This window comes from Harmonia axyridis, chromosome X (assembly GCF_914767665.1).
Source record: "Harmonia axyridis chromosome X, icHarAxyr1.1, whole genome shotgun sequence".
NCBI classification, from domain to species: Eukaryota; Metazoa; Arthropoda; class Insecta; order Coleoptera; family Coccinellidae; genus Harmonia; species Harmonia axyridis.
Genome location: NC_059508.1, coordinates 23,264,252 through 23,336,340, shown reverse-complemented (window position 1 = coordinate 23,336,340; position 72,089 = coordinate 23,264,252). Strand labels below are relative to the sequence as shown.

At 30.7% G+C, this 72,089-nt stretch overlaps 1 protein-coding gene and 4 pseudogenes across 1 annotated transcript; 3 read left to right on the top strand and 2 right to left on the bottom strand.

Moving 5' to 3' along the window:
• The first annotated feature begins 31,083 nt into the window (after nt 1–31,083).
• Nucleotides 31,084–31,539, top strand: LOC123686644 (cell division control protein 2 homolog). The gene has a single exon (XM_045626861.1). The coding sequence runs from the start codon at nt 31,084–31,086 to the stop codon at nt 31,537–31,539; it is 456 nt and encodes a 151-aa protein (XP_045482817.1).
• A 14,030-nt stretch (nt 31,540–45,569) lies between these two features.
• Nucleotides 45,570–46,485, bottom strand: LOC123685850 (annotated as a pseudogene).
• A 2,552-nt stretch (nt 46,486–49,037) lies between these two features.
• LOC123685849 lies at nt 49,038–52,828 on the top strand (annotated as a pseudogene).
• Nucleotides 52,829–65,401: 12,573 nt separating this feature from the next.
• On the bottom strand, nt 65,402–68,410 carry LOC123686643 (annotated as a pseudogene).
• Nucleotides 68,411–68,890: 480 nt separating this feature from the next.
• On the top strand, nt 68,891–70,242 carry LOC123685852 (annotated as a pseudogene).
• The last annotated feature ends 1,847 nt before the right edge of the window (nt 70,243–72,089 follow it).

Sequence of the window (72,089 nt, the reverse complement as noted above, 5' to 3'; positions counted from 1 at the left end):
TATTCAGAAGCAAATTCTAGAGGTTTTAGGCATGTACATTAGTAAATGGTGGAACATCCAAAATGTTACCAAATAAAGGCCTATGCCATTGAAAAGTTGGTATCCCAGACAATCGAAACTATTAGCGTACACCAGATGTAAATTATAAGCACAGACCTTTAACTGTAGTAAGAGAGAAATTCAATATATTCTGAGTTCTCATGTCTAATATCCAGGATGATAAAATTTAAAGAAATCCAATCTGACCTTGGACAGATCTTTTTTTCGAGTAATTATTCAACTAAGTTTTGATTTTCAAGTGAATTAGAGGACCAATAGAAGAAAGAAATTTTATAGTAATCAGAGACGAGAATTTTCCAAAAAAATTGTTCTGACCCAGGAAAAGGAATAATAGGTTATAAAACGGAAATTAATGAGTGTTTTGTTTTGGGTCATTAAAGATATAGGTTAATTCAGAGTTCATGACTGGTATATTTATGATTTTCGTGAAACAAAAAAAATTACATGATTCGAGTGCATGAGGTACGATCTTCCAAAATATCCTCATTTATCTAGGTTACAGAAGTAGGAGAACGTAGCGCCGCTGAACACAGGGGGAAATTATAAAGTTTGGTCAAGTTTCTTTTCATTACATTGAGCGAAATTCACCTGATTTCAAGAGCAAAGAAAAAGGAATAAAGAGTCCAAAGTCCTGAAATAGCTAATACTGTTAATGGTTCATTGAAATTTTCACGAAGACGACCTTCTTTTCCTTTCTGAGATCGTAGTTCTTATAAAAATTTAATTCAAATCAATTTTAATTAAATCAGAAGAACGGCAAATCAAGATGGGGATACCACAAGGCAGCGTAGCAGGGACAGTAATGTTTCTCATTTATATTAACGACTTTGGTCATATTTCTCTGATCGAGGACCGAACAGAAATAACAAATGTTCACTATGTAGATGATACAAACCTTCTAACAGTACAACCATTATGGCCTGATCTCAGGAGTATAACTGAAAAAATAATGCACTACACTGAAGAATGGTTAGAGAATAACAACTTAATACTCATCAAAACGAAAACCAAGATGATATTATTCCATCCAATACACTCTAATATAGAAAATCCTAGAAAAATCAACATAAACAAACAAGAATTCAAGATATCAGAACACACAAAATTTCTTGGTATATACATTGATGGTGATATGAAATGGAAAACACATATAGCAAACTTAGAAGACAAAATTGCATCATCATTGTATGCTTTCAGAGTAACAGCTAAATATCTAAATCCTGAAGTAACGAAAACTGTATATTATGCAATGATAGAATCAAAATTGAGATATGGACTGATATTTTACGGATCTGGAAACATACAATCCCTTTTCAGACTCCAAAAAAAAGCTGTGAGGTTAATATGCAGCTTGAAATACAACCAATCATGCAGAGGATTTTCCCGGCAGAAAAGGATATTGACATTATATGGCTTATACATACAAGAATGCATTCTGTTTATACATAAGAATAATGAATTATTTGAACAATACAAGAATCTGAAGGAAAGATATGAAACTAGAACACAGAATTATAACTATCCCAAATATAGACTAACAACAACCCAACAACAAGCAGAATACAGATGTCTACTATTATACAATCATCTACCAAATGAAACAAAGAACATCACAAACTACAAAATATTTAAGAAGAAAATATTCTCGATGTTGATGGATATGGAACCCTATTGCCTACAAGATTATTTAGGAAATAACTAGAAAAAATACTACTTTTTTGACACTATTTCATTTCATTTCATGTTGTGAACTTGAGACGATTCTGAAATAAAGAGCATTTATTATTATTTATTATTATTATTATTAAGTTTTAGGAAAAGAAATTTCTTCAAAAAAACAAACAAAATTTTACATTCATACAAAGTTCGTTTATTAAAATATAATATTTATTTTTTATATACATATGTATATATATATATATATATATATATATATATATATATATAACATTGTATAGTCAATTTATCATATTCTCCCGAAATACAATTCTTGGCATCACTCATGAAACAACAGAAAAATATTACAATGTTCAGCATCCTTAAATCTAATGTGTACAAATTAACAACTTTATCAATGAATCTTCACACTTCACACCATATCACTCCTTCGATAAAATAATAAATAAGGAACTCTATCTCCTTGACGTTTAAGAACATCTTCTTCCGTAACTCTGTTTATTTTAGAGTCATCAAACCTCAACCATGTATTATACCCCGAATGGAAAGTATCTGCTATATAATGCCCATAGCTGGCCTCCTTTCCTACATGGTATACTACAGATATTAATTTATATGGTCTCTCCGCTGAAGTATTCGTCCTTCCAGATAATATTTTAGAATCAATCTGCAGATTGATGGGAAATTCTATAGTCTTCATTATTTCAGTGCAGCCATTCATTCTGTATTCGAAGCATTTCAAATGTAATACTAAAACTACAGGCAATTTCTCTATCATCACTTGCTGCCATGCTTCAACCGTTCCTTTCGTTTTCGATGATGTTAGACCCTCTAGTTTGTTCTTGGTTGTAAGGCCTTCTAGTGCTCCAGCTATGTTATTTGCTTTCTTAATATTTTATGGCAATGTTAGGAATGGTTCAATATTTTCTGAAGTTTCGTCTCCGGTTTTATGGATTCTTGAACAGAGAAGTCCTCCGAATATATCACTAATCGGTGTCTTGTCCATTTGTATTTCTCTTGTTACATTCCCTTCGTTCCTAGGACCAATAACTTTCCAATCATCCACATCTATTTTCACTTCTTTTTTAGCTGCTTGAATATTTTCGTCATGGCTAATCAATTTCATTATTCCCATCATTGAGTCCATTCAACAGAAGGCCCAAGAATTCTTCGGCGTCTTCTTGTCGGCCTTCAACAAGGAAAGAATCGCTACGTGTTCCGTTTAGCATCGTATAAAACGATGAGGCCTCAAATGAATTGCCATTGTCTATATTGACGAAAGTTTGCTTCTTGTTCTTCTTTTTTGAACGTGACTTGCGCCTTACATTGGGCAGATTATCGAAGTTATTCATAAATTTACACCTGGATTAGTTGAATAATGAAAAAACATATATAAAATTGTTATTCAATCAAAGTTGCAAATTATATTAATTTATACTTACATATTTTCACTCATTGTTATTGATTTCAGTGCATTATTGTGAGTGAAGTTCTCTGATAGCCGTTTGAGGAGATTACAAAGTGGTGGGCAAGCAAGTAAGGCTTGTAATATTGAGTTTATATAACAAAAAATACTTTTGTTTCGTAAACACCTGGATTTAAAACTGGTTTGCGTCCCAGCAATTTAATAGTTCTTCAGAAATTCTGAAAATAAAAATATTACTAACCATGATAGAAACTTGAATTTTCACTGATATCTGTAGGTGAAAACCAAAGCATTCCACTTTTCATCGAGTAAAATGTGTTCAACTAAGTAAAATAATTATCTACTGTAGATGTAAGCAAATTGTTAGTTGAAAGTAAGATAAATATATAAAAAAAGATATGGTTTTGAACTCACCTCCTAACATATGAGTGGCTGAATCTATTTTTTCGACTACTTTTGTATGTTTTAAAGATGTTACATGTGGATCATTAATTTTATTGTCTATTTTCTCATTCGATATTGTTTTAACATCTTTATCAAATAGACTAGCCCATGATTTTTTCCATACATTTACTGTGGGCTTCTCAATTTTAGATTCATTTTTATTCGAGATGCTACTTTCAATTTTTTCAATTGTCCTATTGGAAATTGTATCATTTTTGATTATCTCTGTATTATCTCTTGCAATAATTTCAACTGTTTTTACAGCTGAACTAGGGGGAGTTGAAGGTTTCGAATGTTTTCCTGTCATCTCATTCTGGATAAAAGGTTTTGTAATTGATAATCCATTGTAATTGATTACAGATTTTCTACACTCATTTTCTGAAGAAGTTGATATTAGTTGACTCATTATTATATTACATATTCATATTGACCATGAATAATTCTTTTAAGATCTCTATACTAACTTACAGAAATTTTTTGTTTAACTCTACAGGGTAATTTGTATTCACTAGAATTGGTAAATAATATATTATTAATAATACCTCTTCTTCTTCTAACTGAGTTAACTCCAAGAAATGTAGATTCTGAAAAAAAAATAACAATATAATAGTGGAAATCATTTTGGAAATTTTAATATTTCTGTATATAGTATATCCAAAGTCCCTTGAAATAGTCTATAAAAACGCTTGGCCAGAGATAATTGCAAAACAGTCATAAACCAGTAAGGCGAAATTTATATCCCTTAGTGGAAGCAGAAGGCTGAATGATAATGATGTACAGAGTGATTCACCGCGATGGCTTATTGTTTATGGAAAACTAATAATAATTTTGTGCTGAAAATTCAATCAATTTCAGATTACTACCTTCTTATTTCAAACGGCACACCCAGTATATTAGTGCATTATCAGATAGCTTGGTTGATGATAATTTCAGCAATATGGCAATACTTGAGTATGAGCTGAACAGTTCATAAGTTGAAGAGATTCCTATAGATATCTAATGAAAAGTTTTTCGGAAAAATCTTTATTTTTTTATTCATTCAGTCAAATTTACGTAGATATAAAAAGAGAGGGGTCTCAAGCAAACTCTATACTTGAAGAGTTTTCGAGGAAAAACTTCAACTAAGGAAAACTGCAATTTCTCATTGAATGGAGTAGTCTATGACTTCCAGAAAACATGAAAAGAAACTAAAAATTAAAAACTTAAAAAAATTAAAAATTAAACAGTATTAGCTATTTCAGGACTTTGGACTCTCTATTCTTTTTTCTTTGCTCTTGAAATCAGGTGAATTTCGCTCAATATAATAAAAAAAAACTTGACCAAACTTCATAATTTTCCCCTGTGTTCAGCGGCGCTACGTTCTCCTACTTCTGTAACTTAGATAAATGAGGATATTTTGGAAGATCGTACCTCATGCACTCGAATCATGTAATTTTTTTTTATTTCACAAAAATCACAAATATACCAGTCATGAACTCTGAATTAACCTATATCTATAATGACCCAAAACAAAACACTCATTAATTTCCGTTTTATAACCTATTATTCCTTTTCCTGGGTAAGAACAATTTTTTTGGAGAATTCTCGTCTCTGATTACTATGAAATTTCTTTTTTCTATTGGTCCTCTAATTCACTTGAAAATCTAAACTCAGTTGAATAATTACTCAAAAAAAAGTTCTGTCCAAGGTCAGATTGGATTTCTTTAAATTTTATTATCCTGGATATTAGACATGAGAACTCAGAATATATTGAATTTCTCTCTTACTACAGTTGAAGGTCTGTGCTTATAATTTACATCTGGTGTACGCTAGTAGTTTCGATTGTCTGGGATACCAACTATTCAATGGCATAGGCCTCGATTTGGTAACATTTTGGATGTTCCACCATTTACTAATGTACATGCCTAAAACCTCTAGAATTTGCTTCTGAATAAGGATTGGTCAATTTTTCATCGTATTGCACAGGGACGAAAGCTTGACACGCGTGTCTAAGGAATCCACTTTGGTATAAGGGACTGTTCTTATTCCCTTTTTTTTGTTTGATCAACAATTATCCAAGTGGGCCATTCCACATTGTTGATTTTCTTGGACTCGGATGTCACGCAGGTAGCTATAATCTCCCACGTGGTAAGGTCAATTGCTGCTGTAACCACAAATGCACGACTGACTTCTGTTGTTGATTTCATTCGTTTGTTATTTCCTTCAATGTTTCTCATTCTTACACATTTCATCGTATTGCACAGGGACGAAAGCTTGACACGCGTGTCTAAGGAATCCACTTTGGTATAAGGGACTGTTCTTATTCCCTTTTTTTTGTTTGATCAACAATTATCCAAGTGGGCCATTCCACATTGTTGATTTTCTTGGACTCGGATGTCACGCAGGTAGCTAGAATCTCCCACGTGGTAAGGTCAATTGCTGCTGTAACCACAAATGCACGACTGACTTCTGTTGTTGATTTCATTTGTTTGTTTTTTCCTTCTATGTTTCTCATTCTTACACTTTTCATCGTATTGCACAGGGACGAAAGCTTGACACACGTGTCTATGGAAACCACATTCGTATAAGGGACTGTTCTTACTTCATTCTTTCTGTATAATGATCAATTATCCAAGTAAGTCATTCCACATGTTGATTTTCTTGGACTCGGATGTCACGCAGGTAGCTATAATCTCCCACGTGGTAAGGTCAATTGCTGCTGAAATCACAAATGCACGACTGACTTCTGTTGTTGATTTCATTTGTTTGTTATTTCCTTCAATGTTTCTCATTCTAACACTTTTCATCGTATTGCACAGGGACGAAAGCTTGACACACGTGTCTAAGAAAACCACTTTGGTATGAGGGACTGTTCTTATTCCCTTCTTTTTGTTCAATCAACAATTATCCAAGTAAGCCATTCCACATTGTTGATTTTCTTGGACTCGGATGTCACGCAGGTAGCTATAAGCTCCCACGTGGTAAGGTCAATTGCTGCTGTAACCACAAATGCACGACTGACTTCTGTTGTTGATTTCATTTGTTTGTTATTTCCTTCTATGTTTCTCATTCTAACACTTTTCATCGTATTGCACAGGGACGAAAGCTTGACACACGTGTCTAAGGAAACCACTTTGGTATAAGGGACTTTTCTCATTCTCTTTTTTTTGTTTAATCAACAATTATCCAAGTAGGCCATTCCACATTGTTGATTATCTTGGACTCGGATGTCACGCAGGTAGCTATAATCTCCCACGTGGTAAGGTCAATTGCTGCTGTAACCACAAATGCACGACTGACTTCTAATGTTGATTTCATTTGTTTGTTATTTCCTTCAATGTTTCTCATTCTAACACTTCTCATCGTATTGCACAGGGACGAAAGCTTTACACACGTGTCTAAGGAAACCACTTTGGTATAAGGGACTGTTCTTATTCCCTTCTTTTTGTTTAATGAACAATTATCCAAATAAGCCATTCCACATTGTTGATTTTCTTGGACTCGGATGACACGCGGGTAGCTATAATCTCCCACGTGGTAAGGTCAATTGCTGATGTAACCACAATTGGACGGCTGACTTCTGTTGTTTATTTCATTTGTTTGTTATTTCCTTCAATGTTTCTCATTCTAACACTTCTCATCGTATTGCACAGGGACGAAAGCTTGACACACGTGTCTATGGAAACCACATTGGTATAAGGGACTGTTCTTATTCCCTTCTTTCTGTATGATGATCAATTATCCAAGTAAGCCATTCCACATTGTTGATTTTCTTGGACTCGGATGACACGCAGGTAGCTATAATCTCCCACGTGGTAAGGTCAATTGCTGCTGTAACCACAAATGCACGACTGACTTCTGTTGTTGATTTCATTCGTTTGTTATTTTCTTCAATGTTTCTCATTCTAACACTTTTCATCGTATTGCACATGGACGAAAGCTTGACACACGTGTCTATGGAAACCACATTGGTATAAGGGACTGTTCTTACTTCATTCTTTCTGTATAATGATCAATTATCCAAGTAAGCCATTCCACATTGTTGATTTTCTTGGACTCGGATGTCACGCAGGTAGCTATAATCTCCCACGTGGTAAGGTCAATTGCTGCTGTAATCACAAATGCACGACTGACTTCTGTTGTTGATTTGATTTGTTTGTTATTTCCTTCAATGTTTCTCATTCTAACACTTTTCATCGTATTGCACAGGGACGAAAGCTTGACACACGTGTCTAAGGAAACAACTTTGGTATAAGGACTGTTCTTATTCTCTTCTTTTTGTTTAATGAACAATTATCCAAGTAAGCCATTCCACATTGTTGATTTTCTTGGAATCGGATGTCACGCAGGTAGCTATAATCTCCCACGTGGTAAGGTCAATTGCTGCTGTATCCACAAATGCACGACTGACTTCTGTTGTTGATTTCATTTGTTTGTTTTTTCCTTCTATGTTTCTCATTCTAACACTTTTCATCGTATTGCACAGGGACGAAAGCTTGACACACGTGTCTAAGGAAACCACATTGGTATAAGGGACTTTTCTCATTCTCTTTTTTTTGTTTAATCAACAATTATCCAAGTAGGCCATTCCACATTGTTGATTATCTTGGACTCGGATGTCACGCAGGTAGCTATAATCTCCCACGTGGTAAGGTCAATTGCTGCTGTAACCACAAATGCACGACTGACTTCTAATGTTGATTTCATTTGTTTGTTATTTCCTTCAATGTTTCTCATTCTAACACTTCTCATCGTATTGCACAGGGACGAAAGCTTTACACACGTGTCTAAGGAAACCACTTTGGTATAAGGGACTGTTCTTATTCCCTTCTTTTTGTTCAATCAACAATTATCCAAGTAAGCCATTCCACATTGTTGATTTTCTTGGACTCGAATGTCACGCAGGTAGCTATAATCTCCCACGTGGTAAGGTCAATTGCTGCTGTAACCCCAAAAGCACGACTGACTTCTGTTGTTGATTTCATTTGTTTGTTATTTCCTTCTATGTTTCTCATTCTATCACTTTTCATCGTATTGCACAGGGACGAAAGCTTGACACGCGTGTCTAAGGAAACCACTTTGGTATAAGGGACTGTTCTTATTCCCTTCGTTTTGTTTAATGAACAATTATCCAAGTAAGCCATTCCACATTGTTGATTTTCTTGGACTCGGATGTCACGCAGGTAGCTATAATCTCCCACGTGGTAAGGTCAATTGCTGCTGTAACCACAAATGCACGACTGACTTCTGTTGTTGATTTCATTTGTTTGTTATTTCCTTCTATGTTTCTCATTCTAACACTTTTCATCGTATTGCACAGGAACGAAAGCTTGACACAGGTGTCTAAGGAAACCACTTTGGTATAAGGGACTGTTCTTATTCCCTTCTTTTTGTTTAATGAACAATTATCCAAATAAGCCATTCCACATTGTAGATTTTCTTGGACTCGGATGACACGCGGGTAGCTATAATCTCCCACGTGGTAAGGTCAATTGCTGATGTAACCACAATTGGACGGCTGACTTCTGTTGTTTATTTCATTTGTTTGTTATTTCCTTCAATGTTTCTCATTCTAACACTTCTCATCGTATTGCACAGGGACGAAAGCTTGACACACGTGTCTATGGAAACCACATTGGTATAAGGGACTGTTCTTATTCCCTTCTTTCTGTATGATGATCAATTATCCAAGTAAGCCATTCCACATTGTTGATTTTCTTGGACTCGGATGACACGCAGGTAGCTATAATCTCCCACGTGGTAAGGTCAATTGCTGCTGTAATCACAAATGCACGACTGACTTCTGTTGTTGATTTGATTTGTTTGTTATTTCCTTCAATGTTTCTCATTCTAACACTTCTCATCGTATTGCACAGGGACGAAAGCTTGACACACGTGTCTATGGAAACCACATTGGTATAAGGGACTGTTCTTACTTCATTCTTTCTGTATAATGATCAATTATCCAAGTAAGCCATTCCACATTGTTGATTTTCTTGGACTCGGATGTCACGCAGGTGGCTATAATCTCCCACGTGGTAAGGTCAATTGCTGCTGTAATCACAAATGCACGACTGACTTCTGTTGTTGATTTGATTTGTTTGTTATTTCCTTCAATGTTTCTCATTCTAACACTTTTCATCGTATTGCACAGGGACGAAAGCTTGACACGCGTGTCTAAGGAAACCACTTTGGTATGAGGGACTGTTCTTATTCCCTTCTTCTTGTTAAATGAACAATTATCCAAGTAAGCCATTCCACATTGTTGATTTTCTTGGACTCGGATGTCACGCAGGTAGCTATAATCTCCCACGTGGTAAGGTCAATTGCTGCTGTAACCACAAATGCACGACTGACTTCTGTTGTTGATTTAATTCGTTTGTTATTTTCTTCAACGTTTCTCATTCTAACACTTTTCATCGTATTGCACAGTGACGAAAGCTTGACACACGTGTCTAAGGAAACCACTTTGGTATGAGGGACTGCTCTTCTTCCCTTCTTCTTGTTAAATGAACAATTATCCAAGTAAGCCATTCCACATTGTTGATTTTCTTGGACTCGGATGTCACGCAGGTAGCTATAATCTCCCACGTGGTAAGGTCAATTGCTGCTGTAACCACAAATGCACGACTGACTTCTGTTGTTGATTTAATTCGTTTGTTATTTTCTTCAACGTTTCTCATTCTAACACTTTTCATCGTATTGCACAGTGACGAAAGCTTGACACACGTGTCTAAGGAAACCACTTTGGTATGAGGGACTGCTCTTCTTCCCTTTTTTCTTTTTGATGAACAATTATCCAAGTAAGCCATTCCACATTGTTGATTTTCTTGGACTAGGATGTCAGGCAGCTAGCTATAATCTCACACGTGGTAAGGTCAATTGCTGCTGTAACCACAAATGCACGACTGACTTCTGTTGTTGATTTCATTTGTTTGTTTTTTCCTTCTATGTTTCTCATTCTTACACTTTTCATCGTATTGCACAGGGACGAAAGCTTGACACACGTGTCTTTGGAAACCACATTCGTATAAGGGACTGGTCTTACTTCATTCTTTCTGTATAATGATCAATTATCCAAGTAAGTCATTCCACATTGTTGATTTTCTTGGACTCGGATGTCACGCAGGTAGTTATAATCTCCCACGTGGTAAGGTCAATTGCTGCTGTAACCCCAAAAGCACGACTGACTTCTGTTGTTGATTTCATTTGTTTGTTATTTCCTTCTATGTTTCTCATTCTATCACTTTTCATCGTATTGCACAGGGACGAAAGCTTGACACACGTGTCTAAGGAAACCACTTTGGTATAAGGGACTTTTCTCATTCTCTTTTTTTTGTTTAATCAACAATTATCCAAGTAGGCCATTCCACATTGTTGATTATCTTGGACTCGGATGACACGCAGGTAGCTATAATCTCCCACGTGGTAAGGTCAATTGCTGCTGTAACCACAAATGCACGACTGACTTCTTATGTTGATTTCATTTGTTTGTTATTTCCTTCTATGTTTCTCATTCTAACACTTTTCATCGTATTGCACAGGAATGAAAGCTTGACAAAGGTGTCTAAGGAAACCACTTTGGTATAAGGGACTGTTCTTATTCCCTTCTTTTTGTTTAATGAACAATTATCCAAATAAGCCATTCCACATTGTTGATTTTCTTGGACTCGGATGACACGCGGGTAGCTATAATCTCCCACGTGGTAAGGTCAATTGCTGATGTTACCACAATTGGACGGCTGACTTCTGTTGTTGATTTCATTTGTTTGTTATTTCCTTCAATGTTTCTCATTCTAACACTTTTCATCGTATTGCACAGGGACGAAAGCTTGACACACGTGTCTAAGGAAACCACTTTGGTATAAGGGACTGTTCTTATTCCCTTCTTTTTGTTTAATGAACAATTATTCAAGTAAGCCGTTCCACATTGTTGATTTTCTTGGACTCGGATGTCACGCAGGTAGCTATAATCTCCCACGTGGTAAGGTCAATTGCTGCTGTAACCACAAATGCACGACTGACTTCTGTTGTTGATTTCATTGGTTTGTTATTTTCTTCAAGGTTTCTCATTCTAACACTTTTCATCGTATTGCACAGGGACGAAAGCTTGACACACGTGTCTATGGAAACCACATTGGTATAAGGGACTGTTCTTACTTCATTCTTTCTGTATAATGATCAATTATCCAAGTAAGCCATTCCACATTGTTGATTTTCTTGGACTCGGATGTCACGCAGGTAGCTATAATCTCCCACGTGGTAAGGTCAATTGCTGCTGTAATCACAAATGCACGACTGACTTCTGTTGTTGATTTGATTTGTTTGTTATTTCCTTCTATGTTTCTCATTCTTACACTTTTCATCGTATTGCACAGGGACGAAAGCTTGACACGCGTGTCTAAGGAAACCACTTTGGTATGAGGGACTGTTCTTATTCCCTTCTTCTTGTTAAATGAACAATTATCCATGTAAGCCATTCCACATTGTTGATTTTCTTGGACTCGGATGTCACGCAGGTAGCTATAATCTCCCACGTGGTAAGGTCAATTGCTGCTGTAACCACAAATGCACGACTGACTTCTGTTGTTGATTTCATTTGTTTGTTATTTCCTTCTATGTTTCTCATTCTAACACTTTTCATCGTATTGCACAGGGACGAAAGCTTGACACACGTGTCTAAGGAAACCACTTTGGTATAAGGGACTTTTCTCATTCTTTTTTTTTTGTTTAATCAACAATTATCCAAGTAGGCCATTCCACATTGTTGATTATCTTGGACTCGGATGTCACGCAGGTAGCTATAATCTCCCACGTGGTAAGGTCAATTGCTGCTGTAACCACAAATGCACGACTGACTTCTAATGTTGATTTCATTTGTTTGTTATTTCCTTCAATGTTTCTCATTCTAACACTTCTCATCGTATTGCACAGGGACGAAAGCTTTACACACGTGTCTAAGGAAACCACTTTGGTATAAGGGACTGTTCTTATTCCCATCTTTTTGTTCAATCAACAATTATCCAAGTAAGCCATTCCACATTGTTGATTTTCTTGGACTCGAATGTCACGCAGGTAGCTATAATCTCCCACGTGGTGAGGTCAATTGCTGCTGTAACCACAAATGCACGACTGACTTCTGTTGTTGATTTCATTTGTTTGTTATTTCCTTCTATGTTTCTCATTCTATCACTTTTCATCGTATTGCACAGGGACGAAAGCTTGACACGCGTGTCTAAGGAAACCACTTTGGTATAAGGGACTGTTCTTATTCCCTTCGTTTTGTTCAATGAACAATTATCCAAGTAAGCCATTCCACATTGTTGATTTTCTTGGACTCGGATGTCACGCAGGTAGCTATAATCTCCCACGTGGTAAGGTCAATTGCTGCTGTAACCACAAATGCACGACTGACTTCTGTTGTTGATTTCATTTGTTTGTTATTTCCTTCTATGTTTCTCATTCTAACACTTTTCATCGTATTGCACAGGAACGAAAGCTTGACACAGGTGTCTAAGGAAACCACTTTGGTATAAGGGACTGTTCTTATTCCCTTCTTTTTGTTTAATGAACAATTATCCAAATAAGCCATTCCACACTGTTGATTTTCTTGGACTCGGATGACACGCGGGTAGCTATAATCTCCCACGTGGTAATGTCAATTGCTGATGTAAACACAATTGGACGGCTGACTTCTGTTGTTGATTTCATTTGTTTGTTATTTCCTTCAATGTTTCTCATTCTAACACTTCTCATCGTATTGCACAGGGACGAAAGCTTGACACACGTATCTATGGAAACCACATTGGTATAAGGGACTGTTCTTATTCCCTTCTTTCTGTATGATGATCAATTATCCAAGTAAGCCATTCCACATTGTTGATTTTCTTGGACTCGGATGACACGCAGGTAGCTATAATCTGTAACGTGGTAAGGTCAATTGCTGCTGTAACCACAAATGCACGACTGACTTCTGTTGTTGATTTCATTTGTTTGTTATTTCCTTCAATGTTTCTCATTCTAACACTTTTCATCGTATTGCACAGGGACGAAAGCTTGACACACGTGTCTAAGGAAACCACTTTGGTATAAGGGACTGTTCTTATTCCCTTCTTTTTGTTTAATGAACAATTATTCAAGTAAGCCGTTCCACATTGTTGATTTTCTTGGACTCAGATGTCACGCAGGTAGCTATAATCTCCCACGTGGTAAGGTCAATTGCTGCTGTAACCACAAATGCACGACTGACTTCTGTTGTTGATTTCATTCGTTCGTAATTTTCTTCAATGTTTCTCATTCTAACACTTTTCATCGTATTGCACAGGGACGAAAGCTTGACACACGTGTCTATGGAAACCACATTGGTATAAGGGACTGTTCTTACTTCATTCTTTCTGTATAATGATCAATTATCCAAGTAAGCCATTCCACATTGTTGATTTTCTTGGACTCGGATGTCACGCAGGTAGCTATAAACTCCCACGTGGTAAGGTCAATCGCTGCTGTAACCACAAATGCACGACTGACTTCTGTTGTTGATTTAATTCGTTTGTTATTTTCTTCAATGTTTCTCATTCTTACACTTTTCATCGTATTGCACAGGGACGAAAGCTTGACACGCGTGTCTAAGGAAACCACTTTGGTATAAGGGACTGTTCTTACTTCATTCTTTCTGTATAATGATCAATTATCCAAGTAAGCCATTCCACATTGTTGATTTTCTTGGACTCGGATGTCACGCAGGTAGCTATAAACTCCCACGTGGTAAGGTCAATCGCTGCTGTAACCACAAATGCACGACTGACTTCTGTTGTTGATTTAATTCGTTTGTTATTTTCTTCAATGTTTCTCATTCTAACACTTTTCATCGTATTGCACAGGGACGAAAGCTTGACACGCGTGTCTAAGGAAACCACTTTGGTATAAGGGACTGTTCTTATTCCCTTCGTTTTGTTCAATGAACAATTATCCAAGTAAGCCATTCCACATTGTTGATTTTCTTGGACTCGGATGTCACGCAGGTAGCTATAATCTCCCACGTGGTAAGGTCAATTGCTGCTGTTACCACAAATGCACGACTGACTTCTGTTTTTGATTTAATTCGTTTGTTATTTTCTTCAATGTTTCTCATTCTAACACTTTTTATCGTATTGCACAGGGACGAAAGCTTGACACACGTGTCTATGGAAACCACATTGGTATAAGGGACTGTTCTTACTTCATTCTTTCTGTATAATGATCAATTATCCAAGTAAGCCATTCCACATTGTTGATTTTCTTGGACTCGGATGTCACGCAGGTAGCTATAATCTCCCACGTGGTAAGGTCAATTGCTGCTGTAACCACAAATGCACGACTGACTTCTGTTGTTGATTTCATTTGTTTGTTATTTCCTTCAATGTTTCTCATTCTAACACTTTTCATCGTATTGCACAGGGACGAAAGCTTGACACGCGTGTCTAAGGAAACCACTTTGGTATGAGGGACTGTTCTTATTCCCTTCTTCTTGTTAAATGAACAATTATCCAAGTAAGCCATTCCACATTGTTGATTTTCTTGGACTCGGATGTCACGCAGGTAGCTATAATCTCCCACGTGGTAAGGTCAATTGCTGCTGTAACCACAAATGCACGACTGACTTCTGTTGTTGATTTAATTCGTTTGTTATTTTCTTCAATGTTTCTCATTCTAACACTTTTCATCGTATTGCACAGTGACGAAAGCTTGACACACGTGTCTAAGGAAACCACTTTGGTATGAGGGACTGCTTTTCTTCCCTTTCTTCTTTTTGATGAACAATTATCCAAGTAAGCCATTCCACATTGTTGATTTTCTTGGACTAGGATGTCACGCAGGTAGCTATAATCTCCCACGTGGTAAGATCAATTGCTGCTTTAACAATAAATGGACGGCTGACTTCTTTTGTTGATTTCATTTGTTTGAAATTTCCTTCAATGTTTCTCATTCTAACACTTTTCATCGTATTGCACACGGACGAAAGCTTGACACACGTGTCTAAGGAATCCACACTGGTATGAGAGACTGTTCTTATTCCCTTTTTTCTGTTAGATGAACAATTATCCAGATAAGCCTTTTCACATTGTTGATTTTCTTGGACTCGGATGTCACGCAGGTAGCTATAATCTCCCACGTGGTAAGATCAATTGCTGCTTTAACAATAAATGGACGGCTGACTTCTTTTGTTGATTTCATTTGTTTGTTATTAAATTCAATGTTTCTCATTCTAACACTTTTCATCGTATTGCACAGGGACGAAAGCTTGACACACGTGTCTAAGGAAACCACATTGATATAATGGACTGTACTTATTCTCTTCTTTTTGTTTGATGAACAATTATCCAAGTAAGCCATTTCACATTGTTGTTTTTCTTGGTCTCGGATGTCACGTAGGTAGCTGTAATCTCTCATTTGGTGAGGTCAGTTGCTGCTGTAACCACAAATGCACGACTGACCTCTGTTGTTGATTTCATTCGTTTGTTATTTCCTTCAATCTTCCTCATTCTAACACTTTTCATCGTATTGCACAGAGACGAAAGCTTGGCACACGTGTCTAAGGAAACCACATTAATATAAGGGACTGTTCTTATTCTCTTCTTTTTGTTTAATGAACAATTATCCAAGTAAGCCATTTCACATTGTTGTTTTTCTTGGTCTCGGATGTCACGCAGGTAGCTATAATCTCTCAATTGGTAAGGTCAATTGCTGCTGTAACCACAAATGCACGACTGACTTCTATTGTTGATTTCATTTGTTTGTTATTTCCTTCAATCTTCCTCATTCTAACACTTTTTATCGTATTGCACAGAGACGAAAGCTTGACACACGTGTCTAAGGAAACCACATTGATATAAGGGACTGTTCTTATTCTCTTCTTTTCGTTTAATGAACAATTATCCAAGTAAGCCATTTCACATTGTTGTTTTTCTTGGTCTCGGATGTCACGCATGTAGCTACAATCTCTCAATTGGTAAGTTCAATTGCTGCTGTAACCAAAACTGGACGGCTGACTTCTGTTGTTGATTTCATTTGTTTGTTATTTCCTCCAATGTTTTTTATTAAGCCATTCCACATTTTTGATTTCCTCCCACGTGTTAAGGTCAATTGCTGCTGTATCCAAAACTGGACGGTTGACTTCTGTTGTTGATTTCATTCGTTTGTTATTTCCTTCAATGTTTCTTACTCTAACACTTTTTGTCGTATTGCTGAGGGATGAAAGCTTGACACACGTGTCTAAGGAAACCACTTTGGTATAAAAGACTGTTCTTATTTCCTTTTTTTTGTTTAATCAACAATTATCCAAGTAGCCCATTCCACATTGTCGATTTTCTTGGACTCGGATGTCTCGCAGGTAGCTATAATCTCCCACGTGGTAAGGTCAATTGCTGCTGTAACCACAAATGCACGACTGACTTCTGTTGTTGATTTCATTTGTTTACCTCATGCACTCGAATCATGTAATTTTTTTTCGTTTCACAAAAATCACAAATATACCAGTCATGAACTCTGAATTAACCTATATTTATAATGACCCAAAACAAAACACTCATTAATTTCCGTTTTATAACCTATTATTCTTTTTCCTGGGTCAGAACAATTTTTTTGGAGAATTCTCGTCTCTGATTACTATAAAATTTCTTTCTTCTATTGGTCCTCTAATTCACTCGAAAATCAAAACTTAGTTGAATAATTACTCAAAAAAAAGTTCTGTCCAAGGTCAAATTGGATTTCTCTGAATTTTATCATCCTGGATATTAGACATGAGAACTCAGAATATATTGAATTTCTCTCTTACTACAGTTAAAGGTCTGTGCTTATAATTTACATCTGGTGTACGCTAGTAATTTCGATTGTCTGGGATACCAACTATTCAATGGCATAGGCCTCGATTTGGTAACATTTTGGATGTTCCACCATTTAGGAGGTGAGTTCAAAACCATATCTTTTTTTATATATTTATCTTACTTTCAACTAACAATTTGCTTACATCTACAGTAGATAATTATTTTACTTAGTTGAATCCATTTTACTCGATGAAAAGTGGAATGCTTTGGTTTTCACCTACAGATATCAGTGAAAATTCAAGTTTCTATCATGGTTAGTAATATTTTTAAATTTTCAGAATTTCTCAAGAACTATTGAATTGCTGGAACGCAAACCAGTTTTAAACCCAGGTGTTTACGAAACAAAAGTAATTTTTGTTATATAAACTCAATATTACAAGCCTTACTTGCTTGCTCACCACTTTGTAATCTCCTCAAACGGCTATCAGAGAACTTCACTCACAATAATGCACTGAAATCAATAACAATGAGTGAAAATATGTAAGTATAAATTAATATAATTTGCAACTTTGATTGAATAACAATTTTATATATATATTTTCATTATTCAACTAATCCAGGTGTAAATTTATGAATAACTTCGATAATCTGCCCAATGTAAGAATTAAGTCACGTTCAAAAAAGAAGAACAAGAAGCAAACTTTCGTCAATATAGACAATGACAATTCGTTTGAGGCCTCATCGTTTTATACGATGCTAAACGGAACACGTAGCGATTCTTTCCTTGTTGAAGGCCGACAAGAAGACGCCGAAGAATTCTTGGGCCTTCTGTTGAATGGACTCAATGATGAAATGATGGGAATAATGAAATTGATTAGCCATGACGAAAATATTCAAGCAGCTAAAAAAGAAGTGAAAATAGATGTGGATGATTGGAAAGTTATTGGTCCTAGGAACGAAGGGAATGTAACAAGAGAAATACAAATGGACAAGACACCGATTAGTGATATATTCGGAGGACTTCTCTGTTCAAGAATCCATAAAACCGGAGACGAAACTTCAGAAAATATTGAACCATTCCTAACATTGCCATTAAATACTAAGAAAGCAAATAACATAGCTGAAGCATTAGAAGGCCTTACAACCAAGAACAAACTAGAGGGTCTGACATCATCGAAAACGAAAGAAACGGTTGAAGCATGGCAGCAAGTGATGATAGAGAAGTTGCCTGTAGTTTTAGTATTACATTTGAAATGCTTCGAATACAGAATGAATGGCTGCACTAAAATAATGAAGACTATAGAATTTCCCATCAATCTGCAGATTGATTCTAAAATATTATCTGGAAGGACGAATACTTCAGCGGAGAGACAATATAAATTAATATCTGTAGTATACCATGTAGGAAAGGAGGCCAGCTATGGGCATTAAATAGCAGATACTTTCCATTCGGGGTATAATACATAGTTGAGGTTTGATGACTCTAAAATAAACAGAGTTACGGAAGAAGATGTTCTTAAACGTCAAGGAGATAGAGTTCCTTATTTATTATTTTATCGAAGGAGTGATACGGTGTGAAGTGTAAAGATTCATTGATATAGTTGTTAATTTGTACAATTTGATTTCCTTAGACATGTGTGTCAAGCTTTCGTCCCTGTGCAATACGATGAGAAGTGTTAGAATGAGAAACATTGAAGGAAATAACAAACAAATGAAATCAACAACAGAAGTCAGTCGTGCATTTGTGGTTACAGCAGCAATTGACCTTACCACGTGGGAGATTATAGCTAGCTGCGTGACATCCTTATGAGTGTGACATATATAGAATAGAGAGAATAGAATAATATAGAGAGATTGAATTTTCTCGAATTTTCCTTACCCCGGACCTTGAAAAATTGTAAAAAATCGAAAGATCTTTCTTGGTAATAAAATACCTCTTTTTCTATTGATCTGTTCACGTAGATCACGAAAACTTTTATTTGAGGGGTCTGCGATGAATAGTTTAGGAGATATAACGATTTTTGTAGAGAGATTGAATTTTCTCGAATTTTCCTTACCCCGGACCTTGAAAAATTGTAAAAAATTAAAAGTTCCTTCTTGGTGATAATATACCTCTTTTTCTATTGATCTGTTCACGTAGATCACGAAAGTTTTTATATGAGGGGTCTGCGACGAATAGTTTAGGAGATATAACGATTTTCATAGAGAGATTGAATTTTTACGGTTTTTTCCAAAAATTTCGACTTCAAATTTCTCCTAAACTATGGGGACTACGGAAAATCGGTAAGCAGAGTTGGTATTGGCAGTTCATGATTATTCGAATTCCACTCACGAATGACAATATTTGAGTCGAAGAATTTTCTCGAATTTTTCTTACCTTGAAAAATTGTAGAAAATTAAAAGTTCCTTCTTGGTGATAATATACCTCTTTTTCTATTGATCTGTTCACGTAGATCACGAAAGTTTTTATATGAGGGGTCTGCGACGAATAGTTTAGGAGATATAACGATTTTTATAGAGAGATTGAATTTTTACGGTTTTTTCCAAAAATTTCGACTTCAAATTTCTCCTAAACTATGGGGACTACGGAAAATCTGTGAGCAGAGTTGGTATTGGCAGTTCATGATTATTCGAATTCCACTCACGAATGACAATATTTGAGTCGAAGAATTTTCTCGAATTTTTCTTACCTTGAAAAATTGTAAAAAATTAAAAGTTCCTTCTTGGTAATAATATACCTCTTTTTCTATTGATCTGGTCACGTAGATCACGAAAGTTTTCATATGAGGGGTCTGCGACGAATAGTTTAGGAGATATAACGATTTTAGTAGAGAGATTGAATTTTTACGGTTTTTTCCAAAAATTTCGAATTCAAATTTCTCCTAAACTATGGGGACTACGGAAAATAGGTAAGCAGAGTTGGTATTGGCAGTTCATGGTTATTCGAATCCCACTCTCGCCTGACAATATTTGAGTCGAAAAATTTTCTCGAATTTTCTCGAATTTTCCTTACCCCGGACCTTAAAAAATTGTAAAAAATTGAAAGTTCCTTCTTGGTAATAATATACCTCTTTTTCTATTGATCTGGTCATGTAGATCACGAAAGTTTTTATTTGAGGTGACTGCGACGAATAGTTTAGGAGATATAACGATTTTTGTAGAGAGATTGAATTTTCTCGAATTTTCCTTACCCCGGACCTTGAAAAATTGTAAAAAATCAAAAGATCTTTCTTGGTAATAAAATACCTCTTTTTCTATTGATCTGTTCACGTAGATCACGAAAGTTTTTATTTGAGGGGTCTGCGACGAATAGTTTAGGAGATATAACGATTTTTGTAGAGAGATTGAATTTTCTCGAATTTTCCTTACCCCGGACCTTGAAAAATTGTAAAAAATTAAAAGTTCCTTCTTGGTAATAATATACCTCTTTTTCTATTGATTTGGTCACGTAGATCACGAAAGTTTTTATTTGAGGGGTTTGCGACGAATAGTTTAGGAGATATAACGATTTTTGTAGAGAGATTGAATTTTTACGGTTTTTTCAAAAATTTCGAATTCAAATTTCTCCTAAAATATGGGGACTACGGAAAATCGGTAAGCAGAGTTGGTATTGGCAGTTCATGGTTATTCGAATCCCACTCTCGCCTGACAATATTTGAGTCGAAAAATTTTCTCGAATTTTCTCGAATTTTCCTTACCCCGGACCTTAAAAAATTGTAAAAAATTGAAAGTTCCTTCTTGGTAATAATATACCTCTTTTTCTATTGATCTGGTCATGTAGATCACGAAAAATTTTATTTGAGCAGTCTGCGACGAATAGTTTAGGAGATATAACGATTTTTATAGAGAGATTGAATTTTCTCGAATTTTCCTTACCCCGGACCTCAAGAAATTGTAAAAAATTAAAAGTTCCTTCTTGGTAATAATATACCTCTTTTTCTATTGATCTGGTCATGTAGATCACGAAAGTTTTTATTTGAGGAGTCTGCGACGAAAAGTTTAGGAGATATAACGATTTTTATAGAGAGATTGAATTTTCTCGAATTTTCCTTACCCCGGACCTTGAAAAATTGTAAAAAATTAAAAGATCTTTTTTGGTAATAAAATACCTCTTTTTCTATTGATCTGTTCACGTAGATCACGAAAGTTTTTATTTGAGGGGTCTGCGACGAATAGTTTAGGAGATATAACGATTTTTGTAGAGAGATTGAATTTTCTCGAATTTTCCTTACCCCGGACCTTGAAAAATTGTAAAAAATTAAAAGTTCCTTCTTGGTAATAATATACCTCTTTTTCTATTGATTTGGTCACGTAGATCACGAAAGTTTTTATTTGAGGGGTTTGCGACGAATAGTTTAGGAGATATAACGATTTTTGTAGAGAGATTGAATTTTTACGGTTTTTTCAAAAATTTCGAATTCAAATTTCTCCTAAAATATGGGGACTACGGAAAATCGGTAAGCAGAGTTGGTATTGGCAGTTCATGGTTATTCGAATCCCACTCTCGCCTGACAATATTTGAGTCGAAAAATTTTCTCGAATTTTTCTTACCCCGGACCTTAAAAAATTGTAAAAAATTGAAAGTTCCTTCTTGGTAATAATATACCTCTTTTTCTATTGATCTGGTCATGTAGATCACGAAAAATTTTATTTGAGCAGTCTGCGACGAATAGTTTAGGAGATATAACGATTTTTATAGAGAGATTGAATTTTCTCGAATTTTCCTTACCCCGGACCTCAAAAAATTGTAAAAAATTGAAAGTTCCTTCTTGGTAATAATATACCTCTTTTTCTATTGATCTGGTCATGTAGATCACGAAAGTTTTTATTTGAGGTGTCTGCGACGAATAGTTTAGGAGATATAACGATTTTTGTAGAGAGATTGAATTTTCTCGAATTTTCCTTACCCCGGACCTTGAAAAATTGTAAAAAATCAAAAGATCTTTCTTGGTAATAAAATACCTCTTTTTCTATTGATCTGTTCACGTAGATCACGAAAGTTTTTATTTGAGGGGTCTGCGACGAATAGTTTAGGAGATATAACGATTTTTGTAGAGAGATTGAATTTTCTCGAATTTTCCTTACCCCGGACCTTGAAAAATTGTAAAAAATTAAAAGTTCCTTCTTGGTAATAATATACCTCTTTTTCTATTGATTTGGTCACGTAGATCACGAAAGTTTTTATTTGAGGGGTTTGCGACGAATAGTTTAGGAGATATAACGATTTTTGTAGAGAGATTGAATTTTTACGGTTTTTTCAAAAATTTCGAATTCAAATTTCTCCTAAAATATGGGGACTACGGAAAATCGGTAAGCAGAGTTGGTATTGGCAGTTCATGGTTATTCGAATCCCACTCTCGCCTGACAATATTTGAGTCGAAAAATTTTCTCGAATTTTTCTTACCCCGGACCTTAAAAAATTGTAAAAAATTGAAAGTTCCTTCTTGGTAATAATATACCTCTTTTTCTATTGATCTGGTCATGTAGATCACGAAAAATTTTATTTGAGCAGTCTGCGACGAATAGTTTAGGAGATATAACGATTTTTATAGAGAGATTGAATTTTCTCGAATTTTCCTTACCCCGGACCTTGAAAAATTGTAAAAAATTAAAAGATCTTTCTTGGTAATAAAATACCTCTTTTTCTATTGATCTGTTCACGAAGATCACGAAAGTTTTTATTTGAGGGGTTTGCGACGAAAAGTTTAGGAGATATAACGATTTTTGTAGAGAGATTGAATTTTCTCCAATTTTCCTTACCCCGGACCTCAAAAAATTGTAAAAAATTAAAAGTTCCTTCTTGGTAATAATATACCTCTTTTTCTATTGATCTGGTCATGTAGATCACGAAAGTTTTTATTTGAGGAGTCTGCGACGAAAAGTTTAGGAGATATAACGATTTTTATAGAGAGATTGAATTTTCTCGAATTTTCCCTACCCCGGACCTTGAAAAATTGTAAAAAATTGAAAGTTCCTTCTTGGTAATAATATACCTCTTTTTCTATTGATCTGGTCATGTAGATCACGAAAGTTTTTATTTGAGGTGTCTGCGACGAATAGTTTAGGAGATATAACGATTTTTGTAGAGAGATTGAATTTTCTCGAATTTTCCTTACCCCGGACCTTGAAAAATTGTAAAAAATCAAAAGATCTTTCTTGGTAATAAAATACCTCTTTTTCTATTGATCTGTTCACGTAGATCACGAAAGTTTTTATTTGAGGGGTCTGCGACGAATAGTTTAGGAGATATAACGATTTTTGTAGAGAGATTGAATTTTCTCGAATTTTCCTTACCCCGGACCTTAAAAAATTGTAAAAAATTAAAAGTTCCTTCTTGGTAATAATATACCTCTTTTTCTATTGATCTGTTCACGTAGATCACGAAAGTTTTTATTTGAGGGGTCTGCGACGAATAGTTTAGAAGATATAACGATTTTTGTAGAGAGATTGAATTTTCTCGAATTTTCCTTACCCCGGACCTTGAAAAATTGTAAAAAATTAAAAGATCTTTCTTGGTAATAATATACCTCTTTTTCTATTGATTTGGTCACGTAGATCACGAAAGTTTTTATTTGAGGGGTTTGCGACGAATAGTTTAGGAGATATAACGATTTTTGTAGAGAGATTGAATTTTTACGGTTTTTTCAAAAATTTCGAATTCAAATTTCTCCTAAAATATGGGGACTACGGAAAATCGGTAAGCAGAGTTGGTATTGGCAGTTCATGGTTATTCGAATCCCACTCTCGCCTGACAATATTTGAGTCGAAAAATTTTCTCGAATTTTCTCGAATTTTCCTTACCCCGGACCTTAAAAAATTGTAAAAAATTAAAAGTTCCTTCTTGGTAATAATATACCTCTTTTTCTATTGATCTGGCCATGAAGATCACGAAAGTTTTTATTTGAGGAGTCTGCGACGAATAGTTTAGGAGATATAACGATTTTTGTAGAGAGATTGAATTTTCTCGAATTTTCCTTACCCCGGACCTTGAAAAATTGTAAAAAATTAAAAGATCTTTCTTGGTAATAAAATACCTCTTTTTCTATTGATCTGTTCACGAAGATCACGAAAGTTTTTATTTGAGGGGTTTGCGACGAAAAGTTTAGGAGATATAACGATTTTTGTAGAGAGATTGAATTTTCTCGAATTTTCCTTACCCCGGACCTTAAAAAATTGTAAAAAATTAAAAGTTCCTTCTTGGTGATAATATACCTCTTTTTCTATTGATCTGTTCACGTAGATCACGAAAGTTTTTATATGAGGGGTCTGCGACGAATAGTTTAGGAGATATAACGATTTTCATAGAGAGATTGAATTTTTACGGTTTTTTCCAAAAATTTCGACTTCAAATTTCTCCTAAACTATGGGGACTACGGAAAATCGGTGAGCAGAGTTGGTATTGGCAGTTCATGATTATTCGAATTCCACTCACGAATGACAATATTTGAGTCGAAAAATTTTCTCGAATTTTTTCGAATTTTCCTTACCCCGGACCTTAAAAAATTGTAAAAAATTAAAAGTTCCTTCTTGGTAATAAAATACCTCTTTTTCTATTGATCTGTTCACGTAGATCACGAAAGTTTTTATTTGAGGGGTCTGCGACGAATAGTTTAGGAGATATAACGATTTTTGTAGTGAGATTGAATTTTCTCGAATTTTCCTTACCCCGGACCTTAAAAAATTGTAAAAAATTAAAAGTTCCTTCTTGGTAATAATATACCTCTTTTTCTATTGATCTGTTCACGTAGATCACGAAAGTTTTTATTTGAGGGGTCTGCGACGAATAGTTTAGAAGATATAACGATTTTTGTAGAGAGATTGAATTTTCTCGAATTTTCCTTACCCCGGACCTTGAAAAATTGTAAAAAATTAAAAGATCTTTCTTGGTAATAATATACCTCTTTTTCTATTGATTTGGTCACGTAGATCACGAAAGTTTTTATTTGAGGGGTTTGCGACGAATAGTTTAGGAGATATAACGATTTTTGTAGAGAGATTGAATTTTTACGGTTTTTTCAAAAATTTCGAATTCAAATTTCTCCTAAAATATGGGGACTACGGAAAATCGGTAAGCAGAGTTGGTATTGGCAGTTCATGGTTATTCGAATCCCACTCTCGCCTGACAATATTTGAGTCGAAAAATTTTCTCGAATTTTCTCGAATTTTCCTTACCCCGGACCTTAAAAAATTGTAAAAAATTAAAAGTTCCTTCTTGGTAATAATATACCTCTTTTTCTATTGATCTGGCCATGAAGATCACGAAAGTTTTTATTTGAGGAGTCTGCGACGAATAGTTTAGGAGATATAACGATTTTTATAGAGAGATTGAATTTTCTCGAATTTTCCTTACCCCGGACCTTGAAAAATTGTAAAAAATCAAAAGATCTTTCTTGGTAATAAAATACCTCTTTTTCTATTGATCTGTTCACGTAGATCACGAAAGTTTTTATTTGAGGGGTCTGCGACGAATAGTTTAGGAGATATAACGATTTTTGTAGAGAGATTGAATTTTCTCGAATTTTCCTTACCCCGGACCTTGAAAAATTGTAAAAAATTAAAAGATCTTTCTTGGTAATAAAATACCTCTTTTTCTATTGATCTGTTCACGAAGATCACGAAAGTTTTTATTTGAGGGGTTTGCGACGAATAGTTTAGGAGATATAACGATTTTTGTAGAGAGATTGAATTTTTACGGTTTTTTCAAAAATTTCGAATTCAAATTTCTCCTAAAATATGGGGACTACGGAAAATCGGTAAGCAGAGTTGGTATTGGCAGTTCATGGTTATTCGAATCCCACTCTCGCCTGACAATATTTGAGTCGAAAAATTTTCTCGAATTTTCTCGAATTTTCCTTACCCCGGACCTTAAAAAATTGTAAAAAATTAAAAGTTCCTTCTTGGTAATAATATACCTCTTTTTCTATTGATCTGGCCATGAAGATCACGAAAGTTTTTATTTGAGGAGTCTGCGACGAATAGTTTAGGAGATATAACGATTTTTATAGAGAGATTGAATTTTCTCGAATTTTCCTTACCCCGGACCTTGAAAAATTGTAAAAAATCAAAAGATCTTTCTTGGTAATAAAATACCTCTTTTTCTATTGATCTGTTCACGTAGATCACGAAAGTTTTTATTTGAGGGGTCTGCGACGAATAGTTTAGGAGATATAACGATTTTTGTAGAGAGATTGAATTTTCTCGAATTTTCCTTACCCCGGACCTTGAAAAATTGTAAAAAATTAAAAGATCTTTCTTGGTAATAAAATACCTCTTTTTCTATTGATCTGTTCACGAAGATCACGAAAGTTTTTATTTGAGGGGTTTGCGACGAAAAGTTTAGGAGATATAACGATTTTTGTAGAGAGATTGAATTTTTACGGTTTTTTCCAAAAATTTCGACTTCAAATTTCTCCTAAACTATGGGGACTACGGAAAATCGGTGAGCAGAGTTGGTATTGGCAGTTCATGATTATTCGAATTCCACTCACGAATGACAATATTTGAGTCGAAAAATTTTCTCGAATTTTTTCGAATTTTCCTTACCCCGGACCTTAAAAAATTGTAGAAAATTAAAAGTTCCTTCTTGGTAATAATATACCTCTTTTTCTATTGATCTGGTCATGAAGATCACGAAAGTTTTTATTTGAGTAGTCTGCGACGAATAGTTTAGGAGATATAACGATTTTTATAGAGAGATTGAATTTTCTCGAATTTTCCTTACCCCGGACCTTGAAAAATTGTAAAAAATTAAAAGTTCCTTCTTGGTGATATTATACCTTTTTTTCTATCGATCTGTTCACGTAGACCACGAAAGTTTTTATATGAGGGGTCTGCGACGAATAGTTTAGGAGATATAACGATTTTTATAGAGAGATTGAATTTTTACGGTTTTTTCCAAAAATTTCGACTTCAAATTTCTCCTAAACTATGGGGACTACGGAAAATCGGTGAGCAGAGTTGGTATTGGCAGTTCATGGTTATTCGAATCCCACACTCGCCTGACAATATTTGAGTCGAAAAATTTTCTCGAATTTTTCTTACCCCGGACCTTAAAAAATTGTAAAAAATTGAAAGTTCCTTCTTGGTAATAATATACCTCTTTTTCTATTGATCTGGTCATGTAGATCACGAAAGTTTTTATTTGAGCAGTCTGCGACGAATAGTTTAGGAGATATAACGATTTTTATAGAGAGATTGAATTTTCTCGAATTTTCCTCACACCGGACCTTAAAAAATTGTAAAAAATTAAAAGTTCCTTCTTGGTGATAATTTTTTTTTTTTCTATTGATCTGTTCACGTAGTTCACGAAGATCACGAAAGTTTTTATTTGAGGGGTCTGCGACGAATAGTTTAGGAGATATAACGATTTTTGTAGAGAGATTGAATTTTCTCGAATTTTCCTTACCCCGGACCTTAATAAATTGTAAAAAATTAAAAGTTCCTTCTTGGTGATAATATACCTCTTTTTCTATTGATCTGTTCACGAAGATCACGAAAGTTTTTATATGAGGGGTCTGCGACGAATAGTTTAGGAGATATAACGATTTTTATAGAGAGATTGAATTTTTACGGTTTTTTCGAAAAATTTCGACTTCAAATTTCTCCTAAACTATAGGGACTACGGAAAATCGGTGAGCAGAGTTGGTATTGGCAGTTCATGATTATTCGAATTCCACTCACGAATGACAATATTTGAGTCGAAGAATTTTCTCGAATTTTTCTTACCCCGGACCTTGAAAAATTGTAAAAAATTAAAAGTTCCTTCTTGGTAATAATATACCTCTTTTTCTATTGATCTGGTCACGTAGATCACGAAAGTTTTTATTTGAGGGGTTTGCGACGAATAGTTTAGGAGATATAACGATTTTAGTAGAGAGATTGAATTTTTACGGTTTTTTCCAAAAATTTCGAATTCAAATTTCTCCTAAACTATGGGGACTACGGAAAATCGGTAAGCAGAGTTGGTATTGGCAGTTCATGGTTATTCGAATCCCACTCTCGCCTGACAATATTTGAGTCGAAAAATTTTCTCGAATTTTCTCGAATTTTCCTTACCCCGGACCTTAAAAAATTGTAAAAAATTAAAAGTTCCTTCTTGGTAATAATATACCTCTTTTTCTATTGATCTGGTCATGTAGATCACGAAAGTTTTTATTTGAGGAGTCTGCGACGAATAGTTTAGGAGATATAACGATTTTTATAGAGAGATTGAATTTTCTCGAATTTTCCTTACCCCGGACCTTGAAAAATTGTAAAAAATTAAAAGATCTTTTTTGGTAATAAAATACCTCTTTTTCTATTGATCGGTTCACGTAGATCACGAAAGTTTTTATTTGAGGGGTCTGCGACGAATAGTTTAGAAGATATAACGATTTTTGTAGAGAGATTGAATTTTCTCGAATTTTCCTTACCCCGGACCTTAAAAAATTGTAAAAAATTAAAAGTTCCTTCTTGGTGATAATATACCTCTTTTTCTATTGATCTGTTCACGTAGATCACGAAAGTTTTTATATGAGGGGTCTGCGACGAATAGTTTAGGAGATATAACGATTTTTATAGAGAGATTGAATTTTTACGGTTTTTTCCAAAAATTTCGACTTCAAATTTCTCCTAAACTATGGGGACTACGGAAAATAGGTTAGCAGAGTTGGTATTGGCAGTTCATGATTATTCGAATTCCACTCACGAATGACAATATTTGAGTCGAAGAATTTTCTCGAATTTTCCTTACCCCGGACCTTAAAAAATTGTAAAAAATTAAAAGTTCCTTCTTGGTAATAATATACCTCTTTTTCTATCGATCTGGTCACGTAGATCACGAAAGTTTTTATTTGAGGGGTTTGCGACGAATAGTTTAGGAGATATAACGATTTTTGTAGAGAGATTGAATTTTTACGGTTTTTTCCAAAAATTTCGAATTCAAATTTCTCCTAAACTATGGGGACAACGGAAAATCGGTAAGCAGAGTTGGTATTGGCAGTTTATGGTTATTCGAATCCCACTCTCGCCTGACAATATTTGAGTCGAAAAATTTTCTCGAATTTTCTCGAATTTTCCTTACCCCGGACCTTAAAAAATTGTAAAAAATTAAAAGTTCCTTCTTGGTAATAATATACCTCTTTTTCTATTGATCTGGTCATGAAGATCACGAAAGTTTTTATTTGAGGAGTCTGCGACGAATAGTTTAGGAGATATAACGATTTTTATAGAGAGATTGAATTTTTACGGTTTTTTCCAAAAATTTCGACTTCAAATTTCTCCTAAACTATGGGGACTACTGAAAATCGGTGAGCAGAGTTGGTATTGGCAGTTCATGGTTATTCGAATCCCACTCTCGCCTGACAATATTTGAGTCGAAAAATTTTCTCGAATTTTTCTTACCCCGGACCTTAAAAAATTGTAAAAAATTGAAAGTTCCTTCTTGGTAATGATATACCTCTTTTTCTATTGATCTGGTCATGTAGATCACGAAAGTTTTCATTTGAGCAGTCTGCGACGAATAGTTTAGGAGATATAACGATTTTTATAGAGAGATTGAATTTTCTCGAATTTTCCTTACCCCGGACCTTGAAGAATTGTAAAAAATCAAAAGATCTTTCTTGGTAATAAAATACCTCTTTTTCTATTGATCTGTTCACGTAGATCACGAAAGTTTTTATTTGAGGGGTCTGCGACGAATAGTTTAGGAGATATAACGATTTTTATAGAGAGATTGAATTTTCTCGAATTTTCCTTACCCCGGACCTTGAAGAATTGTAAAAAATCAAAAGATCTTTCTTGGTAATAAAATACCTCTTTTTCTATTGATCTGTTCACGTAGATCACGAAAGTTTTTATTTGAGGGGTCTGCGACGAATAGTTTAGGAGATATAACGATTTTTGTAGAGAGATTGAATTTTCTCGAATTTTCCTTACCCTGGACCTTAAAAAATTGTAAAAAATCAAAAGTTCCTTCTTGGTGATAATATACCTCTTTTTCTATTGATCTGTTCACGTAGTTCACGAAGATCACGAAAGTTTTTATTTGAGGGGTCTGCGACGAATAGTTTAGGAGATATAACGATTTTTGTAGAGAGATTGAATTGGCAGTTCATGGTTATTCGAATCCCACTCTCGCCTGACAATATATGAGTCCACCGGATTCACACCGGCGTTCCTGAATTTCGGTCGGGAGGTCCACTCCCCAGAAACGAACCGTCGGACATCAGGAGCCAAAGGTGACGCAGAAAAATCAATGGAAGAACCACAGGTCCAAGGGGTAGGCCAATACGCAAATCGCATCAAGCGACTCCAAGAGACCCGGGAGTTTGTTAGACTCCAGCTGGCTCGTGCATTCAACCAACAGAGTCGGTATTATAATCTCCGAAGGAGAGCGTGGTCGTGCCGGGTAGGTGACAAAGTTTTGCGTCGAGAACATCCGTTGTCGTCGGCGGCTGAAGGCTTTGCATCTAAGTTATCGCCCAAATATTCTGGTCCGTATACCGTTACTAAGGTCATATCTCCAGTGGTTTACGACTTGAAAAGCGCGTCGGGTAAATATCTTCGTCACATCCACGTTAAAGATTTGAAACCATTCTACGAAGGTGAGCAGGGCGTTGAGCACTCGGAAATTTCGGGAAACCCGCGGATACATAGTGGAGAGCATGCATAAGACCGAGGGGTGGAGCCGTGTCAGTCATCCGTCTGTTTCAGGATATGTTGCGATCAGTGGCGGTCGTACCCTCCAACCCCTCTGATGAAGAGCCCACTCCGGAGAGAATAACCAGGATCTCCGGACCCTTCCGGAAAATCCGTACCCTCGGCGAGGGAGGTTTTGGAAAAGTGTTCGAGGTCGAACACGGAGATATAAGATTTGCCCTGAAGGTGGCCCCGAAAGACGAGGTGTCCATGACGGAGCTGAGGATGCTGAAAGCCATGAGACACCCAAACGTGGTCCGCCTATTGGTGGATTACGTAACCGACGAACGGCTCTATCTTGGGGTCGAGCTGATGGAGGGAGACCTGTTGGAACTGGTCCAACGACGGGGGCCTCTGCCGGAGGGGGAGTGTTGTGATATGTTGGGGCAGGCTTTCGCTGGGCTGGCGGCCTGCCATGCTCAGCGTATCCTGCACCGGGATATAAAACCGGGGTCGGCGGGTCTGCATCGCTGATTTCGGGCTCGCCTGCCGACTTAATCAGAGGTTCCCGACCACGTCGCGGCGAGCTGGTACTCCCCCATTTTGGGCACCGGAGGTCCTGAAAAGGTTGCCATTCAGACTCCCCTCGGATGTGTGGGCCATGGGAGTGACGGCTTTATACATGGCAACCGGGAAGCTACCCTTCATGACGCCGAATGGGGAAAAGAAGGTCATGAACTTGATAGGACACTACCGCGGGGAGGAGATGCTCGAGGTGCCAGAGGGATTACGCAGCAGCCTGGTGGAACTTCTGAGGGTTGATCCAGCGCATCGCCCTTCCGCTGCATGGGGCGAGATGACCTTCAGGCAGCTGGCCGTATCAGCCAAAGAGGGGTCCAAAGAGATATCCTCATCTGAAAGACCGTCAAAATTTGAGGCCATAAAGGTGGGTGAGAGCTTTGTAGAAGCCTTTGAGAGGCAACCAAAGGGTGGCTGGACTCCCCGATTCAGGCAGAGGCTGCTGCGGTTTCGCCCTCCAGGAGTGCGGGGTAGACTCCACCCTAAGTTCGTGTTTCCGAATGGGAGGACGAAGCGAATTTGGGTTCCCCAGGAGTAAGGGCGCCTCTCTGTCCCGCGGACGTCCGTCTGTCCGTCAATAAGTGAAGTAGGTCGTCATTGGTGTTGGTAAGTTTTATACAATGGGTCGCTAATCTTGTTGTGTTTTAGAACAAAGATGTCTAGAGGAGAGTGGGACCTCATCGACGCCGGAATAGTGGAATCCATGCCGGCCAGTTTCGACGAGTTAGTGGAGGAAGAAATCGAATTCTGGCAACAGCAACGGAAGGAGACGGCGGCTAGGGGACCACCTACATCTCTATGTCATCACCCAACACCTCCAGCGAGACGACGCCCCTATGACTTACCTCGTGGCCATGCCGGTGGACGACACAAGCCAAAGGCTAGAAAACCCCGCAGGCCTTCCAGAACCCACGTACCAGCCCCAGACCCACACTACCCAAGAGCGCAGAGGGAAGTTCCACGCTTCATCAAACTCATGGAGGGTGCATGTTGGCGGTGTGGACTACTGGGCCACGCCCGGAGACATTGCCGGAACAACGTCCGATTATTTTGTTCTCGCTGCGGTCGTTTGGGAGTTATGTCTAGGGATTGTCCATGCCCAAGAGAAAATCGAGCCCGGACGAGGCAACAAGAGGAGCCGTCTAGAGTCGGAATGGATCAGGGCGTGAGGTCAGGTCAACCCAATCTCCGGTCCATTGGAATCCAGTGTGAGCTACTGCGACCCTCAACGAACCTCCAACTATGGCCGATGGAGATTCACCCAGGGATGATATTGGCCGTCTGCCAATAGATAGTTGAACAGCGGGGTAGCAGGTGGTGACAAAAAAAACTTTCGTTTTTTTTTGGGGAAGTAAGGGGGGTGTGTAACGAAGTGAAATTCGTTACTAGAATCACCCGGTATCATTTAGCCCAGGTCAAGAATTCAATAATTATTTTACTAGAATCACCTAGTATAATTTACCCAGGTTTAGAATTCAATGATTATTTTATTAGAATCACCCAGTATAATTTGCCCCAGGTTTAGAATTCCATCATTATTCTACCAGTCATCTGAGTAGGTGAAAATAAAATATTAATTGAGAGCAGTGAAGGTATTTTTCGTCCAATTCAAAAATTTTCATTTGGAATAATTTCTGATTTATTTATTTCATGAAAATATAACGATGCAATTTAAAATATCAGCCTATGTATAAAAACTTTCGAGCGACAACGCGATAGACGTTATCTCTTCAATATGTTCTTTTTTACATGTTGTCGTTCGTTTTTCATAGGTATACCGCCGATTTCGAGACTCGAAATTTTCCCCTTCCAACCGAGATTACAAGTGAAGTATTTCGGAAAAGGAGGATTATTCTTGCCGGTGTCTTCGAAGTATTAAGATATTTTCCGATTTACTCCTGTCGGCGTCTTCGAGCTATATATTTTCATAGTTATTGAGCGGATTTTCTTGAGTAACAACTTAGAGTTTAATTTTTAGTTTGCAATTTTTCTTTTGAACGTTGGACGTTTTAGTGCCGTATTTTATATTCGTGAATTTGACACTTAGCCCGTACACGAAAAGAATTTGAGTTCGTGTAGTGAAGTGGGAAATTCTTAGGATTGGTAAGAACCGTTTTATTCCTGTCTGTATTATCGGTGACTTTCCTGTGTTCCATCGATACTTTCCGAGTGTGATTTATTTGCAATTTATTTTATTTCTAAGATCTTTCTTTCTCAAGTGGAGTTTGTCTGTTCGGTTCCTTATTGCGAGCAACTCTTATTTGGAACTACCAGGCAAAACTCCTTATCTTGGGGAGAGGGGTCGTTTATTTCCGATCTCCGGATCACTGCGGCCTTTAAGGTTAATTATCCTGTCCGGTCCGACTCGAGTCGTTAATTGGTGGATGCGCCGAGGTATACCGTAAGTGAAATTTATTTCTTTGATCTTTCTTTCTCAAGTGGAGTTTGTCTGTCCGGTTCCTTATTGCGAGCAACTCTTATTTGGAACTACCAGGCAGAACTCCTTATCTTGAGGAGAGGGGTCGCTCATTTCCGATCTCCGGATCACCGCGGTGTTTTGGGCTAATTACCCTGTCCGATCTGACTCGAGTCGTGAATTGGTGGATGCGCCGAAGTATACCCGAGTGAAATTTATTTCTCAGATCTTTCTTTCTCAAGTGGAGTTTGTCTGTCCGGTTCCTCATTGCGAGCAACTCTTATTTGGAACTACCAGGCATAACTCCTTATCTTGGGGAGAGGGGTCGCTTAATTCCGATCTCCGGATCACAGCAGTCTATTCGGCGAATTACCCTGTCCGGTCTGACTCGAGTCTAGAATTGGTGGATGCGCCATAGTATACCCCGAACGAAGTTTATTTCTTAGATTTATTTTGGTGGATGTGCCGACAGATACCCTGATTGACATCTGTTTCTAAGACCCAACTTTCTCAGGTGGAATCTGTGTGTCGGGTCCCTTATTGCGAGCAACTCTTATTTGGGACCACCAGACAGAATTCCTTATCTTGTGGAGCGGGGTCGCTTATTTCCGATTCACGGATCACCGTGGTCATTTCGGTGAGTCACCCTGCCCAGTCCGACCTGAGATTTATTTTGGTGGATGCGCCGACAAGTACCCTGATTGAAATCTGTGTCTAAGACCCAACTTTCTCAAGTGGAATCCGTGTGTCGGGTCCCTTATTGCGAGTAACTCTTATTTGGGACCACCAGACGGAATTCCTTATCTTGTGGAGAGGGGTCGCGTATTTCCGATTCACTGATCACCGTGGTCATTTCGGTGAGTCACCCTGCCCAGTCTGACTTAATATCAATTTTTGGTGGATGCGCCGATACAAGACCTGATTCGAAGATATTGTTCAGGCTTGCTGTTTCTAATAAAGAGGTATCGAACCGGACCGTACGGAACACAGGATAGGTAGTCACATCTGACTTATTAGACTGCATTTCACACGCCAATCTGCATGCTTTCCACGCTTGTCCGCACTTAACCGTTTTTATCATCGCTCAATTTGCTTGCTCACTGCTTACTAATTTCTGCTGCTTGATATACGCCACCTGCTCACCTCGCTTAGTTCTCGTTCCGTACCGTGTTGCATTGTAAATATTTGCTTTTGGTGTTTAGTAGCCTTTTGCATTATTGTATATATAGGATAGTATTGTATATAATTTGGTGTTGTACATAAGGGAACGGATATTGTTAAATATAGTGTGTTTCGTCAGGGTGTCTTTTATTTATCTCATAGACATTTACTGCCATTTAGCGAAATAAATCACCACTGGTCAATCGCTCTTACCTCAGATTGAATCGAACCCTTCTCCAACTGTTTAAAAGCTACCCAGGGTCGATAATAGTGAGCGACGTAAGGAATTGCGACCTTATAAAACCTATCGCAATTGGCGCCCGAGGTAATATAGGAGAGAAATAGTAAACAATCATCAATCCGAAGAAAGTCGCCGTCACAGACTCGAATGTCACGCAGGTAGCTATAATCTCCCACGTGGTAAGGTCAATTGCTGCTGTAACCACAAATGCACGACTGACTTCTGTTGTTGATTTCATTTGTTTGTTATTTCCTTCTCTGTTTCTCATTCTAACACTTTTCATCGTATTGCACAGGGACGAAAGCTTGACACGCGTGTCTAAGGAAACCACTTTGGTATAAGGGACTGTTCTTAATCCCTTCGTTTTGTTTAATGAACAATTATCCAAGTAAGCCATTCCACATTGTTGATTTTCTTGGACTCGGATGTCACGCAGGTAGCTATAATCTCCCACGTGGTAAGGTCAATTGCTGCTGTAACCACAAATGCACGACTGACTTCTGTTGTTGATTTCATTTGTTTGTTATTTCCTTCTATGTTTCTCATTCTAACACTTTTTATCGTATTGCACAGGAACGAAAGCTTGACACACGTGTCTAAGGAAACCACAAGGGTTTGTTCTCATTCCCTTTTTTCTTTTTGATGAACAATTATCCAAGTAAGCCATTCCACATTGTTGATTTTCATGGACTCGGATGTCACGCAGGTAGCTATAATCTTCCACGTGGTAAGGTCAATTGCTGCTGTAACCACAAATGCTCGACTGACTTCTACTGTTGATTTCATTCGTTTGTTATTTTCTTCAATGTTTTTCATTCTAACACTTTTCATCGTATTGCACAGGAACGAATGCTTGACACACGTGTCTAAGGAAACAACTTTGGTATAAGGACTGTTCTTATTCCCTTCTTTTTGTTTAATGAACAATTATCCAAGTAAGCCATTCCACATTGTTGATTTTCTTGGACTAGGATGTCACGCAGCTAGCTATAATCTCCCACGTGGTAAGGTCAATTGCTGCTGTAACCACAAATGCACGACTGACTTCTGTTGTTAATTTCATTCGTTTGTTATTTTCTTCAATGTTTCTCATTCTAACACTTTTCATCGTATCGCACAGGGACGAAAGCTTGACACACGTGTCTAAGGAAACCACAAGGGTTTGTTCTCATTCCCTTTTTTCTTTTTGATGAACAATTATCTAAGTGAGCCATTCCACATTGTTGATTTTTTTGGACTCGGATGTCACGCAAGTAGCTATAATCTCCCACGTAGTAAGGTCCATTGCTGCTGTAACCACGAATGCACGATTGACTTCTGTTGTTGATTTCATTTGTTTGTTATTTTCTTCAATGTTTCTCATTCTAACACTTCTCATCGTATTGCACAGGGACGAAAGCTTGACACACGTGTCTAAGGAAACAACTTTGGTATAAGGACTGTTCTTATTCCCTTCTTTTTGTTTAATGAACAATTATCCAAGTAAGCCATTCCACATTGTTGATTTTCTTGGAATCGGATGTCACGCAGGTAGCTATAATCTCCCACGTGGTAAGGTCAATTGCTGCTGTATCCACAAATGCACGACTGACTTCTGTTGTTGATTTCATTTGTTTGTTTTTTCCTTCTATGTTTCTCATTCTAACGCTTTTTATCGTATTGCACAGGGACGAAAGCTTGACTTACGTGTCTAAGGAAGCCACATTGGTATGAGGGACTGTTCTTATTCCGATTCCACATTGTTGATTTTCTTGGACTAGGATGTCACGCAGCTAGCTATAATCTCCCACGTGGTAAGGTCAATTGCTGCTGTAACCACAAATGCATGACTGACTTCTGTTGTTGATTTCATTTGTTTGTTTTTTCCTTCTATGTTTCTCATTCTAACACTTTTCATCGTATTGCACAGGGACGAAAGCTTGACACACGTGTCTAAGGAAACCACAAGGGTTTGTTCTCATTCCTTTTTTTCTTTTTGATGAACAATAATCCAAGTAAGCCATTCCACATTGTTGATTTTTTTGGACTCGGATGTCACGCAGGTAGCAATAATCTCCCACGTGGTAAGGTCCATTGCTGCTGTAACCACGAATGCACGATTGACTTCTGTTGTTGATTTCATTTGTTTGTTATTTCCTTCTATGTTTCTCATTCTAACAATTTTCATCGTATTGCACAGGGACGAAAGCTTGACACACGTGTCTAAGGAAACCACTTTGGTATGAGGGACTGTTCTTATTCCCTTCTTTTTGTTTAATGAACAATTATCCAAGTAAGCCATTCCACATTGTTAATTATTTCGGACTCGGATGTCACGCAGGGAGCTATAATCTCCCACGTGGTAAGGTCAATTGCTGCTGTTACCACAAATGCACGATTGACTTATGTTGTTGATTTCATTCGTTTTTTATTTTCTTGAATGTTTCACATTCTAACACTTTTTATCGTATTGCACAGGGACGAAAGCTTGACACACGTGTCTAAGGAAACCACTTTGGTATAAGGGACTGTTCTTATTCCCTTCTTTTTGTTTAATGAACAATTATCCAAGTAAGCCATTCCACATTGTTGATTTTCTTGGACTCGGATGTCACGCAGGTAGCTATAATCTCCCACGTGGTAAGGTCCATTGCTGCTGTAACCACGAATGCACGATTGACTTCTGTTGTTGATTTCATTTGTTTGTTATTTCCTTCTATGTTTCTCATTCTAACAATTTTCATCGTATTGCACAGGGACGAAAGCTGGACACACGTGTCTAAGGCAACCACTTTGGTATGAGGGACTGTTCTTATTCCCTTCTTTTTGTTTAATGAACAATTATCCAAGTAGGCCATTCCACATTTTTGATTTTCTTGGACTCGGATGTAACGCAGGTAGCTATAATCTCCCACGTGGTAAGGTCAATTGCTGCTGTAACCACAAATGCACGACTGACTTCTGTTGTTGATTTCATTCGTTTGTTATTTTCCTCAATGTTTCTCATTCTAACACTTTTCATAGTATTGCACAGGGACGAAAGCTTGACACACGTGTCTAAGGAAACAACTTTGGTATAAGGACTGTTCTCATTCCCTTCTTTTTGTTCAATGAACAATTATCCAAGTAAGCCATTCCACATTGTTGATTTTCTTGGACTCGGATGTAACGCAGGTAGCTATAATCTCCCACGTGGTAAGGTCAATTGCTGCTGTAACCACAAATGCACGACTGACTTCTGTTGTTGATTTCATTTGTTTGTTTTTTCCTTCTATGTTTCTCATTCTAACACTTTTTATCGTATTGCACAGGGACGAAAGCATGACACGTGTCTAAGGAAACCACATTGGTATAAGGGACTGTTCTTATTCCCTTTTTTCTTTTTGATGAACAATAATCCAAATGAGCCATTCCACATTGTTGATTTTCTTGGACTCGGATGTCACGCAGGTAGCTATAATCTCCCACGTGGTAAGGTCAATTGCTGCTGTAACCACGAATGCACGACTGACTTCTGTTGTTGATTTCATTCGTTTGTTATTTTCTTCAATGTTTCTCATTCTAACACTTTTCATCGTATTGCACAGGGACGAAAGCTTGACACACGTGTCTAAGGAAACCACTTTGGTATAAGGGACTGTTCTTATTCCCTTCTTTCTGTTTAATGAACAATTATACAAGTGAGCCATTCCACATTGTTGATTTTCTTGGACTCGGATGTCACGCAGGTAGCTATAATCTCCCGCGTGGTAAGGTCAATTGCTGCTGTAACCACAAATGCACGACTGACTTCTGTTGTTGATTTCATTTGTTAGTTTTTTTTTTCTATGTTTCTCATTCTAACTCTTTTCATCGTATTACACAGGGACGAAAGCTTGACTTACGTGTCTAAGGAAGCCACATTGGTATGAGGGACTGTTCTTATTCCCTTTTTCCTTTTTGATGAACAATTATCCAAGTAAGCCATTCCACATTGTTGATTTTCTTGGACTCGGATGTCACGCAGGTAGCTATAATCTCCCACGTGGTGAGGTCAATTGCTGCTGTAACCACAAATGCACGACTGACTTCTGTTGTTGATTTCATTCGTTTGTTATTTTCTTCAATGTTTCTCATTCTAATACTTTTCATCGTATTGCACAGGGACGAAAGCTTGACACACGTGTCTATGGAAACCACATCGGTATAAGGGACTGTTCTTATTCCATTCTTTCTGTATAATGATCAATTATCCAAGTAAGCCATTCCACATTGTTGATTTTCTTGGACTCGGATGTCACGCAGGTAGCTATAATCTCCCACGTGGTGAGGTCAATTGCTGCTGTAACCACAAATGCACGACTGACTTCTGTTGTTGATTTCATTTGTTTGCTATTCCCTTCAATGTTTCTCATTCTAACTCTTTTCATCGTATAACACAGGGACGAAAGCTTGACTTCCGTGTCTAAGGAAGCCACATTGGTATGAGGGACTGTTCTTATTCCCTTTTTTCTTTTTGATGAACAATTATCCAAGTAAGCCATTCCACATTGTTGATTTTCTTGGACTAGGATGTCACGCAGCTAGCTATAATCTCCCACGTGGAAGAGTTACTTTATAAACAGTTGTTGAAGTGGTATTTCTAGTGGAAAGTTTCATGTTTAGATAGTTAATTGTTTGAATATGGAGGTAATTTTTTTAATACTAGCTTAGGGTTATTTTCATTTATTCGAATATTTTCAAATATCAGTTATATTTTATGTAGTTAGTTTTTTTTTATTGGTTTATGAATTTTCAACTTTCTTAACGAAAAATTTATTACAATTCAAGAAATTTCGACTTTTTAGTTTCTTTTCATGTTTTCTGGAAGTCATAGACTACTCCATTCAATGAGAAGTTGCAGTTTTCCTTAGTTGAAGTTTTTCCTCGAAAACTCTTCTAGTATAGAGTTTGCTTGAGACTTCTTTTTTTTTATATCTACGTAAAATTGACTGAATGAATAAAAAAATATAGATTTTTCTAAAAAACTTTACATTAGATATCTATAGGAATCTCTTCAACTTATGAACCGTTCAGCTTATACTCAAGTATTGCCATATTGCTGAAATTATCATCAACCAAGCTATCTGATAATGCAATAATATACTGGGTGTGCCGTTTGAAATAAGTAGGTAGTAATCTGAAATTGTTCAAATTTTCAGCACAAAATTATTATTAGTTTTCCATAAACAATAGCCATCGCGGTGAATCACCCTGTACATCATTATCATTCAGCCTTCTGCTTCCACTGAGGGATATAAATTTCGCCTTACTGGTTTATGACTGTTTTGCAATTATCTCTGGCCAAGCGTTTTTATAGACTATTTCAAGGGACTTTGGATATACTATATACAGAAATATTATAATTTCCAAAATGATTTCCACTATTTTATTGTAATTTTTTTTTTTCAGAATCTACATTTCTTGGAGTTAACTCAGTTAGAAGAAGAAGAGGTATTATTAATAATATATTATTTACCAATTCTAGTGAATACAAATTACCCTGTAGTGTTAAACAAAAATTTTCTGCAAGTAAGTATAGAGATCTTAAAAGAATTATTCATGGTCAATATGAATATGTAATATAATAATGAATCAACTAATATCAACTTTTTCAGAAAATGAGTGTAGAAAATCTGTACACAATTACAATGGATTATCAATTACAAAACCTTTTATCCAGAATGAGATGACAGGAAAACATTCGAAACCTTCAACTCCCCCTAGTTCAGCTGTAAAAACAGTTGGAATTAATGCAAGAGATAATACAGAGATAATCAAAAATGATACAATTTCCAATAGGACAATTGAAAAAATTGAAAGTAGCATCTCGAATAAAAATGAATCTAAAATTGAGGAGCCCACAGTAAATGTATGGAAAAAATCATGGGCTAGTCTATTTGATGAAGATGTTAAAACAATATCGAATGAGAAAATAGACAATAAAATTAATGATTCACATGTAACATCTTTAAAACATACAAAAGTAGTCAAAAAAATAGATTCAGCCACTCATATGTTAGGAGGTGAGTTCAAAACCATATCTTTTTTTATATATTTATCTTACTTTCAACTAACAATTTGCTTACATCTACTGTAGATAATTATTTTACTTAGTTGAACCCATTTTACTCGATGAAAAGTGGAATGCTTTGGTTTTCACCTACAGATATCAGTGAAAATTCAAGTTTCTATCATGGTTAGTAACATTTTTAAATTTTCAGAATTTCTCAAGAACTATTAAATTGCTGGGACGCAAACCAGTTTTAAACCCAGGTGTTTACGAAACAAAAGTAATTTTTGTTATATAAACTCAATATTACAAGCCTTACTTGCTTGCCCACCACTTTGTAATCTCCTCAAACGGCTATCAGAGAACTTCACTTACAATAATGCACTGAAATCAATAACAATGAGTGAAAATATGTAAGTATAAATTAATATAATTTGCAACTTTGATTGAATAACAATTTTATATATGTTTTTTCATTATTCAACTAATCCAGGTGTAAATTTATGAATAACTTCGATAATCTGCCCAATGTAAGACGCAAGTCACGTTCAAAAAAGAAGAACAAGAAGCAAACTTTCGTCAATATAGACAATGGCAATTCGTTTGAGGCCTCATCGTTTTATACGATGCTAAACGGAACACGTAGCGATTCTTTCCTTGTTGAAGGCCGACAAGAAGACGCCGAAGAATTCTTGGGCCTTCTGTTGATTGGACTCAATGATGGGAATAATGAAATTGATTAGCCATGACGAAAATATTCAAGCAGCTAAAAAAGAAGTGAAAATAGATGTGGATGATTGGAAAGTTATTGGTCCTAGGAACGAAGGGAATGTAACAAGAGAAATACAAATGGACAATACACCGATTAGTGATATATTCGGAGGACTTCTCTGTTCAAGAATCCATAAAACCGGAGACGAAACTTCAGAAAATATTGAACCATTCCTAACATTGCCATTAAATATTAAGAAAGCAAATAACATAGCTGAAGCATTAGAAGGCCTTACAACCAAGAACAAACTAGAGGGTCTGACATCATCGAAAACGAAAGAAACGGTTGAAGCATGGCAGCAAGTGATGATAGAGAAGTTGCCTGTAGTTTTAGTATTACACTTGAAATGCTTCGAATACAGAATGAATGGCTGCACTAAAATAATGAAGACTATAGAATTTCCCATCAATCTGCAGATTGATTCTAAAATATTATCTGGAAGGACGAATTCTTCAGCGGAGAGACAAAATAAATTAATATGTGTAGTATACCATGTAGGAAAGGAGGCCAGCTATATGCATTATATAGCAGATACTTTCCATTCGGGGTATAATACATAGTTGAGGTTTGATGACTCCAAAATAAACAGAGTTACGGAAGAAGATGTTCTTAAACGTCAAGGAGATAGAGTTCCTTATTTATTATTTTATCGAAGGAGTGATACGGTGTGAAGTGTAAAGATTCATTGATAAAGTTGTTAATTTGTACAGATTAGATTTAAGGATGCTGAACATTGTAATATTTTTCTGTAGTTTCATGAGTAATGCCATGAATTGTATTTCGGGAGAATATGAAAAATTGACTATACAATGTTATATATATATTAATATATATATATATATATATATATATATATATATATATATATATATATATATATATATATATATATATATATATATATATATTTATATATATATATATATCAACAATTTTAATTCCCAATATACAACAATAGTTAAAGTTAGATAAGGATCGAAACGTCGACTAAATGAAATAAAGAAGAGTGACATTATAACACTTATCAATTTTCCCACACCCCTTATCTAACTTTAACTATATATATATATATATAATTTTATTAAAGAATTAGTATTTTTATTAGATTAAGAAAAATTTTATTTTATGATAGATTAATAGTACTGAAAAGGAAAATTATATAAATTTATAAAAGAAACAATATTGTGTACCTTGTGTATCAGGGTTTATTAAAAATTTAATATTTATATATTTATCTCGAATTTAAAAGAGCTATATAGTTATAAATATTATTGTTTAATAAATATTTATAATAATTATATAGTAGTGAAACGTTATTCGTTTTTAAATATATCTAGTTTTTTAAGAAAAGAATTTAATTCATTATAAAAATTATAAAAATTTAATTTTTAATTTTTTGAATTTTTATTTTAATAGTTTTAGGGATAAGCTTGAAATTAAATTATTATAATTAAATATTATAAATTGATAATTTATAGAATTAGAAATTTTTACTATTTGAAGTTTGTTAAAATTTGTTATTTAATTGAAATATTTATATATTAATTTAATTTTTTTATTAAAGTAAATTTAATAATGAAAATTATATTGAAATAATGATAAAATTAGTATTAATTATTTTGTAAAAATATAAGTAATTACGAAAGGTATAATTAAGTAATTAGGCAAAAATATCTTTCACCTGTTTAATAAAAACATCTCTTTTTGATTATAATTTAAAGTAGGACCTGCCCACTGAATAAAATTTGAAGGGCCGCAGTATTTTGACTGTGCAAAGGTAGCATAATCATTAGTTTTTTAATTGAAAGCTTGTATGAATGGTTTGATGAGAAGATAACTTTCTAAATTTTATTATTTAAAAATTTTATTTTTAAGTTAAAAAGCTTAAATTTTTTTAAAAGACGAGAAGACCCTATAGAGTTTAATTTATAAAAGATTTTTAATTTAAAGAATTATAAAATTTAAAATTTTTATTAAATTTGATTGGGGTGATTAAAAAATTAGATTAACTTTTTTAACTTTAACCATTAATTTATGAAAAATTGATCCATTTTTATGATTAAAAGAATAAATTACCTTAGGGATAACAGCGTTATTTTTTTTTAGAGTTCAAATCGAAAGAAAAGATTGCGACCTCGATGTTGGATTAAAGTTAAATTTAGGTGTAGAAGCTTAAATATTTGGTCTGTTCGACCATTTAAACTTTACATGATCTGAGTTTAAACCGGTGTAAGCCAGGTTGGTTTTTATCTCTAATAATTTAATAAATTTTAGTACGAAAGGACCAAGTTTATGATTTAAAATTTTATAAATGGATAGAATTATTATTTTGGCAGATTAGTGCGTTAGATTTAGAATCTTTATAAGTATTTTATACAAATAATAATTGATATAATTTTAATTTTGATAATTTTTATTTTAATAATTATTTGTATTTTAGTTAGAGTAGCTTTTTTAACTCTATTAGAACGGAAGTTATTAGGGTATATTCAAATTCGAAAAGGTCCTAATAAAGTAGGTTATTTAGGAATTTTACAACCTTTTAGTGATGCAATTAAATTATTTATTATTTATATATTATATTTATTATTATATCACCAGTTTTTAATTTAATTTTAGCATTAATATTATGAATTAGAATACCTTTTTATTGTTATTTATTTAAGTTAAATTTTTCTGTATTGTTTTTTTTTGTAATTTCTAGTTTTAGTGTGTATACAATTATATTATCGGGTTGATCTTCAAATTCGATTTATTCTTTATTAGGAAGGCTTCGTTCAGTTGCTCAAGTAATTTCTTATGAAGTAAGAATATTTTTAATTTTATTATCATTTTTAGTGTTAATTATATCTTTGAATTTAATAGATTTTATTTTTTATCAAAAATATGTTTGATTTGTTATATTTAATTTTCCTCTTAGAATAATATGATTTATCTCAAGATTAGCTGAAACTAATCGAACTCCTTTTGATTTTTCTGAGGGTGAATCAGAGTTAGTTTCAGGGTTTAATGTTGAATATAGAAGTTTTGGATTTGCTTTTATTTTTATGGCTGAATATTCCAATATTATTTTTATAAGAATATTAAGAAGGTTGATTTTTATAGGAGGAGATTTTTATTCTATTATATTTTTTTTAAAATTATTATTTTTTTCTTTTATATGAATTTGGGTTCGAGGGACTTTACCTCGTTATCGATATGATAAATTAATATATTTATCTTGAAAGGTTTTTTTGCCTGTTTCTTTAAATATACTTATACTAAATTTTAGATTAAGATTATTATTTATGGTATTAATTATATAGTTAATTAAATTTTGTATAAATCAATAGAAATTTAAATTCTTTCTTATATTTTCAAAATATATGCTTTTCAAGCTCATTGATTAATTAAATATTCATCAGTCTCAAATTTTATAAATAATTGAGTTTAATATAAAGTATACGAAATAGATTAAGGTAAAAATTTGTCCTATTAAAATAAAAGGATCTTCAACTGGTTTAGCTCCGATTCATGTTAAAATTATAACTGTAACGATAAAATTTCAAAATATAATTTTATTAATATAATAAAAGCTGTTTCTTTTCATTATTTTGAAATTAATAAAAGGTATAAAATAAAGAATTGCAATTGATATTACTAAAGCAATTACACCCCCAAGTTTATTGGGAATAGAACGAAGAATTGCATAAGCAAATAAAAAATATCATTCTGGTTGAATATGAGGAGGGGTGGAAAGAGGATTAGCTGGAATAAAATAATCAGGATCTCTTAATATATAAGGATATAGAATAATAATATTCAAAATAAAAAATATTATAATGGGAAAACCTAAAATATCTTTAAAGGAGAAATATGGATGAAAACTAATTTTATCTAAATTAGAATTAGATCCTAAAGGATTACTAGAGCCAGAGTTATGTAAAAATAGTAAATGAATTATAATTAAAGCTGAAATAATAAAAGGTAAGATAAAATGAAATGAATAAAATCGGTTTAGTGTAGCATTGTCAACAGCAAAACCTCCCCATAGTCAAATAACGATAGAATTTCCTAGGTAAGGGATTGCAGAAACTAAATTAGTAATTACAGTTGCTCCTCAAAAAGATATTTGCCCTCAGGGAAGAACATAACCTAAAAAGGCTGTAGCTATAGATATAAACAAAATAGTAGTTCCTGTCATTCAAGTTTCTGTATGTTTGTAAGAACCAAAATATAAGCCTCGCCTAATATGTAAGTATAAACATATAAAAAATAAAGAGGCCCCATTTGCATGAATAGTTCGTATTAATCATCCTATATTTACGTCTCGACAAATATGAGTTAGCACAAAAATGTATAGATAAAAATAATCCTGTAATAATTTGTATTATTAAACATAAGCCTAATAAAGATCCAAAATTTCATAAATATGAAATATTTCTTGGTGTAGGTAGGTCGATTAAAGAATTGTTAATAATTTTCGTTAAAGAATTAATTTTTCGTATTGGTATTTTCATATTTGAATTGACGTAACGGTCCAAATTTTACTTTAGTAATTTTTACAACTGCAATTATTGAAATTAATAAATAAAAAATCAAAATTAAAAATATGTTAGAATTTGGGTAATTTAAAAATTTATTTAAATTTAAATAAAAATTTCTAATTAAATCTATTTTATGTGAAATTTCATTATTAATATTTTGATTTATTAAATATAGATTTATATTATTTATAAATATAGTAATTATAAATAAACTATGATAATTATAATTAATAGAATATATTTATTAAATTGAAATTTTTCATTAGAGGCAGTTCTTGTTATATAAATAAATAAAGTTAGTAAACCACCAATTATAATTAATATTAAAATATATGAAAATCAAAAGTTTGATCTTATTAATCCTAAAATAATACAAGTTATAATAGTATAAGTTAAAATAAGTAGTCCTAAAGATAGTGAGTGGGTAAGGAAAATTGCTAAAAAAGTTAAAAATGTTAAAATTAAGATTTCAGAGGGTAGTTTAATAAAAAATATTAATTTTGGAGATTAAAGATATATTTGTTTTCCTCTGATATTTTAAAAGATTAAATCTTAAAGCTGGTTTACAAGACCAGTATTTTTATTAAATTATTAAAATATGGAAATAATTTTTTTAAGTATGTTTATTTTTAGAATTTTAAATTTTTTTATTAATCGAAAACATTTATTAATAACATTGCTTAGATTAGAATTAGTAATTTTAACTTTATTTATAATAATATATTTTTATTTATCTTATTTTAGTTATGAATTTTATTTTGTAGTAGTTTTTTTAACTATAAGTGTTTGTGAAAGAGTTTTGGGATTATCTTTATTAGTGTCAATAATTCGTTCTCATGGAAATGATTATTTTAATTCATTAAATATTTTATGATAATAGTAATAATATTAGTATTTATGATTCCTTTATGTTTTTTAAATAAATTTTGATTAATTAAGAATTATTTAATTTTAATAAGAATTTGATTTTTTTCAAAAATTTCTTTTTTATTTTTTATTTCATTAAATTTTTTTATAGGTATAGATTTTTTATCATATTTTTTGTTATTATTAAGGTTTTGAATTTCTTTTTCAATATTTATAGCTAGAGAAAAACTTTTCAATTTGAAAGATTTTAGTGAGTTATTTAGTATTTTATTATTATTATTATTGCTTTTTTTATTATTAACTTTTACTTCTATAAATATATTTTTATTTTACATATTTTTTGAGGCTAGGTTAATTCCAATTTTGATTTTAATTTTAGGTTGAGGATATCAGCCTGAACGTATTCAAGCTGGTATATATATATTTTTTTATACAATTATAGCTTCTTTACCAATAATATTATTTATTTTTATTTATTATTCAAAGTTTAAAACATTAGATTTGACTTATATTAATGTAAATTTATTTAGTTTTATTTTATATTTTATAATAATAATAGTATTTTTAGTTAAAATACCGATATTTTTATTTCATTTATGATTGCCTAAAGCACATGTAGAAGCTTCAGTTGCTGGGTCTATAATATTAGCAGGAGTGATATTAAAGTTAGGAAGATACGGGCTTATTCGGTTTTTAATTATATTTATATATTTAGGAGTTAAGGTTAATTTTTTTTTAATTAATTTATCTTCAATAGGAGGGATTTTAGTTTCTTTAAGTTGTTTGAGTCAAAGAGATATAAAATCTTTAATTGCTTATTCTTCAGTTGTTCATATAGGACTTTTATTGTCAGGTTTATTAACATTTAATTCTTGAGGAATTACTGGATCTTTAATAATAATATTAGCTCATGGTTGTTGCTCTTCAGGATTATTTGTTTTAGTAAATATAAATTATGAACGTATTGTTAGTCGAAGCATTTTTATTAATAAAGGTTTAATTAATATTGTACCTTTTTTATCTTTATGGTGATTTTTGTTAGTAATTAGAAATATAGCTGCACCTCCTTCTTTAAATTTGTTAAGAGAAATCTTGTTAATTAATAGTTTAATTAATTATTCTCATATTTGTATATTTATATTAATAATTATAACTTTTTTGAGAGCTTCATATAGTTTGTATTTATATTCTTTTAGTCAACATGGAAAATTTTACAGAAGATTATATTTTTTTGAATTGATTTCTCATCGAGAATTAATTTTATTATTAATGCATTGGGTTCCTTTAAATTCAATTTTATTAAAAAGAGATTTATTTTTCTTATACTTAAATAGTTTATATAAAATATTGATTTGTGGAGTCAATGAAGTTACTTTAACTTTAAGTAATATCTTTTTGTGTAATTTTTTCTAGATTAATACTTAGGTTTTTTTTTTTTTTTTAGTTTTAGATTATTTTTACTTAATACAGGAGAGGTTTATTTTATTGAGTGAAGAATTTTTAGTTTAAATTCAATAGAAGTAGAAATATCAATTCTTTTAGATTGAATATCCTTATTATTTGTTTCTTTTGTTTTATTTATTTCTACAATAGTAATTTTTTATAGAAAATCTTATATATCTAAGGATTTATCTATTAATCGTTTTATCATATTAGTTTTTATATTTGTTCTTTCTATATTATTAATAATTTTAAGTCCAAATTTAATTTCAATTTTATTGGGTTGAGATGGGTTAGGATTAGTTTCTTATTGTTTAGTGATTTATTATCAAAATGTAAAATCTTATTCAGCTGGTATATTAACAGCTTTATCTAATCGAGTAGGAGACGCGATATTAATAATTTCTATTGCTTGGATAATAAATTTTGGAAGATGGAATTTTATATTATATATTGATTATTATTATAGAGATAAAAGAATAATAATTGTAGGTTTGTTAATTATTATTGCTGCTTTAACTAAAAGTGCACAAATTCCTTTTTCAGCTTGATTACCAGCAGCTATAGCTGCTCCTACTCCTGTTTCAGCATTAGTACATTCTTCAACTTTAGTAACAGCAGGGGTTTATTTATTAATTCGATTTCATTTATTATTGGAAAATTATTCTTTTGTGTTAATATTCATTGGATTGATAACAATATTAATTTCAGGTTTAGCGGCTAATTTTGAATATGATTTAAAAAAAATTATTGCTTTATCAACTTTAAGTCAGTTAGGTTTAATAGTTACTATTTTAAGATTAGGTTTATATGAATTAGCTTTTTTTCATTTATTAATTCATGCTTTATTTGAAGCTTTATTATTTATATGTGCAGGTAATTTTATTCATTTGATAGGAGAATGTCAAGATATTCGTTTTATAGGGGGTTTAGTTTATAAAACTCCTATAACTGTAATATATTTTAATGTAAGAAATCTATCATTATGTGGGATTCCTTTTTTTTCTGGATTTTACTCAAAAGATTTAATTATAGAGGTTTATTCTATGTTAAGATTAAATATTTTAATTTATTTAATTATATTAATTTCTTTAACATTAACAGTTTCTTATACAGTGCGTTTATTAAATTATTTAATATTTACAGATTATTGTGGGTTTAGAATAAATAGAACTGAAGAATTAAGAGATGAAATAGTTTATAGAATAGGATTTATATTTATTATTGTATTATTTTCAGGAACGGTTCTTATATGATTTATATTTAAGGATATTAATTTAGTTGTATTACCTTTTTTTATGAAAATTTTAATTTTAATTATAGTAATAATTGGGGTAATTAAAGGTTTTGAGATTTCTTTATTAAAATTGAATTATAATTTAATTTTTTCTAATTTAATAAAAATTTTAATTTTTTTTAGTATTAATATGGAATTTGCCTTATATTTCAACTTTTGGAATAAATTATTTTTTTATTAATTTAGGAATACTAAATTATAAATTTTTAGATCAAGGTTGATCAGAGTTCTTAGGAAGCCAGGGTTTATTTAAATTTTTTAAAAAAATTTCTGTTTTATTTCAGTATATTTTTGAAAATAGTTCAAAGATTTATATAATAATATTTTCAATTTGGATTATTTTGTTATTGATTTATATATTCTACTCAAATAGCTCAATAGAGCGCAATATTGAAGATATTGAGGTAAATCAAAATATTTTTTAAGTATTTATAAGAATTAATCTTTTTTTATAATGAAAATATAATGTTTTAGATAAACTATATAAAAAGAAATATTAACAAATTGCTATTTATTAAGTTAGAAGCTTAAATTTTTATATTTCTTTAATTGGAGAGTTTCTCATTGGAATCATTAACAGTGACTTACCTCTAGTTTGGTTTCAATTAAATAAGGAATTTAAATTCAAATTTTTAGGTCGAAACTAAATGCAATATTTTGCTTCTTATTTAAGATAAACTAAAAAACAGTATTTTTTAAATGCAAATTAAATGTTAATTTAACTATTATCCTATAAAGATCAGTTTAAGGCTCCTTGTTTTCATTCATGGTATAAACCTAAAATTAAGATTGCCATGAATATAAAAAATATAATGCTAATAATTATAATATTAGAATATTTTATTCTATAAATAAAAGGGATAATAAGGGTAATTGCTACATCAAAAATTAAAAAGATTAAAGCGATTAAAAAAAAGTGAATTGAGAATGGTAGGCGTGCAGAATTTTTAGGGTCAAATCCGCATTCAAAGGGAGAACTTTTTTCTCGATCTTTAAATGTTTTTATTGAAATATAATTTGCAATAATTATTAAAATTATTATAATTCTAAAAATTATCAAAATTAAAGATGAAATTAAGAATATTAACTATACTTTTAAAAGATTTTTTGATTGGAAATCAAATGTAATATTTATACTATATAGATATCTACCTCATCAATAAATAGATATATATAGGAATAGTCATACTACGTCTACAAAATGTCAATATCATGCTGCTGCTTCGAATCCAAAATGGTGATTGTTTCTAAAATGATTGAAGTTTAATCGAGTTAAACATACTGAAAGAAAAATAGAACCAATAATTACATGTAAACCATGGAATCCTGTAGCTATAAAGAATGTTCTTCCATAAACTGAATCGGCTATAGAAAATGGGGCTTCTAAATAATCAATTCCTTGTAGTAAAGAAAAATATATTCCTAGTAAAACAGTAATAATTAATCTTTGAAATGTTTGACTAAAATTATTTTCTATTAATCTATGGTGGGCTCAAGTTACACTTAGGCCTGATCTCAATAGAATAATAGTGTTTAATAATGGGATTTCATTAGGATTAAAGGTATTAATTCCTTTTGGAGGTCAAGTTATTCCTAATTCGATAGAAGGAGATAATCTTATATGATAAAATCTTCAAAAAAAACTAATAAAGAAAAAAATCTCTGAGGTAATAAATAAAATTATTCCTCATCGTAAACCAAAAGATACTAAAAGAGTGTGGTTTCCTTGAAAGGTTCTTTCTCGAATTACATCTCGTCATCATTGAAATATAATTAGTAAAAGAATTAAATTTCCTAATATAAATAAATTTGAGTTAAAAAGATGGAATCATTTAATTATTCCTATTATAGCAGTTATAGCTCTAAAAGCGCCTAAAATTGGTCAAGGACTATAATCTACTAAATGAAATGAGTGATTTTTTATCAAAATTATTTTCTCTAGAATAAAGAGTTCTAAGGATAGCAAAAACATAAGATTGAATTAAAGCTACTGCTGATTCTAATAAAATTAGTATAAATTGAATTATAATAATTAATAAAATAAGCAAATTTACTATAGGACCAGTATTTCCTAAAAGAGTTAATAAAAGGTGTCCTGCAATTATATTAGCTGATAAACGAATAGCGAGAGTTCCAGGACGAATAATATTTCTAATTGTTGCAATACATACTGTAAAAGGTATTAAAATAGTAGGAGTTCCTTGGGGCATTAGATGAGCAAATGAGTGATAAGTGTGGCTAATTCAACTATTTAATATAAATCTTAACCATAAAGGTAAAGCTAGGGATAGAGTAAAAATTATATGACTTGAGGCTGTAAAAATGTAAGGAAATAACCCTATTAAGTTATTAATTATAATGAAGTAAAACAATACAATAAATATTAAAGTGTTATTTTTTTTTGTAATGATTTTGAATTCTTTATGTAGAGTAATTAATATATTTTGAATTAAAAAGTTAAATCGATTAGGTATTAGTCAGAATATAGAAGGAATAAATAAAAAACTAATAATTATTCTTAGTCAATTTAAAGGTAATATAAAATAAGATGAAGGATCAAAAGAAGAAAAAAGATTTATTATCATTTTCAAGAAAATTTTTTATTTAATAATTTAAAATTTTTTACAGGAGATTTTTTATGAGAATAAAATATTTTAATGTTTAAAATAATAAATAAAAGTGTTATAAAAATATACAAGGAAAACCAATCTATAGGTATAGTTTGAGGAATTGAAAATTATTCTAAGAATGATTTTAGTTTGACAAACTAATGTTATAGGTTAACTAAATTTTTCATTAGAAGTAGTCGTTAATTACTATAAAGTGGTTTAAGAGACCAATACTTATCTTTCAGTCATCTAATGAAAAATTTTCTACCCATTTAATGAAATTTTGGGGAGAAATTCTTTGAATAGAAATAGGTATAAATCTATGGTTTGCTCCAAAAATTTCTGAACATTGGCCAAAAAAAATTCCAGTTCGATTTAAATTGAATCTAAGTTGATTTAATCGCCCTGGGGAGGCATCAACTTTTACTCCTGTTGAAGGAACTGTTCAAGAATGAATTACGTCAGAAGATGAAGTTAGAATTCGAATATGAGAAAGATATGGTAAAATAGTTCGATTATCAACTTCTAGTAATCGAAAATTAAAAAGTTGATTAATATTAATTAAATATGAATCAAATTCAAGATTTTTAAAATCTGTATATTCATAGGTTCAATATCATTGATGACCAATAGTTTTAATAGTAACTAAAGGGTTACGGATTTCATCAATTAAGTAAATTAATTTTAAAGAAGGAAAAGCAATAAAAATTAAAGTTAATGCTGGTATGATAGTTCAAATTGTTTCAATATTGTGTCCTTCTAATATAAAACGATGGTTATAATTATTTAATGTTAGTCTCATTATGGTATATGTTACAATACAAGTGATTATTATTAAGATCAAAAGGGCGTGATCATGAAAAAATCTTAATTGTTCAAGTAAATACGAAGCTCTGTCTAAAAATATATATGATTTTCAAGTCGCTATTTCTAAAAAAAGGTAAATCTTTATAATTGGGGTTTAAATCCAATGCACTAATCTGCCATATTAGAATTTTTGAGCTAAGATTGGTACTTCTGAATAAGAATGTTCATTAGGAGGAGAAAGTTGGAGTCATTCAATTAAAGAGGGTACATTAGAATTTAACTTTCTTAAACGTATTGAATAAAATCTTTCTCAAATAATTAAGATTATAAAGATTATTCTAATAGAGGAAATTATAGATCCAATAGAAGAAATTTTATTTCATTTGTAATAAGCATCAGGATAATCAGAGTATCGTCGAGGTATCCCTCTTAGTCCTAAGAAGTGTTGAGGAAAAAATGTTAAGTTTACCCCAATAAATATAATTAAAAATTGGATTTGTAATAATTTATTGTTAAGATTGAATCCTGTAATTAAAGGGAATCAATGGATAAATCCTGCTATAATGGCAAATACAGCTCCTATAGATAAAACGTAATGAAAATGAGCTACAACATAATAGGTGTCATGTAAAATAATATCTATGGAAGAGTTAGCTAAAATTACTCCTGTTAATCCACCAATTGTAAATAAAAATAAAAATCCCAGGGTTCATAAAATTGAAGGTGTATAGTAAAATTGTATTCCATGTAAAGTTGCTAATCAAGAAAAAATTTTAATTCCAGTGGGTACTGCAATAATTATTGTAGCTGAAGTAAAATAAGCTCGAGTATCAACATCTATTCCCACTGTAAATATGTGATGAGCTCATACTACAAATCCTAGAAGTCCAATAGCTAATATAGCATAAATTATTCCTAAAGAACCAAAGGCAATTTTTTTTCCTCTTTCTTGTGTAATAATATGGGAAATTATACCAAACCCTGGGAGAATTAAAATATAAACTTCAGGATGACCAAAAAATCAAAATAAATGTTGGTATAAAATTGGGTCTCCCCCACCGGTTGGATCAAAAAAAGAAGAATTTAAGTTTCGGTCAGTTAATAGTATAGTAATTGCTCCTGCAAGAACTGGAAGTGATAATAATAAAAGAATTGCTGTAATAAGAACAGATCATACAAATAAAGGAGTTTTATCAAGTATTATACCAAATGGACGTATATTTATAATAGTTGAAATGAAATTTACTGCACCTAAAATTGAGGAAATTCCTGCTAAATGTAAACTAAAAATCACTAAATCTACTGAAGGCCCATTATGTGTTAAATTAGAAGAAAGAGGAGGGTAAACAGTTCATCCTGTTCCTGCTCCTATTTCTACGACTGTTCTTAAAATTAAAAGAGTTAAAGCAGGGGGTAAAAGTCAAAATCTTATATTATTTAATCGTGGGAATGCTATATCAGGGGCTCCAATTATTAAAGGAACTAATCAATTTCCAAAACCTCCAATTATAATAGGTATTACTATAAAGAAAATTATAATGAAAGCATGAGCTGTAACAATTATATTATAAATTTGGTCGTTTCCAATTAATCTTCCTCTAGTCCCTAATTCTAACCGAATTAAAATACTTAACGATGTTCCTACTATTCCTGCTCCTATTCCAAATAAAAAGTATAATGTTCCAATATCTTTATGATTAGTAGAAAATAATCATTTATTCGATAAGGTGGCTGAATTAAAGCGTTAAATTGTAAATTTAATTATGAGTTTTCTCCTTTATTAAGCCTTATATTCAATTATGATTATAAATTGCAAATTTATAGGTGAATATTATTCTAAGGCTTAGAATAATTCTATTTTTAACTTTGAAGGTTACTAGTTTATTTAACTTAAATCCTTAATAAATTCTAAGAATTACAGTAAAAATGATTAATCCGTAAATATTCACTCAATTTAAAAAAATTACATAGTAAGAGTTAATATAATTAAATTTTTTATTTTCATTTGATTTTATTATTAAAGATTGAAGTATTAAGCGTATATAAATATATATACAAATTAAGGTAATAAAAATTATCATAAAAGATAGAAAATAAAAGTGATTTTCAATTAAAGTTTTAAGAATTAGTCACTTAGGAAAAAATCCTAAAAAAGGGGGGATTCCTCCTAGAGAAAAGAAATTTAAAAAAAAATAGAATTTTAAAGTTTTATTGTAATTCATATTATTTATAAGATCTTTAATGTTAAAGATTTTATATTTATTAAAAATTAGGATTAAATTTAAAGAAATAAAAGTATAAATTAAAAAGTATAATATTCATAAGGATTGATTTAATATTATTATTCTTAATATTCAACCAATATGGTTGATGGAAGATAAGGCAAGAATTTTTTTTAATCTGGTTTGGTTTCATGTTTTTACACTCCCTGAGGTTATACACATCAAAATAATCAAAATAAATAATAGGTTTAATTTAAAATTATATATAATTAAAATTATTGGAGCAATTTTTTGTCAAGTTATTAATAATAATGCATTAGTTCATCTTAGTCCTTCTAGGACTTCTGGATATCAAAAGTGGAAAGGGGCTGCTCCTATTTTTATAAGGATAGCTCTGTTAAACAAAAATATAGAAGTAGGTATTAATTGCTCGATAGAATTGATTAAAATAAATGAATTTAAAAAAAAAAATAAAACTAGAATTGATGCAGAAACTTGGACTAAAAAATATTTCAAGGAGGATTCAGAAGAATACTTAAAATTATCTAAGTTTATAATAGGAATAAAAGCTAAGAGGTTTAATTCTAAACCAATCCAGATATTAATTCATGAATAAGCAGAAATAGAAATAAGAGTTCCTCTTATTATTAAAATTAAAAATATTAATTTTATAGTTTTAATTATAAAGAAAAGGGGTATACCTTTATAAATGGGGTATGAACCCATCAGCTTCTTTAGCTTATCTTTATATTCTAGTATAAGATGTACAAGAGTTTTTGAAACTTTAAGAAATAATTTAATTTTATTGAATATAATTACAAAAAAAAATTAACAATTAAAAATTTAACTTATTAAGTTGAATTTAAAATTTAATATTTTGAACTTTAATAAAAACTATTAAATTTTCATTAATTTAAGTGTACAAAAATTAATTCACAAAGTAAAAAATCCTATAAAATAGGATTATTTATATAAATATATTCGATAAATTTGAATTGATTTTGGTGTCCTTTCAGGATCAATTCCAACATTCTAAACCAATCCTGAAGCTAAGTCCAACAATCAACACCAAACCCGATAAATTTGAATTGATTTTGGTCGTCCTACTTCAGGATCAATTCCAACATTCTAAACCAATCCTGAGGCTAAGTCCAACAATCAATACTAAATCCGATAAATTTGAATTGATTTTGGTCGTCCTACTTCAGGATCAATTCCAACATTCTAAACCAATCCTGAGGCTAAGTCCAACAATCAATACCAAACCCGATAAATTTGAATTGATTTTGGTCGTCCTACTTCAGGATCAATTCCAACATTCTAAACCAATCCTGAGGCTAAGTCCAACAATCAATACCAAACCCGATAAATTTGAATTGATTTTGGTCGTCCTACTTCAGGATCAATTCCAACATTCTAAACCAATCCTGAGGCTAAGTCCAACAATCAACACCAAACCCGATAAATTTGAATTGATTTTGGTCGTCCTACTTCAGGATCAATTCCAACATTCTAAACCAATCCTGAGGCTGAGTCCAACAATCAATACCAAACCCGATAAATTTGAATTGATTTTGGTCGTCCTACTTCAGGATCAATTCCAACATTCTAAACCAATCCTGAGGCTAAGTCCAACAATCAATACCAAACCCGATAAATTTGAATTGATTTTGGTCGTCCTACTTCAGGATCAATTCCAACATTCTAAACCAATCCTGAGGCTAAGTCCAACAATCAACACCAAACCCGATAAATTTGAATTGATTTTGGTCGTCCTACTTCAGGATCAATTCCAACATTCTAAACCAATCCTGAGGCTAAGTCCAACAATCAATACCAAATCCGATAAATTTGAATTGATTTTGGTCGTCCTACTTCAGGATCAATTTCAACATTCTAAACCAATCCTGAGGCTAAGTCCAACAATCAACACCAAACCCGATAAATTTGAATTGATTTTGGTGTCCTTCTTCAGGATCAATTCCAACATTCTAAACCAATCCTGAGGCTAAGTCCAACAATCAACACCAAATCCGATAAATTTGAATTGATTTTGGTCGTCCTACTTCAGGATCAATTCCAATATTCTAAACCAATCCTGAGGCTAAGTCCAACAATCAACACCAAATCCGATAAATTTGAATTGATTTTGGTCGTCCTACTTCAGGATCAATTCCAATATTCTAAACCAATCCTGAGGCCAAGTCCAACAATCAACACCAAATCCGATAAATTTGAATTGATTTTGGTCGTCCTACTTCAGGATCAATTCCAACATTCTAAACCAATCCTGAGGCTAAGTCCAACAATCAACAACAAACCCGATAAATTTGAATTGATTTTGGTCGTCCTACTTCAGGATCAATTCCAACATTCTAAACCAATCCTGAGGCTAAGTCCAACAATCAACACCAAACCCGATAAATTTGAATTGATTTTGGTCGTCCTACTTCAGGATCAATTCCAACATTCTAAACCAATCCTGAGGCTAAGTCCAACAATCAATACCAAATCCGATAAATTTGAATTGATTTTGGTCGTCCTACTTCAGGATCAATTCCAACATTCTAAACCAATCCTGAGGCTAAGTCCAACAATCAATACCAAACCCGATAAATTTGAATTGATTTTGGTCGTCCTACTTCAGGATCAATTCCAACATTCTAAACCAATCCTGAGGCTAAGTCCAACAATCAATACCAAATCCGATAAATTTGAATTGATTTTGGTCGTCCTACTTCAGGATCAATTCCAATATTCTAAACCAATCCTGAGGCTAAGTCCAACAATCAACGTTTAAGTTTTTAAAATTATTAGTTTTTGATTTTGATTAACTAAGAAATTAACTTTTGAATTTTAAAAATTTTTAAATATTACCTTATTTATAAATTTGTATCAGAATTCTATTGGGGGGGATCAATAGAATTCAATTTACGAAAATTTGAATAAATGAATTTATATTTAAAAATCAAAAAATTTTGTAATTAAAAATTATTTTCTCAATTTTATTTTCACAGAAAAGGTTTAAATTTTCTATAAAATAAATTTTCTGTTAGACTAGAAGAAGAATTTTTTCTAAAAGTTGATTTTTCTAACAAAATAGTTTGGAAAAAGAAATTTTATGATAAATCCTTTTTTCACATAAAAAATAATCGATCCCTGTAAAATTTTGAAATCCGAAGATTTTTCCCAAATTTCATCAAATTTCGTGAAATTTGGCATTTTTTTCAAAAATTTCGGGGATGGAACTAGGGGTGGGTTGCACATGTTTCATCTCATCAAAATGATCCTTTCTTCAGGCGCCCTAATAGGAATTTCCTCATACATTGGTTTTTATATTATATATGTTATAATTGTTTCTTAGACAATAATGTCAATTTTAAAGATCAAATTTTTTGAAAAATTTCAAAAAAAAACGAAAAAAATGCAAAATTTTGCAATTTTTTGCATTTTTTGGGTCAAAATTTGGGCAAAAAAAAATGGCCTAAAATCGATACTTTATTAGCAGTATTAATTTAAATTTTGTCTTTTAATAGGGTTTTTCTCTTGGACCCTATGCTTTTTTAATTAAAGAATTTATTTATATATATATCTATAATATTTAATAATTAATAATTACTTATTAATATATAATTATTTATATATAAGGGCGAAATATATCTTACATTGGATAGTACCATTAGTAATATTCTAGGTGCTTATTTTAATTAAATAGTTAAAATAAACATCTTTAAATATATAAAAACCGATTTAATATTGGTATCTTAAGGGATATATAATAGTACTCCCGAAAAAAAGAGAAAGAATATATAAAGTAAATCAGTATATAAAAACGACGGTGAATTTCGAGAATTTCTATATTAATAAATATTTTATATATTAATAATATTTATAATATATATATAAAGGGTATAAATTATTAATAATTAATTTAACATTAAAATATTAATATTTTATTTATATAAGAATTAAATTATAATTAATCTATAATTATTAATAATATATTAAAAATTATTAGTTATTAATAAAGTTAATTTTTAATGAAAAACTCAAAATTAATGAAAAAAAAAAAAAAACCTAAGTATTAATGAATTAAATTATCATTAAGAAATATTATTTCTAAAGTATTATGGTATTTATCATGAAAATGAAGTTATTCTTATTTTAACTAAATCTATTAAAAATTACGTGAAAAATAGATTTAGAAAAATAAAATTAATAAAGATTTCATAAAAAAATTAAATTAAAATATCTAACAAAAAAATGTAATTTTTTAATATTTGGTTAAATTTGTCTATTTTTTAGTTGTCTCGAATAATTTTTAATTTATTGGATAAAAAGTGATCTTAAAGGGTAAAAAAATGATTTGTTAGTATAATAAAGTTATTATGTCAATATTTTGATTAAAATTATAATTATTTTAAGTTTAATTAGTACATAGTTAAAAAAATTATGTATAAAAATTTAGGATTTTCATAAAATTCGAGTAATTTTTGAAAATTTTATATAAATGCTTAAAAGGAAATCGCTCATAAAAAAAAAATCTATATTTTTTTGTTAGAAATTTTAATTTAAATAATTTTAAAAAATTGTGATATGGAAATTATCTAACAATTTTTTTTGAAAAAATTATTTGTTAGTGTAATAAAGTTATTTCGTTTAAAAATTTTGTGAAAAATTGTTAAAAATTTTTCAAAATTTATGGATTTTTGAAAATTTTGATGATTAGGGGAGGAATTTTTTTTTTCATTTTTCATAAATTTGATTTTTATATAATTTTGAAAATTTTTAGAATAGATTAATTTGAATATTTTTCAAAAATTGTAAATGTTTAGTTTTGGGGGGAACAAAATTAATAAATTTAAAATTAAATTTATTTCGAATTTTAAAAAATTTAATTTTTGATTATTTTATTTAATAATAAAATCATAATTTATTTTTTTTAAATTATTGTATTTATCAAGAATTTTTTAAATCCGATAATTTAAAATATTTTTGATATTTGGTAGGCTTCAGTTTATTCCAAAATTTATTTTATTAAAATCAAATTTGAATAAAGCTATAACAGTCAGCAATAAGAATTGTTACAATTTAAATTGTTTAGTATTGGATTTAGTGAGTAGGGTAGCACTAAATTTAAGGGTAAAACTTGTAAATCCTTGGGGGAAAATTTTTTAATTTAGAGTTAAAAAGTTTAAGGTTTGGTTATTATCTAAGGGGACGTTTTTGACGGGAGGAAGTTACAAAGATTTGTTAACATAAAGTTTTTAAAATTATAATTTATTTTTTTTAAATTATTGTATTTATCAAGAATTTTTTAAATCCGATAATTTAAAATATTTTTGATATTTGGTAGGCTTCAGTTTATTCCAAAATTTATTTTATTAAAATTGAATTTGAATAAAGCTATAACAGTCAGCAATAATAATTGTTACAATTTAAATTGTTTAGTATTGGATTTAGTGAGTAGGGTAGCACTAAATTTAAGGGTATAACTTGTAAATCCTTGAGGGAAAATTTTTTAATTTAGAGTTAAAAAGTTTGAGGTTTGGTTATTATCTAAGGGGACGTTTTTGACGGGAGGAAGTTACAAAGATTTGTTAACATAAAGTTTTTAAAATTATAATTTATTTTTTTAAAATTATTGTATTTATCAAGAATTCTTTAAATCCGATAATTTAAAATATTTTTGATATTTGGTAGGCTTCAGTTTATTCCAAAATTTATTTTATTAAAATTAAATTTGAATAAAGCTATAACAGTCAGCAATAAGAATTGTTACAATTTAAATTGTTTAGTATTGGATTTAGTGATTAGGGTAGCACTAAATTTAAGGGTATAACTTGTAAATCCTTGGGGGAAAATTTTTTAATTTAGAGTTAAAAAGTTTAAGGTTTGGTTATTATCTAAGGGGACGTTTTTGACGGGAGGAAGTTACAAAGATTTGTTAACATAAAGTTTTTAAAATTATAGTCTTAATAATTTAATTTTTTAAATTTAATTCAATTATTATTATTTCTAAATTAAGTTAATTTTTTTTTGTTTAAAATAAATTTTAACTAAATGTAGTCTTTTTTGGGTTTTAGTTAATTAGATATTTGATTATGGTATTAGATATATATATTCATTCAAGATTTATATGAATATTGTTTTAAATTTAATAAATTAGTAGTGTATATTTTTAATTATTAAAAAAATTTAGAATTAGTGATAAGATTAAGTATTTGCAATTTTTGTGCCAGCAGCAGCGGTTATACAAAAAATATAATATATATTCATTAGCTTTAATTAATAGAATTAAAAATTAAAAAAGAAATTTTATGTTTTAAGGTGAAATTTTAATTTATTAATATTTTTAATTATGTTTTTATGAGGTTAAGAAATTATTATAATAAACTAGGATTAGATACCCTATTATTAATTAAGTAAATTATAAAGTTAAGTTATTAATAGTTAAGTTCTTTAAAGCTAAATGATTTGGCGGTATTTTTACTTTTCAGAGGAACCTGTTCTATAAACGATAATCCACGATTAGAATAACTTTAATTAGAAACTTTTATATCGTCGTTGTTAAATATTTTTTTAGAAATTAATATTTAGATATTTTTTAAAAATTTAAATTAGATCAAGGTGAAGTATATATTAAAGTAGAAATGGGTTACATTAAATTATATTTATGGATTTATATATTTTAAAAGTTTTATGAAGTTGGATTTGATTGTAATTAAATATTTTTATTTTTAATGATTTAGTACTAAAATATGCACATATTGCCCGTCGCTTTCATCTAATATGGAATAAGTCGTAACATAGTAGATTTACTGGAAAGTGATTCTAGAATGTCAGTTTAGAGCTTGAATAAGCATCTTATTTACATTGAGAAGATAATTAATAATTCAAATTGAATTTTAAAATTTATTTAATTAATATATATATATATATATATATATATATATATATATATATCCTTTACACATATATATATATATATATATATATATATATATAATTATATATAAAATTTTTCTTAATCTAATAAAAATACTAATTATTTAATAAAATTATATATATATATATATATATATATATATATATATATATATATATATATATATAATTTTATTAAAGAATTAGTATTTTTATTAGATTAAGAAAAATTTTATTTTATGATAGATTAATAGTACTGAAAAGGAAAATTATATAAATTTATAAAAGAAACAATATTGTGTACCTTGTGTATCAGGGTTTATTAAAAATTTAATATTTATATATTTATCTCGAATTTAGAAGAGCTATATAGTTATAAATATTATTGTTTAATAAATATTTATAATAATTATAAAGTAGTGAAACGTTATTCGTTTTTAAATATATCTAGTTTTTTAAGAAAAGAATTTAATTCATTATAAAAATTATAAAAATTTAATTTTTAATTTTTTGAATTTTTATTTTAATAGTTTTAGGGATAAGCTTAAAATTAAATTATTATAATTAAATATTATAAATTAATAATTTATAGAATTAGAAATTTTTACTATTTGAAGTTTGTTAAAATTTGTTATTTAATTAAAAATATTTATATATTAATTTAATTTTTTTATTAAAGTAAATTTAATAATAAAAATTATATTGAAATAATGATAAAATTAGTATTAATTATTTTGTAAAAATATAAGTAATTACGAAAGGTATAATTAAGTAATTAAGCAAAAATATCTTTCACCTGTTTAATAAAAACATCTCTTTTTGATTATAATTTAAAGTAGGACCTGCCCACTGAATAAAATTTGAAGGGCCGCAGTATTTTGACTGTGCAAAGGTAGCATAATCATTAGTTTTTTAATTGAAAGCTTGTATGAATGGTTTGATGAGAAGATAACTTTCTAAATTTTATTATTTAAAAATTTTATTTTTAAGTTAAAAAGCTTAAATTTTTTTAAAAGACGAGAAGACCCTATAGAGTTTAATTTATAAAAGATTTTTAATTTAAAGAATTATAAAATTTAAAATTTTTATTAAATTTGATTGGGGTGATAAAAAAATTAGATTAACTTTTTTAACTTTAACCATTAATTTATGAAAAATTTATCCATTTTTATGATTAAAAGAATAAATTACCTTAGGGATAACAGCGTTATTTTTTTTTAGAGTTCAAATCGAAAGAAAAGATTGCGACCTCGATGTTGGATTAAAGTTAAATTTAGGTGTAGAAGCTTAAATATTTGGTCTGTTCGACCATTTAAACTTTACATGATCTGAGTTTAAACCGGTGTAAGCCAGGTTGGTTTTTATCTTTAATAATTTAATAAATTTTAGTACGAAAGGACCAAGTTTATGATTTAAAATTTTATAAATGAATAGAATTGTTATTTTGGCAGATTAGTGCGTTAGATTTAGAATCTTCATAAGTATTTTATACAAATAATAATTGATATAATTTTAATTTTGATAATTTTTATTTTAATAATTATTTGTATTTTAGTTAGAGTAGCTTTTTTAACTTTATTAGAACGGAAGTTATTAGGGTATATTCAAATTCGAAAAGGTCCTAATAAAGTAGGTTTTTTAGGAATTTTACAACCTTTTAGTGATGCAATTAAATTATTTAGAAAAGAAATAATTTTTCCTTATATGGCGAATATTTTAATTTATATTATATCACCAGTTTTTAATTTAATTTTAGCATTAATATTATGAATTAGAATACCTTTTTATTGTTATTTATTTAAGTTTAATTTTTCTGTATTGTTTTTTTTTGTAATTTCTAGTTTTAGTGTGTATACAATTATATTATCGGGTTGATCTTCAAATTCGATTTATTCTTTATTAGGAAGGCTTCGTTCAGTTGCTCAAGTAATTTCTTATGAAGTAAGAATATTTTTAATTTTATTATCATTTTTAGTGTTAATTATATCTTTGAATTTAATAGATTTTATTTTTTATCAAAAATATGTTTGATTTGTTATATTTAATTTTCCTCTTAGAATAATATTATTTATCTCAAGATTAGCTGAAACTAATCGAACTCTTTTTGATTTTTCTGAGGGTGAATCAGAGTTAGTTTCAGGGTTTAATGTTGAATATAGAAGTTTTGGATTTGCTTTTATTTTTATGGCTGAATATTCCAATATTATTTTTATAAGAATATTAAGAAGGTTGATTTTTATAGGAGGAGATTTTTATTCTATTATATTTTTTTTTAAATTATTATTTTTTTCTTTTATATGAATTTGGGTTCGAGGAACTTTACCTCGTTATCGATATGATAAATTAATATATTTATCTTGAAAGGTTTTTTTGCCTGTTTCTTTAAATATACTTATACTAAATTTTAGATTAAAATTATTATTTATGGTATTAATTATATAGTTAATTAAATTTTGTATAAATCAATAGAAATTTAAATTCTTTCTTATATTTTCAAAATATATGCTTTTCAAGCTCATTGATTAATTAAATATTCATCAGTCTCGAATTTTATAAATAATTGAGTTTAATATAAAGTATACGAAATAGATTAAGGTAAAAATTTGTCCTATTAAAATAAAAGGATCTTCAACTGGTTTAGCTCCGATTCATGTTAAAATTATAACTGTAACGATAAAATTTCAAAATATAATTTTATTAATATAATGAAAGCTGTTTCTTTTCATTATTTTGAAATTAATAAAAGGTATAAAATGAAGAATTGCAATTGATATTACTAAAGCAATTACACCCCCAAGTTTATTGGGAATAGAACGAAGAATTGCATAAGCAAATAAAAAATATCATTCTGGTTGAATATGAGGAGGGGTGGAAAGAGGATTAGCTGGAATAAAATTATCAGGATCTCTTAATATATAAGGATATAGAATAATAATATTTAAATTAAAAAATATTATAATGAGAAAACCTAAAATATCTTTAAAGGAGAAATATGGATGAAAACTAATTTTATCTAAATTAGAATTAGATCCTAAAGGATTACTGGAGCCAGAGTTATGTAAAAATATTAAATGAATTATAATTAAAGCTGAAATAATAAAAGGTAAGATAAAATGAAATGAATAAAATCGGTTTAGTGTAGCATTGTCAACAGCAAAACCTCCTCATAGTCAAATAACGATAGAATTTCCTAGGTAAGGGATTGCAGAAACTAAATTAGTAATTACAGTTGCTCCTCAAAAAGATATTTGCCCTCAGGGAAGAACATAACCTAAAAAGGCTATAGCTATAGATATAAACAAAATAGTAGTTCCTGTCATTCAAGTTTCTGTAAGTTTGTAAGAACCAAAATATAAGCCTCCCCTAATATGTAAGTATAAACATATAAAAAATAAAGAGGCCCCATTTGCATGAATAGTTCGTATTAATCATCCTATATTTACGTCTCGACAAATATGAGTTACTCTATTAAAAGCTAAATCTACGTTAGCACAATAATGTATAGATAAAAATAATCCTGTAATAATTTGTATTATTAAACATAAGCCTAATAAAGATCCAAAATTTTATAAATATGAAATATTTCTTGGTGTAGGTAGGTCGATTAAAGAATTGTTAATAATTTTCGTTGAAGAATTAATTTTTCGTATTGGTATTTTCATATTTAAATTGACGTAACGGTCCAAATTTTACTTTAGTAATTTTTACAACTGCAATTATTGAAATTAATAAATAAAAAATCAACATTAAAAATATGTTAGAATTTGGGTAATTTGAAAATTTATTCAAATTTAAATAAAAATTTCTAATTAAATCTATTTTATGTAAACTTTCATTATTAATATTTTGATTTATTAAATATAGATTTATATTATTTATAAATATAGTAATTATAAATAAACTAATTATAATTAATAGAATATATTTATTAAATTTAAATTTTTCATTAGAGGCAGTTCTTGTTATATAAATAAATAAAATTAGTAAACCACCAATTATAATTAATATTAAAATATATGAAAATCAAAAGTTTGATCTTATTAATCCTATAATAATACAAGTTATAATAGTATAAGTTGAAATAAGTAGTCCTAAAGATAGTGGGTGGGTAAGGAAAATTGCTAAAAAAGTTAAAAATGTTGAAATTAAGATTTCAGAGGGTAGTTTAATGAAAAATATTAATTTTGGAGATTAAAGATATATTTGTTTTCCTCTGATATTTTAAAAGATTAAATCTTAAAGCTGGTTTACAAGACCAGTATTTTTATTAAATTATTAAAATATGGAAATAATTTTTTTAAGTATGTTTATTTTTAGAATTTTAAATTTTTTTATTAATCGAAAACATTTATTAATAACATTGCTTAGATTAGAATTAGTAATACTAACTTTATTTATAATAATATATTTTTATTTATCTTATTTTAGTTATGAATTTTATTTTGTAGTAGTTTTTTTAACTATAAGTGTTTGTGAAAGAGTTTTGGGATTATCTTTATTAGTGTCAATAATTCGTTCTTATGGAAATGATTATTTTAATTCATTAAATATTTTATGATAATAGTAATAATATTAGTATTTATGATTCCTTTATGTTTTTTAAATAAATTTTGATTAATTAAGAATTATTTAATTTTAATAAGAATTTGATTCTTTTCAAAAATTTCTTTTTCATTTTTTAGTTCATTAAATTTTTTTATAGGTATAGATTTTTTATCATATTTTTTGTTATTATTAAGGTTTTGAATTCCTTTTTTAATATTTATAGCTAGAGAAAAACTTTTTAATTTAAAAGATTTCAGTGAGTTATTTAGTATTTTATTATTATTATTATTGCTTTTTTTATTATTAACTTTTACTTCTATAAATATATTTTTATTTTACATATTTTTTGAGGCTAGGTTAATTCCAATTTTGATTTTAATTTCAGGTTGAGGATATCAGCCTGAACGTATTCAAGCTGGTATATATATATTTTTTTATACAATTATAGCTTCTTCACCAATAATATTATTTATTTTTATTTATTATTCAAAGTTTAAAACATTAGATTTGACTTATATCAATGTAAATTTATTTACTTTTATTTTATATTTTATAATAATAATAGTATTTTTAGTTAAAATACCGATATTTTTATTTCATTTATGATTGCCTAAAGCACATGTAGAAGCTTCAGTTGCTGGGTCTATAATATTAGCAGGAGTGATATTAAAGTTAGGAAGATACGGGCTTATTCGGTTTTTAATTATATTTATATATTTAGGAGTTAAGGTTAATTTTTTTTTAATTAATTTATCTTTAATAGGAGGGATTTTAGTTTCTTTAAGTTGTTTACGTCAAAGAGATATAAAATCTTTAATTGCTTATTCTTCAGTTGTTCATATAGGACTTTTATTGTCAGGTTTATTAACATTTAATTCTTGAGGAATTACTGGATCTTTAATAATAATATTAGCTCATGGTTGTTGCTCTTCAGGATTATTTGTTTTAGTAAATATAAATTATGAACGTATTGTTAGTCGAAGCATTTTTATTAATAAAGGTTTAATTAATATTGTACCTTTTTTATCCTTATGGTGATTTTTGTTAGTAATTAGAAATATAGCTGCACCTCCTTCTTTAAATTTGTTAAGAGAAATCTTGTTAATTAATAGTTTAATTAATTATTCTCATATTTGTATATTTATATTAATAATTATAACTTTTTTGAGAGCTTCATATAGTTTGTATTTATATTCTTTTAGTCAACATGGAAAATTTTACAGAAGATTATATTTTTTTGAATTAATTTCTTATCGAGAATTAATTTTATTATTAATGCATTGGGTTCCTTTAAATTTAATTTTATTAAAAAGAGATTTATTTTTCTTATACTTAAATAGTTTATATAAAATATTGATTTGTGGAGTCAATGAAGTTACTTTAACTTTAAGTAATATCTTTTTGTGTAATTTTTTCTAGATTAATACTTAAGTTTTTTTTTTTTTTTTAGTTTTAGATTATTTTTACTTAATACAGGAAAGGTTTATTTTATTGAGTGAAAAATTTTTAGTTTAAATTCAATAGAAGTAGAAATATTAATTCTTTTAGATTGAATATCCCTATTATTTGTTTCTTTTGTTTTATTTATTTCTACAATAGTAATTTTTTATAGAAAATCTTATATATCTAAGGATTTATCTATTAATCGTTTTATCATATTAGTTTTTATATTTGTTCTTTCTATATTATTAATAATTTTAAGTCCAAATTTAATTTCAATTTTATTGGGTTGAGATGGGTTAGGATTAGTTTCTTATTGTTTAGTGATTTATTATCAAAATGTAAAATCTTATTCAGCTGGTATATTAACAGCTTTATCTAATCGAGTAGGAGACGCGATATTAATAATTTCTATTGCTGAGATAATAAATTTTGGCAGATGGAATTTTATATTATATATTGATTATTATTATAGAGATAAAAGAATAATAATTGTAGGTTTGTTAATTATTATTGCTGCTTTAACTAAAAGTGCACAAATTCCTTTTTCAGCTTGATTACCAGCAGCTATAGCTGCTCCTACTCCTGTTTCAGCATTAGTACATTCTTCAACTTTAGTAACAGCAGGGGTTTATTTATTAATTCGATTTCATTTATTATTGGAAAATTATTCTTTTGTGTTAATATTCATTGGATTGATAACAATATTAATTTCAGGTTTAGCGGCTAATTTTGAATATGATTTAAAAAAAATTATTGCTTTATCAACTTTAAGTCAGTTAGGTTTAATAGTTACTATTTTAAGATTAGGTTTATATGAATTAGCTTTTTTTCATTTATTAATTCATGCTTTATTTAAAGCTTTATTATTTATATGTGCAGGTAATTTTATTCATTTAATAGGAGAATGTCAAAATATTCGTTTTATAGGGGGTTTAGTTTATAAAACTCCTATAACTGTAATATATTTTAATGTAAGAAATCTATCATTATGTGGGATTCCTTTTTTTTCTGGATTTTACTCAAAATATTTAATTATAGAGGTTTATTCTATGTTAAGATTAAATATTTTAATTTATTTAATTATATTAATTTCTTTAACATTAACAGTTTCTTATACAGTGCGTTTATTAAATTATTTAATATTTACAGATTATTGTGGGTTTAGAATAAAAAGAACTGAAGAATTAAGAGATGAAATAGTTTATAGAATAGGATTTATATTTATTATTGTATTATTTTCAGGAACGGTTCTTATATGATTTATGTTTAAGGATATTAATTTAGTGGTATTACCTTTTTTTATGAAAATTTTAATTTTAATTATAGTAATAATTGGGGTAATTATAGGTTTTGAGATTTCTTTATTAAAATTAAATTATAATTTAATTTTTTCTAATTTAATAAAAATTTTAATTTTTTTAGTATTAATATGGAATTTGCCTTATATTTCAACTTTTGGAATAAATAATTTTTTTATTGATTTAAGAATACTAAATTATGAATTTTTAGATCAAGGTTGATCAGAGTTCTTAGGAAGCCAGGGTTTATTTAAATTTTTTAAAAAATTTTCTGTTTTATTTCAGTATATTTTTAAAAATAGTTTAAAGATTTATATAATAATATTTTTAATTTGAATTATTTTGTTATTGATTTATATATTCTACTTAAATAGCTTAATAGAGCGCAATATTGAAGATATTGAGGTAAATTAAAATATTTTTTAAGTATTTATAAAAATTAATCTTTTTTTATAATGAAAATATAATGTTTTAGATAAACTATATAAATAGAAATATTAACAAATTGCTATATATTAAGTTAGAAGCTTAAATTTTTATATTTCTTTAATTGGAGAGTTTCTCATTGGAATCATTAACAGTGACTTACCTCTAGTTTGGTTTCAATTAAATAAGGAATTTAAATTCAAATTTTTAGGTCGAAACTAAATGCAATATTTTGCTCCTTATTTAAGATAAACTGAAAAACAGTATTTTTTAAATGCAAATTAAATGTTAATTTAACTATTATCCTATAAAGATCAGTTTAAGGCTCCTTGTTTTCATTCATGGTATAAACCTAAAATTAAGATTGCCATGAATATAAAAAATATAATGCTAATAATTATAATATTAGAATATTTTATTCTATAAATAAAAGGGATAATAAGGGTAATTTCTACATCAAAAATTAAAAAGATTAAAGCGATTAAAAAAAAGTGAATTGAGAATGGTAGGCGTGCAGAATTTTTAGGGTCAAATCCGCATTCAAAGGGAGAACTTTTTTCTCGATCTTTAAATGTTTTTATTGAAATATAATTTGCAATAATTATTAAAATTATTATAATTCTAAAAATTATCAAAATTAAAGATGAAATTAAGAATATTAACTATACTTTTAAAAGATTTTTTGATTGGAAATCAAATGTAATATTTATACTATATAGATATCTACCTCATCAATAAATAGATATATATATAGGAATAGTCATACTACGTCTACAAAATGTCAATATCATGCTGCTGCTTCGAATCCAAAATGGTGATTGTTTCTAAAATGATTAAAGTTTAATCGAGTTAAACATACTAAAAGAAAAATAGAACCAATAATTACATGTAAACCATGGAATCCTGTAGCTATAAAGAATGTTCTTCCATAAACTGAATCGGCTATAGAAAATGGGGCTTCTAAATATTCAATTCCTTGTAGTAAAGAAAAATATATTCCTAGTAAAACAGTAATAATTAATCTTTGAAATGTTTGATTAAAATTATTTTCTATTAATCTATGGTGGGCTCAAGTTACACTTAGGCCTGATCTTAATAGAATAATAGTGTTTAATAATGGGATTTCATTAGGATTGAAGGTATTAATTCCTTTTGGAGGTCAAGTTATTCCTAATTCGATAGAAGGAGATAATCTTATATGATAAAATCTTCAAAAAAAACTAATAAAGAAAAAAATCTCTGAGGTAATAAATAAAATTATTCCTCATCGTAAACCAAAAGATACTAAAAGAGTGTGGTTTCCTTGAAAGGTTCTTTCTCGAATTACATGTCGTCATCATTGAAATATAATCAGTAAAAGAATTAAATTTCTTAATATAAATAAATTTGAGTTAAAAAGATGGAATCATTTAATTATTCCTATTATAGCAGTTATAGCTCTAAAAGCGCCTAAAATTGGTCAAGGACTATAATCTACTAAATGAAATGAGTGATTTTT

Bases quoted from the DNA above. Each gene is read 5' to 3' on its own strand.
- LOC123686644 (XM_045626861.1), top strand. From the start codon at position 31,084: ATGTTGCGATCAGTGGCGGTCGTACCCTCCAACCCCTCTGATGAAGAG.